The 64,225-nt window shown below is 44.9% G+C and overlaps 4 protein-coding genes and 2 pseudogenes across 7 annotated transcripts; 2 read left to right on the plus strand and 4 right to left on the minus strand.

Moving 5' to 3' along the window:
- The first annotated feature begins 10,677 nt into the window (after positions 1-10,677).
- On the plus strand, positions 10,678-16,923 carry LOC136528933 (putative pentatricopeptide repeat-containing protein At5g13230, mitochondrial). 4 transcript variants are annotated; one of them, XM_066521939.1, is made up of 4 exons: positions 10,678-13,934; positions 14,498-14,565; positions 14,805-14,937; positions 16,875-16,923. In XM_066521939.1, exon 1 carries the CDS (start codon positions 10,733-10,735, stop codon positions 13,208-13,210), a length of 2,478 nt encoding a protein of 825 aa, XP_066378036.1. In that variant the 5' UTR covers positions 10,678-10,732; the 3' UTR covers positions 13,211-13,934; positions 14,498-14,565; positions 14,805-14,937; positions 16,875-16,923. The 4 variants fall into 4 exon arrangements, with proteins under 4 accessions (XP_066378036.1, XP_066378035.1, XP_066378038.1 ...); XM_066521938.1 differs by lacking the exon at positions 16,875-16,923 and adding an exon at positions 15,863-16,117; XM_066521941.1 differs by lacking the exon at positions 16,875-16,923 and adding an exon at positions 15,910-16,117.
- Positions 14,981-16,638, minus strand: LOC136528934 (protein DMP3-like; annotated as a pseudogene).
- Positions 16,924-20,232: 3,309 nt separating the features above from the next.
- Positions 20,233-21,190, minus strand: LOC136525291 (protein DMP5-like). Its single transcript, XM_066518298.1, has one exon. The coding sequence runs from the start codon at positions 21,179-21,181 to the stop codon at positions 20,468-20,470; it is 714 nt and encodes a 237-aa protein (XP_066374395.1). The 5' UTR covers positions 21,182-21,190; the 3' UTR covers positions 20,233-20,467.
- A 10,384-nt stretch (positions 21,191-31,574) lies between these two features.
- On the plus strand, positions 31,575-34,049 carry LOC136525869 (uncharacterized; annotated as a pseudogene).
- A 1,729-nt stretch (positions 34,050-35,778) lies between these two features.
- Positions 35,779-36,467, minus strand: LOC136526865 (protein DMP10-like). The gene has a single exon (XM_066519437.1). It carries the CDS (start codon positions 36,407-36,409, stop codon positions 35,792-35,794), a length of 618 nt encoding a protein of 205 aa, XP_066375534.1. The 5' UTR covers positions 36,410-36,467; the 3' UTR covers positions 35,779-35,791.
- A 2,520-nt stretch (positions 36,468-38,987) lies between these two features.
- LOC136525870 (xyloglucan endotransglucosylase/hydrolase protein 3-like) lies at positions 38,988-40,793 on the minus strand. The gene is made up of 5 exons (XM_066518715.1): positions 40,616-40,793; positions 40,354-40,463; positions 40,067-40,266; positions 39,626-39,975; positions 38,988-39,193 (listed from the first exon to the last, which is right to left on the minus strand). The coding sequence occupies exons 1-5, from the start codon at positions 40,791-40,793 to the stop codon at positions 38,988-38,990; spliced, it is 1,044 nt and encodes a 347-aa protein (XP_066374812.1).
- Positions 40,794-64,225: the final 23,432 nt, after the last annotated feature.

Consider the following 64,225-nt stretch of genomic DNA (forward strand, 5'->3'; position numbering starts at 1 on the left):
ATATCACTCAACAACCGCTTCCCTTGTTCGATGGGGATGCAGCGCTGGAGGATCCTAGTGTGGCTTTCGCCTATAGAGCTCACCCTCAATAAGGACAAAGGAATTGGTGCAATGCATGAGCTACTAAGCCTCTATTTTGTCTGTCGGTAGCGCCTCACATAGGAGGTAGTTGAGGTAAGGCATCCCCCAATCGGCTAGAGGGTCAGGCTTTATCGCTGGATCCTCGTCAAGCTCCATGGCTTCAAGGTTGGATGGAGCCACCGGCTGGTTAGCCCTTGAGCCTAGGGTAGGCAGCCCATCATCGGTCTATTCTAGGTCCTCATAGTGGATCGAGGGCTTGTACTGATCACTGGTGAAGACGCCCATCAGCACTGGCTCTTGGCCAGATGCCGTTTTCGCCAGCGCATCGGCCGCCTCGTTGAGATGCCTTGGGATGTGATTGAGCTTGAGATTGTCAAACTTGTCTTCTAGTTGGTGAACTTCTCGGCAATACATAGCCATCTTTGCGTTGTGTCAGCTTGATTCCTTTATGACTTGATCGATGACCAACTGGGAGTCGCCTCGGACATCAAGTCATCGGATACCTAACTCGATGGTGATGCATAGGCCATTGATGAGTGCCTCATACTTGGCCACATTGTTGGAGGAGGGGAAGTGGATGTGAACTATGTACCTCATGTGTAACCTGAGGGGCAAAATGAAGACCAGCCTCACGTCGGTGCCTTTCTTCATCAACGATCCGTCGAAGTACATTGTCCAGTACTCTTGGTCGACGACTACCGGTGGCATTTGGACCTCGGTCCACTCTACAATGAAATCAGCCAACACTTGGGACTTGATGGTCATCCAAGGGGCATATGAAATGCCTTGACCTATCATCTCAAGTGCCCACTTCATGATTCTTCCTGTGGCATCCTGGTTTTCGATGACTTCACCGAGAGGGAAGGACATTACGATCATCACTGGATGTGACTCGAAGTAGTGACACAACTTCCTCTTGGCGATAAGGATAGTATATAGGAGTTTCTAGATTTAGGGGTAGCGAGTCTTAGAATCGAACAAGACCTCACTAATGAAGTACATAGGACGCTGCACTTTGAGGGTGCGCCCTCTTCTTCTCACTCTACCACTAGGGCGGTGCTGACCACTTGCGTGGTGGCCGCAATGTAGAGCAGAAGTGGTTTCCCATCGGTCGGAGGGACGAGGATTGGGTCCTTCATTAGGAGCTGCTTGACCTTGTCAAGTGCCTCTTAGGCCTCGAGCGTCCATTCGAAATGGTCGGCCTTCTTTAGAAGCCGATAGAGGGGGAGACCTTGTTTGCCGATGCGTGAGATAAAATGGTTGAGCGTAGCGAGGCACCCTGTAACTCACTATACCCCCTTTATGTTCTAAATCAGGCCCATCCTTATGATGGCTGAGATGTTCTCTGGGTTGGCTTCGATGCCACGCTTAGAGATGATAAAACCAGCAGCATACCCCTTGGGACCCAAAAAACAGACTTCTCGAGGTTGAGCTTAATGTCGTTTGCTTAGAGTTTCATGAAGGTTTGCTCTAGGTCATCCATGACCTGGTCAGCCTGTTTTGACTTGACCACGATGTCATCTATGTAGGCCTCAATGGTCTGCCCAATGAGATCCCCAAAACACTTGAGCATGCAGCGTTAGTATGTAGACCCGCATTCTTCAGACCAAATGGCATTATGATGTAGCAGAATGACCTAAATAGGCTTGATGAAAGAAGTTGCGAGCTAGTCGGACTCTTTCATGGCAATCTGGTGGTACCCAGAGTACGCATCAAGGAAGCAGAGGGTTTCGCACCTCGAGGTCGAGTCGACTACTTGATCTATACGTGGCAAAGGAAATGGATCCTTTGGACATGCCTTATTGAGACTCATGTGGTCAACACACATTCTCTATTTCCCATTCTTTTTTCATACAAGGATGGGATTGGCTAACCACTTGAGATGATACACTGCCTTCATGAATCTGGCCACCAAAAGCTTTGTGATCTCTTCGACGATGTCCCTGTGCTTCTCCTCATCGAAGCGGCGCAGGCGCTGCTTCACCGGCTTGGAGCCTGGCTGGATCTTCAAGGCATGCTCGGTGACTTTCCTCGGGATGCCTAGCATGTATAAGGGTCTCCACGCGAAGATATCTCTGTTGTCATGGAGGAAGTTGATGAGCGTGCTTTCCTATTTGGGGGAAAGCGTGGTGCCGATGTACACCACTTTGCCCTCAAAGCTGCTAGGGTCTTGAGGACCTCCTTGATGCCCTCCATGGGCTCAAAGGATCCAGTCAACCACTTGGAGTCGGGTGCCTCCTCGGCAATCCCTTCCTTGATGATCGTGAACTCCTACGATGATTGCTGAGGCATGCTCGCAGCACTCGTAAGCACGCTGGAAAGTGGTGCCACAATGATGACCCCACGCGAGCCCAGCATCTTGAGCTTTAGGTAGGTGTGGTTGGGGACGGTCATGAACTTTGTGTAGCATGGTCATCCTCAGATGGCGTGGTAGGTCCTGTGGAATCTAACCACCTCGATGGTGAGGGTCTCTGTCCTATAGTTGGTCGGATCCCTGAAGGTGATGGGCAGGTCCATCTGCCCAAGCGGTATGGCTTGATTCCCTAGTGTGGAAAGGCTCCCCGGTCGGTCGGACGTGTGACCGGTCGATGCCCATGGCATCGAGTGGCTCAGCGTACATGATGTTGAGGCCACTGCCTCCATCCATCAGCACCTTGGTGAGGCACTTTGTGCCAATGATCGGGTCAACCATGAGCGGATACCTCCTCGGCTACGAGATGCTATCTGGTGGTCAAATTAGTCAAAGGTGATGGCAGACTCCAACCACTAGAGCAAAGACGGCGTGGCCGGTTCAGCCGTGTAGACCTCGCGGCGTGCGATCTTTTGGTGGTGCTTGGAGTCATAGGCTGCCATCCCACCGAAGATCATGAGGCAACTGTCTAGGGTTAGAAAGTCATCGTCCTTTCCCTTGGAGACATCTATCGCCGGCTCTGGCTACTTTCTCTAGTTTCCCTTGTCAGAGCCACCGGACAGGAACCGATTCATGAGGGCACAATCCTTGTACAAATGCTTGACGGGGAAGGCGTGGTTTGGGCACGGCCCCTCTAGCAGCTTCTCAAAGTGGTTGGGAGCATTTTCAGTGGGTGCCTGGCCACCTTTCCACTCAGCAGCGGCCACGAGTAAGCCTCCGTGTTGCTGCTTGTTCTTCTTGTTCGGACGGTTAGAGGGGCCCTCGCCGACGTCCTCGTCCTGACTCGCTTTGCCTTTGGAGTGATAAAAAATTGCTCCGACCACCTCCTCACCTGAGGCGTGGCTGGTCGCGATGTCGAGGAGCTCCTTAGTGGTTTGAGGGCCCTTATGTCCCAGCTTGTGAACCAGGGACTCACAGGTGGTCCCAGATAGGAAGGCTCCAATGACGTCGGTGTCGGCGACCTCAAGCAACTCATTACATTGCCTGGAGAAGCATCGGATGTACTCATGAAGAGTCTCTCTGGACTTCTGTTAGCAATTTTTTAGATCCTAGGGGTTCCCAAGGCGCATGTAGGTGCCCCAGAAGTTTTCCACAAAGATCTGCTTCAAGTCCGCCCAACTTTGAATCTGGTTGGACGAAAGGTGTTCCAACCATGTTCATGCCAAAATCGGCCAGGAACAAGAGGAGGTTGCAGATAATGAAGTAATCACTATCTATGCCACTGGCTTGACAAGCAAGCCAGTAGTCCTCGAGCCACAAGTCGAGGTTCGTCTCCTCGGAGTACTTCAGGACATTGGTCGGTGGTCGATACCGTAGCGGGAAAGCCACGTTGAGGATGTGCCAGCAAAAAGCCTAGGCCCCAGTAGGTTGGGGCTTGGCCTCAGGTCTTCGCCACTGTCATAGCATCCGCCGTGATGAGGATGGTAGCCACGGCCGGCCTCCTCTGTCTTGTCACCCCGTCCACGCCTACGGGCATCTAGGGTGCTGCATGCATCACGGTTGAGGAAGAGATGCTCATGCACCAGGCCCATGGCAAGTCCCTCGCCATCACATGGTGCCTAGTGGAGGGGCACGTCCTAGCCATGTCATCTCAAAGACATGCTCTAACTGACATGGAACTCGCGTCACTGAGACAGCGGGCTTTCTACTCGTTGCACCGCTACTTGCTCGAGCAGCATGCGAAACACACGGTGGGCCTAATGGTCTTTAGGTGTCACGGGCTCTAGCAACCTTCGAAGTAGGGCCGCCATGGCAGCTATGTTCTGACTCACTGGCACAAAGTGTGAGAGGCCTTCATCGTCCTCGACGATCCTCCGGTTTACATCGTGGGCAATGGCGTGGGCGCGGCCACAATCCCTGTGGTGCTCGATCTCGTGTTCGAGCTCCACGCGCTCCTGCTCTAGCTGAAGGTGCGCATCTTTGAGCTCCTGATGTTGTGCCCTTAGCTATTCCACCTGCATGCGGGGAAGGGTCCCCGCATCTTCTTCGACTTTATCGTCGAAGTCGTTCGGTTGGGTAGCCCCTCTCTCATGGACGCTTTCAACACGTCCTTCAGGGGTACCTACCATAAAACATTCTCACAAGGGGTGATGGCTCCCCCTACTAGAATCAAAGTCGGATATCGACTCTAAATCTCCCACAAGAAGGTTATGGAAAGACTCCGCGACGTAATCGGCCATTCCCATGAATTCGTCATCCATGGGAGGCGGGCTCATGTGCTCTACCACGAGGTGACCAATGGTCCTCGCGGCATTGCGTAGATCGAATGGGAACATTGTTGGGGCGTCCTGAGTGAGATATTCTGGGGAGAGCAGCTCCCCTCCGGCAAGCCACGTCATGACGTTGGCGAAGGAGAAGGTGAGGCAGCGCACATCCTCCTAGGACGGTCGGGGTCCTAGGAAGGCGTCGAGCTGACGCTCTAGCCTCCCATAATCGAAGCCGAGGAGCTGGTCGCTCCTAGGGACACGGGCCTCTAGTATGCATAGATGTAGCTCCTCGAAGGCTTCAACGGTTGCGTCAAGGCCGGTGGAGCGAGGAAGTTGGACGGGGGCAGGAGCCCGCGCTAGCTCTCCCTCTGTGGCAACGATGAAGTCTAGGCTCTCGAAGCGCACGTGCGCGCCCGGGACCCAACTAATGCCATGGCTAGCCATCCGTGGCCTATTGTGGACGATAAGACGTGCAAAAGGCCCCTACCTGGCACGCCAACTGTCGGTGTTTTGAATCACCGGCTAGTAAATTTCTAGGTTGCGCATCTGCCCCGGATGGCTGTGCTTGGAGGATACAATGATTTATACTGGTTCGGGCAGAATGTCCCTACGTTCAGTCTGCTACTGCTCGTGTTACCGGCACTTGGTTTGTAGTGGGGTTACAAATAGGCAAGAGAGGGAGAAGGTCCCAAGTCTCTGGTGAAAAAAGTAAGTCTGGTTGAGCTTTTTGTCGACTATCGAGTGCCTAAGCCTCCAGCTGCTCAGACATGTTAGGTGTGTGGGCATGCCCCCTCCGTGGGGTGCCCTGCTTCCCCTTTTATAGATGAAGAGGAAGATGTAGGTTACATCGGAGAGAGAGAGAAAGAGATGAGGAGAGGAAGGCTTCCAGGATTGCAACGTCTTCCATCTCCTTTACGCGGGTCCCATCGGCTCTGTAGATGACGACGGGGACGGCTCCACGTCATGGCCATGTTCGTCACTGACATCGTACATGGCGTCGTTAGCCGGTCGTGGCGCTCCATTCCGTCCCAGCGGACGGCATGGCTCGTTGACATCTCCGCCTGAGGCCGTACGGGGAGTAGGTAGTACAGCGCCGGCACGCCCGATGCTGTTGGCGACGTGTGTCCTCAGACATGGCCCGTCGTGGCATCAGGTGATGTCAAGATGCGCCTGCTCCCCTCCCGGCGTCTGAAGTTTGACCCTGGACTCATACTTTCAGACCCGTAGTGGTTGGGGACGGTACGGACCTCCGTCGGGCGAGGGTGAGCCCGTGCCCTCGGGGTTGGACGAGGCGAAGCCCGCGCCCTCGGGATCGGGCGAGGCGGAGTCCGCGCCCTCGGGGTCGAACGTGATGGGGCTCTGGCCTGAGGGGTTGGGCATGACGGGGCTCTCGCCCGAGGGGTCGGGCAAGACGGAGCCCGCGCCCTTGGGGTCGGGTGACCCGGATCCCGTATCCTTGAGGTTGGGCGAGACGGGGCCTGTGCCCTTGGGGCCGGGCGAGACCAAGATACGCTCTTGACCATCCAAGGAAGTTAACGTTCGTGGCCATTAGCTTCCCTCTTCCGGGTATCCCTGATACTGATACCCGACACAAACTAACAAATGTGGCCATCCGTTGAAAACAGACCATACGCCTTGTTGCATGGGCACCTAAACGCGACTTGTGGCTCGAAAATTTATAGTAGTCGTGTCATCTGCTCAAATATTTCAATCGGGATAACACCGTGGCCACATCTTAGAACGGGACTATCATCGCTAGATGCGAGTTCTTCTTACTCATATGAGCACGGATCATAAGTTCGGATGACATAGAGATAAAGTGGTTAAAAAGTAAAAAAAAATGGCCTAAGAAACGCTTTATTCTTTATTATTAGGTATACATATTGAGTAGATATGGATATAGATATAGTTAAATGTGTGGATAAACTCATGACTTGTTAAGCACAAAGGAGCTTTTGACTTTTGAGAGGGTGTATGATACCGGTACATATCTGTGCCTTCATCAGGTGCATTTCCTGTGTTCGTGTAGCATTAGCACAGCCAACGATATGATTAGCGCTTGCTCCGTTCCATGCCCCGCTGAACCTATCACAAGCATCATGCCTTCGGGATGACACGTCGGAGTCGGGCCCACATTACGAGCACACAAACATGTCAAAACAACAAAGCAGGACTGCAGGAGAGTGCTAGACACGAACCTGTGGCCGTACCATTTTCTTCATTCCGTCCGAGCTCAGTCAGTGGGCCCTGCGACGAACCTTTTATTTCTGCCGCGAGCCCCCGACCCGGCGCCCGGCCGGCCACCTCCTCCGTCCGGTTGCACCGCGTCGACATTTTCTCCGCAGTCCCAGGTCCCAGCACATCGACGTCCGATCAATGGCGAGGCCTCCCGCGCTGGCCCGGTCTCCTCTAGTTTATCCGGCCTGCGTTGGTTGGAGCTAGTGAGCTAGGCACAGTTGTTGGCCGCGGCTGATGGGACCGGGGCTTTCTGTACGAGTTACGACCGGGTCCGATCGCGCCGAGAGCGCCGGCAGTCCGAGCCACTGCGACGCTCGCCTCGCGGCGGCGGCGCCGCGCCTACCCTAGTCGTTACCGGCCTTGTGACGGCCTTGGGAATTCGGGACTCCGGCTAACCTTTTCCGTTTAGGCCTAAGTGTGTGTGGGTGGAGAGCCGTGGATCGGAGCAGCGTCCGTCCGTGCTGCCTGTAAAGCGCAAAGGCTGTTCTGTTTTTCGGGGACGCTGGTGCCCGTCGCTGCGATGGACGGATATTGTGCTGGTGGGCGGCCGCCTTTTGCTGCAGATTCCGCCAGCTGCCGCTGTGTGGTGCAAGTGAGTGGAATCGTGCTGTCCGCTGGTTGCAGGGCTGTGTATGGATCGTGCTCGCACGAGCGCTGGATGCCGAGGCGTGTCTTGACCAAGAGCTGGTCGGGGCTGCCGCTCCGGGAGAGGACGACACGGTCGTGGATGCCACGGATGACATCCAATGCACGACCCCCGCCGATAGTCGCCTCAAGAGTTTCATGGAACGAGTCACGATGGTGAGGCAGCCGTCACTCCTCGAGCTGTCCGGAGATGATTCGGCCCCGACAGTCGTCCATCGACCACGCTCTCCAAGAGGAGCAGGTGGATAGTGGCGTAGAGCTAGTCCCACATCCCGGTGGCCAAGCGAAGCGAGCACCTTGTCTTAAAGCGTCTAGGACAAACCAGCGGGATGTTGACTCCGTCCACGTCGGCCATGAAGGCGTACGAAGAAATCTACGGTGGTGACCCCGGTCACATGGAGGCGCTTCGTGAGCTGCTCCCGCCGAACGTCGACGTGGGTGCGCGCAAGCGGCGCCGCCGCCGCTCGGCTGTGCAGGCATAGGCCTCCTAGCCGGCGCCTCTTTTCGTGTTGACCAGTTTCCAATGTAACACCATAGACTTCAGTACACTAGGGTTGGTCTGGGCGTCCACGAATAATTTTTTGACCCCCTAGAGCGCCGTTAAGGCGTGTTGTATTAAACTTTTTCTCTACCTTAATACAAATACACGTAAATCTTTTGCGTGATCGAGGAAAAAAAGCCGCCAACCATGGATGATGGATCCATCGTTTCGATTGTCTGGTGATGATGCGCCGATGGCAAGCCCTAGACTGCCTGCAGCGCCGGCGTCCTATGCCTCGTGGCTCTAGGTCCAACAGTTCATTGCTCCTCACTCCTCAGTCGCGCTGGGCCAATGGCCTATAGTTTTAGCTTCCAATGCAACAATAGTGAAAAAGCTAAAATATTTTATAATTTAAAATAAAGAAAATATATAGCAAATAAAGCAAAATCTTAAGTAATTAAGTCTCACCCTATTAATATATAACCTAACATTGTTTTATTGTTTACATATTGTGATATGCTATGTAATAGTGTAACAATTATTGTGCGCTATCATTTTGTATCCTCGAGTCCTGTGTCGATAATGTTTAAATAGTATTGATTAAAACTGGCATATACGCAAGTTGCTGTTGTACTAACCCTATTAAATTATACGAGATTTAACGTTCAATTTTCCTTAAGGAGAATAAAACTAGGTCAACGTAATGGATGCTGAAGCTCCTGTACTGCTAATGGTGCCTCACCTAGGTTTCTTCTATTTGATGTCTTAGACTCGTAGCATATCTTCTATGCTCTTCAACAGTACCCCTTGGTCTTCATTAAAGTGTTGATCACTTGATCTTTACGTTTTCTTTGTCCAAGCCATCCTTGCATCCAAATAAACTAAAATATTATATACTAGCAAACCATATTAATTAATCCATTTGTTCATGTTGTCATTCAACGACCAAAATCATATATGCTAGGTGTCATTTTCCTTACAGACGGACCCTATCCTCTGCTAACTTCTTGCTCCTAGTGAGTGCATCGAGACACCAATTTAGGTTTTATTGATCGATAATTAAACACGAGTTATTGAGACCAATATGTGTTTTACACAATTTATTCATATTGGTTGGTCACATTGATGGCCATGTCCACATACTTCAGATTCAAAGTATGAATGCAATGGATAATCATGAAAGCTAAGGATCTTATGGATTCTAAGTGTCACTTGGTGTCAGGATGCACTTAGAAACCAGAATGACTTTCTTTTTCTTTAGCCATTGAATGCATCTAGGCCCTATTGTGGTGAAGATAGGATTTTGGCGATTGATGAATACAAGTAATTGCGGCTAACATGTATGAGGATACTGAGATGGAATGTTGACTGAGGTGGTGGTTTAGAGCTAAAGCCTATGAGAGGCTAAAACTATATTGAGAAGAGGCAACATGTAGGATGAGGTCTAGGAGGAGGCTTGGCCATGACCTCATTGACGAGATGATTATATGACTTTTAATCAATCGTATACGCTAAGGTTGTAAACCACAACAATATATACTAGGATAACTATATCTCTCTCTTTTCCTTACTTTTTCACTTTACGCTTTTGGTGCTAATCATAGACTACACATTCTAGTGGCCTTCGGTTAGGAGTGAACCTAGCTACGACTCTACGGAGGTTCTAAGCATAGAAAGGACTACTCCCTCTATCCCATTTTAAATGACGTTTTAGATGGCCACCAAGTACAACATTTATTCCCTGAATCAGTCGATCGTGGCAAGATGCATAGAATGTTGAGTGAATCAGGACATGCAAATAAAGTGCCAAGACGTCATTTAAAATGGGACAGAGGGAGTACGGCACACTCAAAGATGCCTATGGATAAGATTTCACTTAGCCTCGCTATAACATCTGGCCCTATTCGCTTCTCTTATAATCCGTCTTTTTCAGCTGAAACAGCGTTTTTCTCGCGAAACAAATCAGCCGAAATAGTGTTTCGCTTGTTTTTTTAGCGAAGCGAACGGGACCTTAGTTGACAACATCTTTTATTTAATTTAATCAATCCTTGTGGACTTGTACCCATAGTTTGTATTAGACTTGATCGAATGTAAACTTTGATCGAATGTGGTATTATATTCTTATAACAATATTTTATATGTATCTAAAATCACCTGAATATAAAATTACACGTAATAGCCAATTATGTACCGAATATGTAAGGTATGGATATTTGGTAAAGCTTTAGTATATATATCTAAAATTATCTGAATATAAAATACTATCCGTGTTTAGAAATTTGTTGAGAATGCAGGAATTCCATACGAATCAGGGGCCAGTTTGGTTGCCGATTTTTTTGGCAAAATGACACTATAGCGTTTGCATCGTTATTTGGCAATTAGCGTCCAATTATAGTTTAATTAGGCTTAAAAGATTCGTATCGTGGATTTCGTCTAAACTGTGTAATTAGTTTTATTTTTTATTTATATTTAATACTTCATGTATGCGTCCAAAGATTCGATGTGATGGAGAATCTTGAAAAATTTAGCATTTTGGGAGAGAACTAAACAGGGCCCAGGTATGAAAAAAGAGAAAATTTTCTCGTATTCAGAACGGTCAGGCAAGCGAAGTCACCGAATCCCGCTCCCTCAGGCCCAGCTTCAAAATCCTGGCTCCACCGCTGCCGCCGGATGATCCCCAGCTGCTGCCGCCGCCTCCTGCCATCCTTCTCACAACCCAGTGGCCCCCTCCGCCGTAACCTGGCTGCCAACGCCGCGCTGCAGTGGCTGGACGACGAGCTCGCGTCGCTCGCGCTCCCCAAGCTCGACTCCTACGCGTGCGCAAGGCTCCTGCAGCGCTGCATCGCTCGTGGTGACGCCCGCGCCGGCCGCGCCGTGCACGCGCGCGTCGTGCAGCGCGGAGGGGTGGCGCAGCTGGACACCTTCTGCGCCAACGTCCTTCTCAACCTCTACGCGAAGCTCGGCCCACTAGCCGCCGCGCGTAGGCTGTTCGACGGAATGCCGGAGCGGAATATGGTGTCCTTCGTCACGCTCGTGCAGGGCTACGCTCTGCGTGGGGAGTTCGAGGAGGCCGCGGGGCTGTTCCGAAGGCTGCAGAGGGAAGGCCACGAGGTGAACCATTTCGTGCTCACCACGATCCTGAAGGTGCTGGTCGCCATGGATGCTCCTGGGCTTGCCCGCGGCATCCACGCCTGTGCGTGCAAGTTGGGCTATGACAGGAACGCCTTTGTGGGGACAGCACTGATTGATGCCTACTCGCTTTGTGGGGCAGTGTGTCATGCGAGGTGCGTGTTCGATGGGATCGTCAGGAAGGATGCTGTCACTTGGACGGCCATGGTTTCTTGCTATTCTGAGAATGACATTCCAGAGGATGCGCTTAATACTTTCTCCAAAATGAGGATGGCAGGTGCGAAGCCTAACCCTTTTGTGCTTACCAGTGTGCTCAAGGCCGCAGTTTGCCTGTCATCTGCTGTGCTAGGCAAGGGCATCCATGGTTGCGCAGTCAAAACACTTTATGATACTGAACCTCATGTTGGTGGTGCCTTGCTTGATATGTATGCCAAATGTGGAGACATTGAGGATGCCCGCACTGTTTTTGAGATTATTCCTCATGACGATGTCATACTCTGGAGCTTTCTGATCTCCCGTTATGCTCAGAGCTATCAGAATGAACAGGCATTTGAGATGTTCCTCAGAATGATGTGGTCTTCTGTTGTGCCAAATGAGTTTAGTTTGTCCAGTGTTCTGCAGGCTTGTGCTAATATCGCCTTTTTGGATCTGGGCGAGCAAATTCATAACCTTGTTATAAAGTTAGGCTATGAGTCTGAATTATTTGTTGGCAATGCACTCATGGATTTGTATGCGAAATGCAGAAATATGGAAAATTCACTTGAGATCTTGTCGGCATTACGGGATGCCAATGAGGTGAGCTGGAACACAATTATTGTTGGCTATTGTCAGTCTGGTTTTGCAGAAGATGCTTTGAGTGTGTTCCAGGAAATGCGTGCTGCTCATATGCTCTCAACTCAAGTTACATTCTCTAGTGTGCTCCGGGCTTGTGCAAATACAGCATCCATCAAACATGCTGTCCAAATTCACAGCTTGATTGAGAAATCCACATTCAACAATGACACAATTGTTTGCAATTCACTGATTGATACATATGCCAAGTGTGGATGCATTAGGGACGCTCTGAAGGTATTTGAATCTATAATACAATGTGATGTAGTCTCATGGAATGCCATAATATCGGGATATGCTCTCCATGGACGAGCCACGGATGCTCTGGAACTTTTCGACAGGATGAATAAAAGTGATATAAAGCCAAATGATGTCACCTTTGTTGCTCTCCTGTCCGTCTGCGGTAGCACAGGCTTAGTCAATCAAGGACTCTCTCTGTTTAACTCTATGACGATGGATCATAGAATCAAACCATCTATGGAGCATTACACTTGCATTGTTAGGCTTCTGGGACGTGCTGGCCGTCTAAATGATGCTCTAAAGTTTATTGGGGATATTCCTTCAACACCATCTCCTATGGTTTGGCGAGCCTTGCTTAGCTCATGTGTAGTCCATAAGAATGTAGCTCTGGGAAGATTTTCTGCAGAGAAGGTGCTTGAGATTGAACCACATGACGAGACAACCTATGTCTTACTGTCAAATATGTATGCTGCAGCCGGAATTTTGGATCAAGTTGCTCTTTTGAGGAAATCAATGAGAAACATAGGTGTAAAGAAAGAGGCTGGTCTTAGTTGGGTTGAGATCAAGGGGGAAGTTCATGCCTTTTCAGTGGGATCAGCAGATCATCCAGATATGCGGTTGATAAATGCAATGCTGGAATGGCTAAACCTGAAGGCTAATAGAGAAGGTTATGTTCCAGACATAAACATAGTGTTGCATGACGTGGACGAGGAAGAAAAAGCTCGCATGCTATGGGTGCATAGTGAGAGGCTGGCTTTAGCATATGGCCTTTCTATGACACCTTCTGGCCATCCAATACGGATAATGAAGAATTTGCGTTCCTGCTTGGACTGCCATACTGTGTTTAAGGTCATATCTAAAATAGTTCAACGGGAAATCATCGTTAGAGATATCAATCGCTTTCATCACTTTGAGGAAGGAATATGCTCCTGTGGTGATTATTGGTGATGTTCTATTGTTCATTGATTTATTTGAACATAGGATAGCATATCCTACATAGTGTTATCAGTACAATTTTGTAGGAAATCTTCTTTCCATGACAAGAACTCCAAGATATACATGCATGCTTGATTTTCTGGATGGACTATTCTGAACTGATATGTTGCTTGATCTAAAGAGTACTGCTGCTGATGTCCTGTTTGGCAAACGGTGGTGGGGACCATGGCTTGGCAACGGCACTGGAGCTCATTCCTAGTGCGGCTTCCACACCTCTGCTGCCTAAGGTCTTCACTCCCATCGCCGACTCCTACTATCTCCAATCCCGCCGCAGCCTCTGCAGTCTCCGGATCCACCACCTCCACCTGCCGCCGGACCCACCACGTCGTGGCTGGTAGGCCGACCAGAGACTCCACGGTGGCAGGCAGGTCCATCCTGGATTTTTGATTGGCCGCTGCGATCATCACTGCAGCATTAAGGACGACGAGGCTGAATTAACAATGCTGCTGTGATACTTGCAGTGGGGGAGCTGAATGAGCGGTTAATGAATCATATGTGCTATTACATCTGCAGTTACCCATAGGGATATATTTAGAGCAGTTCTCAGCTAAGGATATACTGTCTCTCTGCTATAACTGTTTAACCATAGGTTGCTGTTGCTGCTTTAATTTTTGAGGTTCACAGAAGTCCAATGGCTGAGACGATAAGGGAGGAAGTTCGTAAACAGGAACTCGAGGTAGTGTATTTCACTTGATGCCATTTCTCTCCTGTATCTTAGATTTTGGACTCGTACAAATATGCTATGGTAACTGATCTGTACCTTCCTTATTCGCTACTCCATTAGAGCACAGGACAATCATGAAATGTAATGTCTCCCTATCATGTAAGCCAGAGAAACAAAAAAATTCTGGTAATTTTAGTTTCTTTGAAGAGAAGGACAGGTCTGGTGCAAGCGGTAGAGTCTTACCCCCTGTGACCGGAAGGTCCCGGGTTCGAGTCGCAGTCTCCTCGCATTGCACAGGCGAGGGTAAGGCTTGCCACTAACACCCTTTCCCAGACCCCGCACAGAGCGGGAGCTCTCTGCACTGGGTACGCCCTTTTTTAGTTTCTTTGAAGAAAACTTATATATATAGTTAATAACATACATGGAGATACCTGGATATCTGAGGATATTGCATAAGAAATAAATTAATGTCTTTAGTGTAGTTCGCCAGAAATTGATCATGATCTATACCTAATATATCATATGATTGTTGTGAATGTACTGCTCACAATATATTAGCCTTTTTTATGTGCTAGAGCCTGGAATATAGTTGGCTTTAATGACAGTGAGGTTGAAGCCGTTGGGATGATGGATCAACTAAAAGGTATTTCACAGCGCTGTTAAATTCACTAAGCACTATTGTATATGTGAGCTACCATCAGGAGTTTGTTGTGTTAAAAGAATCAACTGTTGCTGAATGCTGGACATGATCTATTTTATTTGTCAATCTATTGAGGCTTCTCCAGCTTAATCATTTCCTTTTACCACCTCGCCTCAGCCTCACTTAACTAATCTGCAGCTTCATGCCTTACCTATATTTATTTTAACGATCTGTTGTTTCAGGTTAGGCCTTATGAAATATATGTTGTTTGTCATGAAGATGATGGTGCCTCACTAGATAATCGAACTGCCTTTAATGGTGCTTAGCTTGGAGCCTGTTGATGGCAACAAAGTGGATCTACATGATTGTGCAAAGGTATTCTCGACTGTTGTCTGTCATTATTGTTAAGTATTTTGATCACTTACACTATGGTGGCCATGTGGTTCCGCGACCTCGGCAGCAACACGCTGCATCCTCTTTAGTCCCTACCTCGAGCTCTTCATAAGTGGAGCTAATAAATCCTATAATATTTTTAGAGTTATAGGGCCAAGTCCCTGCCTTAACCACGACAAAAAACGTTTTACAGCATCCAGATAGATGGACCACATCTTACCGTCTAGAAAAGAAAACATAAACAGTTTAGAACCCAACTAGAAACATTACACGAAACCAGAACCCAGCCTCGCTCACATCTCCTAGGATACCCCTAGCCTCGAAGGATGTGGACAACAATTCTTCTGCTTCGGTCGGCAGGAAGTTTTCTTTCCAGTTTGTAGTGTTCAGAAATAAGAAGCTTCTCCCTGTTTTCTCTTGCATCAGCATTCAGCAAGTCAATCTTGCTGGTCTTGCTGCAATTCTTCTCAGTTCGGCAAGTTTAGAGTTGAACTTCGGATGGTGGTCCGGTGGGCAGAGTACCAACTACCCCGGCCCTGACCCATGACCTCAATTTTCAGAAGCAATGACTTCAAATCGTTTCAAGTATATCCTCCTGAAAACACAAACCGTTCCTTAGTTTCCAAAGCCCCCAAGGGCTGCAGCAGAGAAGATATTAGCAACTACAAACTTTTTGACAAATCCTATAATATGGATTCGCCGTGACATGTGGTTCACATTTTCATTTAGAAGAACACAAGTAAACATATTCCACAGACCATCTTGTCGTTACATATTCCATTCCTTGCATCTTTAATTTGTACACCTACTTATCATATTATAGGAAAAGAATGACATAACAAAATATGTATTTATATACATGCAAGGAAATCGTGTCATTTCTAACTATGTACATGTCCGATTTCAGATCTGAACTTTTGAGTGACTGGCTTCTTCATGCCTTTTTGCGAGGAGTTGTATCGCTGTATCCAATGCCCTTCCGTTTTGTCGGGAAGATCATGTAGACAGCTTGATAGGAACGCCATCCCTAGAGGCAGGTTCTTGAGAAGCTCGCTGGTGCTGTTGCTAGCGTTGGGGAAGAAGCACCTCTGGAGGCCGGCGTCGCTGAAGGCCACGGTGAGGAACACCACGGCGGCGACGACGGCATGCACGTAGTCCAGCGGCCGAAGGCGAAGTTTCTGGATCTCGCCGAGCGCCCACTCCCACTCCTCCTGCTCGCCCGAGAAGTTGAAGACGTTGAACCCGTGGGGCGTCGCCATGCAGTAGTAGAGCCTGCTGTCTCGGCCGACGACGCTGTCGGTGAAGGAGGAGGGAGAAGGCGGCGAGGACAGCGACCAGTGTGGCCGTGAGCCACTTGTTGACGGGATGGCACGTCCCATGGTTGGTGAAAGGACGGGGACAGCGCCTGGTACGCCACCACCGAGCCAGTCGGCAGGAGCTGCGCCAGGTTCGCCGCGCTTGACACCACCTTGTCCGCCACTGTCCGGTCGGCTGCCATGGTAGCAGAGCCGTCGTCCGCACCCTTTTGCACCGTCGGCGGTGCTCTGTCGTTGGTCTGAGCGCCATTAAGGTACTCTTTACTACTGTAACATGTGTGCTGGCTCTAGGTGTTTCTGGACTCTGGATCGCGCGTGTGGTCTTGTCCATTCGTGCGGAGAGTTGATGTTTATCATAGGTGAATCTTTGTGGAAGTTTGTTGGCGTGTTGATTTGTCTGCTAGTTCATGTGTTGCTCTCAGCTAGTTCATGTGTTGCTAAATGATAACGATAGCATGACAACGTCCGGGCGGACGGACCCGGCCCATGCCGTGCCTTTACCCTGACCCTGGCACGCTTGCGTCCACACGCGTGATTTATCAGCCATCGCTTCTCTCTGTCATGCCTCCCGCGCTACTCCATCTCTCTCTCCCTCTCTCTTAGGTGCGGGCAAACGTCTCAGCACGACGGTGTAGCGGCCTCGGCGTGAGCGGGCTACGACGAGGAGGCCCGAGCGGCCCTTGACATGGCGGCACAACGGCGCCGACGGCCCCGATCACGGGTGGACTAGCGCGGCAGGGCCGGTACGAGTGGCTCCCCAGCGGATCTGGCTCCCTCTCCCAGTCGTGCGGGCGCTGTCTTCTTGCCGTGTCGCGTAGCCGCCGCCGCCGGTCCACCGCGGGCCGTTGCCTCCTGTGAACTCAACACGCCGAGGAGCCTCCATTCTCCCGAGCAGCATGGAGATGTTGCGCTGCGTTGAGAGCGCATGCTGTAAGCATATGTTTAAGAGGTATGTTGTAAGTTGCTTCGTATGAATGTTGCAAAAAGTAGATCAGGATGTTGCACATGTTGCAAGTGTTTCAGATGAATGTTGCAAGCGTTTGTTCAAAATGTTTTATCTGTTTCAGACGTATGTTTGCAAGCGTTTTAATCTGGATGTTGCATATGTTTTATAAATATGTTGCAAGAATGTTTTTTCAAATGTTGTAGTCTTATGTTGCAACAAGTATTTCCATGTTGTAAGTTGTAAGTGTTTATCTGGAAGTTGCATATGTTGCAATGGATATACATGTATGTTGCAAGTGTTTTATTTGGACGTTGCATATGTTGCAGTGGCTATACATATATGTTGCAAGCATATGTTTCTAAATGTTTCGTCTGTTTCAGATGTATGTTATAGCAAGTGTTTTATGTTGCAAGTGTTTTTATTAGCAGGCACGAGAAGTGAGTGCAGGTAGAGGCGGTCCCGCGTGCATGCACATCAATATGGCATGCGTAGGCGTGCAATAGCCAGCGCGTGTAGCAGGAGCATGCAGGCGCGTGCAGCGCATCAGGCAGCCATGGCCGTTTAGGACGGGACTGTCTGGGCGCTAGCCACGCCGCTCAAGAATGGATCGGACATGGAGGAACTTTCTGCTACTACCGGTCACAACCGGCGCTAACATTGAAATCTGCTTAATACGATTTGTGTGCTAGGCGAGATCTCTCCTTGGAATTACCTCTAGATTTTTATTGTGCTTTTATACCAATACCAAATTTTATAAGATGTTATTTTAAATAAGTTTATATATACACACAATTCTTCGTTATAGGAAATTTAATATCTCGAGTGTCGTGGCTCCAACCTAAAAAGATTGCTTATGCCATTGTAGTCATTAATTAAAAGTATAGCCTGCTAGGACCTAGAATGTTTTTAGGAAAACCATAAAGTAAAATTTTAAATAAATGTACAATAAGCACTAGAGTTTGAACTTAACATATGAATAAAAGAATAGCAACTACCAATAAGATCAAAAGTTGAAAGCTAATATACACAAGTGCTTATATACTTAGTTTTTAACTAATGCATATCATGCATGCTAGGGAACAAATGCTAAAAGTTCTAACTAGAGGTCCACAATGAAACCTCCATGTTAATTGTCATGAGATGTGCTAGAAAAAAAAAGATAAATCATAGAAATTCTCATAAAAAACAGAAAGATACACGACCATTTATACTATGGTAGTACTTTATTTAAAAGTGCAGCTTATGACATGAAATGTTTATTTTTCATAAAATCCAAAGGAGTTAACAAATATACATTAAGCACAAGGGTGTAAACTTAAATTAGTGAGAGAGAAATCTGTATGAACTGATAAGATCCAAATTTAAAATATAAAAAACCTAGGTTTGTGCCGCCGTTTATTATGTCTCCTAAGATTTTAGCCCATGCGAAAGCACAGGTTGATGGACTAGTTATAAGTTTCTAACAAAGCATATAATAGGATACAACCTAGAATCATTACTTACTTAATTCAACCCTTCTAATGGACTGAACTCAGAAATAGTCAAAAGTACTATGTCAATTCCTTTTTGAAACGGAAGTGTAGCCTAGCTTCACCCCAGAGTCCCGACGTCGTCGCAATGGCACACTGCGTGGCTCAATGGCTCAATTCAATCAGCTACTAGTATCTAGTGATTGTGGAAACAAAAGGTAAATAAGGAAGCGTCGTACGTTGTGAACACTTAAAAAAAGAAAGATTGTGGCTAGCACGAGGCCAGCGGCCCGTCACCTTTGACTCCTTCCTCCGTCCTCCCCGCGTGCCGCCATCCCCGACGTCTCCGGAAAGGCTGCAGGGTCGTCGCAGGTCACGATTGAAGGACGCGTGCGTGTACACCGCCGAGTACTACCGAACTTTTCTTTGTCCAAGCCTCCTGCACTGAACGGCTCGCGTCCTCGCGAGGATGGCTGGCAACACGCACACCACGCACGCGCACGTTGATGGACTAGTTATTTTACTAGCAGTCACTCCCTATGTCCACGGCCGAACGATCATCGTTTTTCGAGAAGTCAAACGGTTTAAATTTTAACTAAATTTATATAAAAAGTATACACATTTATGATATAAAGTAGTTACAAAATATATTTTTATAATAAATTTATTTAAAAATATAAATACTAATAATATTTATTATAAACTTAGTCAAATTTAAGTTTCTTTAACCGGTATGCATACCATAATTACATTCTTTTAGACGGAGGTACGCTTAGACCGATCGAGAAAGGTTAAGTTGGCTGAATCGATCGATGCCGACGTTGGGCATTGGATTGGGCGAAGCCCCTCCAAGATCCGATTTTATTTTTTCCCTCCAATTTCGCTGAGATTAGCCAAAATAGCTATCTAAATTTAGTGTTTTAGCTATTTCTAAAATGAATCTTACTTAAAAAAGAAACTAACTACTCCATTCCATACTCAAAAACCTGTCACGTCACCCAACTTCCGTCTTTTCGGATTGAAGCGACCTGGTCGTTCGTCTCGTACGGCGGCGCCTGGGAACTGGAAGTCATCTTCGTCAATTTGGAGCCTGCTAGCTAGCCCATGTGGAGGTGAAGAGCGCGTAGCTCATGTCCATGGCGCTCGGGTTGTTGGCCCAGGCCAAGTACGGGTAGATATTGGCCATCAGCGGCAACCCGGTGCGGGCAAGGAACTGCATCACGGGGCCCATGTACCCCTACGCCTCGCCGGTGAACTGCGCCGCCGACAGCGGGCTGTACACGCCCAGGATGGCCTGCGACACCGACGTCGTCACCTTGATGTGGCCCAGCTCGGCCGCCGCCAGCGCCACGTGCACGTTCTCCATGGCCGGCGCCAGGTTCTGCGCCGCGCCGCCGGCCACCTCGTTACCCACGACACAGACGGGTACGCCTGGAAGTTGTTGCGGTCCCACGACTCCGCCTCGAGCGGGAAGAAGGGGAAAGCGCGCGGGAAGGAGCCGCCTCGCAGGTACAAACATGTATTTATGAATGAACGAAAACAATCACATATCAAATTACCATGTACATAAAACCTACATACAAGTATAAAACCTAGTTTTCCTGCAAAAAGAAAAGCACAAAGTCTACAATAATATATTCTAAAAGGAACAAACTAATCTATAATATACAGGCCGGTCATGTACATAAGTGCTGTATAATATTCCAAATTTTGAATTGCATTCGAACCAACTAGTATGTCCTAAAAATAAACCATATCAGAACTTTTGAAACACCGGCCCCTCATGTCGCTGTTGCCTTTTGTTGCGGAGTGGTGTCGTTGTATCCGATGCCCTTCCTTGTGGTCGGGAAGATCAAGAACACGAAGCTCGACAGGAACGCCGTCCCGAGCGGGAGATTCTTGAGAAGCTCGTTGGTATTTTCACCAGCACCAGGAAAGAAGCACTTCTGCAGGCCGACGTCGCTGAACGCGACGGTGAGGAACACGACGGCGGCGAAGAGCGCGTGCACGTAGTCGCGCGGGCGGAGCCGGAGCCTCCGGAGCTGGCCGAGCGCCCACTCCCGCTCCTCCTCCTCGCCGGAGAAGTTAAACACGTTGAACCCTCGCGGGGTGGCCACGCCGTAGTAGAGCATCCCGTCGCGGCCGACGACGCTGTCCGTGAAGGAGAAGAAGAGGGAGAAGCCCGCCAGGACGCCGACCAGGGCCGCCGTCAGCCACTGGTTGGCCGCCGTGCAGGTGCCGTGGTTGGTGAAGGACGGGGACAGCGCCTGGTACGCCAGCACCGTGCCCGTCGGCAACAGCTGCGCCAGGTTGGACGCGCTTGTCATCACCTTGTCTGCCATTGTCCCGGAGCCTGCCGATGCTGCCATCACCCGCATGGTCGTCGGTGAGTCGTTTTCGGCTCCGCCCTTGGGCGTCGGCGGTGCTATGGCGTTGCTGGTCTGCGGCGAAGACATCTGGATCCTCACGCTAGACGGCTGAGGAGAAGATGCCATCGTTAGTGTGCTCGGGGTTTCTGATCTCGATGACTCGATGTGGTAAGGTCCGTTCGTACGGTAGAGTAGCTGCTTATATAGGACATTATCATCGTGGAATGATTCCAAGGTGAGCTAGCGCGTTGATTTGTCTCTACTTGAAAGGTCTTGTTGTGAAGAAGAAGGGCTATAGTTGCATGGACTTCAACTGCCCAAGCGTGGTCATCCAGTCATCATCCCTTGACAGTCACGATATTTTCCAACCATCTTACATGGAATTCTGTCCAGTTTTTTTTTTTTTTTTTTTTTTTTTTTTTTTTTTTTTTTAATAATCAACTTGCAGTCTACAGTGACTTGCAAAATGACGTTTTGTATATCATGCCACGAATGTCATATTCCAGGAACGTGAGGAAGTGGGGGAGACCTGCAAGAAGAGGATAATCTCCAACTTCGACTTGCCAATTTTATTTCTCATGAAAATAGCATATGACCGATTGATCGAAATACTTCAAGACTCCACCTTTGGCAACCATAGTAAAAAATTTCTTTGAGTAATTGTAAATGAAAATCTATCAAGTTTGACTTTACTAAATCCTAATAAATTAAGAGTTTTACTATTTTTCTGTTGCCTGTTTTTTTTGCTTTGAATATGTCAGATTTTGGGCCATTGGATGTGTTTCAAGATTGGTGCTGAGGTTCGGGCGTGTGCTCCCATAGTGGATTGTAGAACCGACGCATTCCAAACCCGAAAACCTGTTTGAAATCCACGCCCATCATTTTGTTTATTCCACCGACCGGTTCTACTCCCTTTCCCCAATCCCCTCCGGCGAAATTTCAATATTTGACATCCAATTCATCTGCCTCGCAACATTTGACATCCAATTCGTCTGCCTCGCAACATTTGACATCCAATTCATCTGCCTTTTGAAATTTGACACTGGGGCTGCGAATTGTTTCGATTCAAGGGATTTCAATAATTTTCTCCCATTTTTCCTTTTCCTTTAATCTTTTCACCTCTCCCGACCAAATTTCGGACCAAACTACCCCTGGCATACTAGAACATATCGATTGGATTCGATCAAGAGCTCTCCGTCCGCATCACTGGTCCGTCCGCGTCGTGAGCTCAGGCGCGGCTCGACGAGTGCCCGCCCTGTCCGTGCCCCTCCGCCGCCGGCAAGCCCCCTCCACCCCTCCGCCACCCTCCCCCTCCCCTCCCCAACCATCCTCTGCCTCACGACTTGGCACTCCCTCCATTGCAGCAGCCAGGCCCAGCCACCTGATGGCTAGGTGAAAGCTCTAGTTTGGTTTTGATGAATTGATGAAACCCTAAGTGCTAACCTAGTTTATCAAAGTGATTATGAGATAGGTAGCACTACTCCAAGTGGTGAAGCAAATGAAGATCATGGCATGATGATGGTGATGCCATGGTGATAATCAAGTGCTTGGACTTGGGAAAGAAGAAAGAGAAACAAAAAGCTCAAGGCAAAGGTGAAATTGATAGGAGCTTTTCGGTTTAAGTGATCGAGATACTTAGCGAGTGTGATCACATTTAGGATCGATAGCGAGTGTTAAGTTGTGACCGGACGCACTAAATGTGATCACACTTGCTAGGTAAATGTGACCGTCCGATTTGCTAAGTGTTGTTGTAGAAAATTTTAATAGGCTATTCACCCCCTCTAGCCATTAGGACCTTTCAAGTGATATTAGAGCTGTGGTCACCATGATTTGAGGCTTAACAACCTTAGGTGTCAAAATAGCACAAATCAAAAACACCAAGAAGCCACCTCAATTTGATGGCTTAAACTATCCCTATTGGAAGGCTAAGATGACAACATATATCAAGTCAATCAATAGGAAGGTTTAGAAAGTGGTGGAGACCAAGATTGAGATAGAAGATCCAGAGAATCCTACCGCCGCCGAAGAAGTACTTCTCCAAAACAACGATATTGCTCTTAGTGCCATTTATGATGCTATTGATGAGAGAACATTTGAGCAAATCAAGAACATTGAGATGACTTATGAGGCTTGAAAGAAGTTGGAGGAGTCATTTGAGGCACTCAAGCGATGAAGGGTGCCAAGGCATATATCCTCAAGGAGAAGTTTGCTAGTTTCAAGATGAAGGAGGATGAGAGTGTGCCGAAGATGTTTCATAGGCTTTAAGTGCTTGTCAATGATCTCAAAGCACTTGGAGAGAAGGTGGAGGCCAAGGACTTCTACCATAAGTTCTTGAGATGCCTACCCTCAAGATTTGGCACATTGGTCATTATTCTAGTAAGGAGTGGTTTGGACACCATGACACCAAACCAAGTGTTAGGAGATATAATGACCGATGATACATATAGAGACGATGATGAGAAGGAAGAAAAGAAGAAAAAGAAAGATGAGAAAAAGAAGAGTGTAGCATTCAAGGCCACATCATCCAAGGGCAAGGCAAAGCAAGAATCATCAAGTGAAGATGAAGACTTGAGCTTTGATGAGATGGATGATGAGAAGATGGCTCTCTTTGTCAATAGATTTGGCAAGTTCATGATGAAGAAGGGCTACCGTGCTAGAAGAAATAAGTCTTCATCCAAGAACAAGGAAGAATAAAAAAGTGCTTCAATTGTGGAAGCAAAGATCATCTTGTTGCTCAATGCCCATATAATAGCGACAATAGTGATGACAACAAGAAGAACAAGAAGAAGAACAAGAAGGAAAAGAAAGAGAAGAAGGACAAGATGACCTTCAAGAAAAAGAAGAAGGGTGGTTCATATGTAGTCACTTGGGATAGTGATGTTTCCTCAAGTGATGATGATGATAGTGAAGATGATGAGACCACTAAGAAGAAGGCACTTGCAAGCATTGCTATCAATGAGAAGCCTTCTCTCTTCGATATTCCATCATGCTTCATGGCTAAGGCCACTAAGGTACAAACTTGTGATGATGGAAGTGATGAGGAACATGATAATGAAAATAAAAATGAGAGTGATAGTGATGATGATGAACCAACAAAGGATGAATTACTTGACATGCTAGATGATGCTAAAGAACACTTTGACATTAAGAGAAGGGAATGCAAAAGCTTGCGTAAGGAACTAAAAGCCCTTAAGCAAGCCTTTGATGAGCTCAATGCATCTCATGAGAGGCTAGAGGAAGCCCATGAGAAGCTTGGCAAGGTTCACAAGAAGCTTGAAAAAGCTCATTCCTCTTTGCTTAATGAACAAAATTAGAAGAAGCATGTTGAGACATGTGATATAGGCTTAACTTGTGATAATAATTGATGAATTATTCTATAAGCCTATTATTATTGCTCCCACTAACCCTTCTTGTAGCACTTCTACTTCCACTGCATCTAGTAGTGACGGTTTCACATATGATGCCTCACTAATGGTTGAGAATGAGACCCTCAAGAAGGAGGTCAATGAGCTCACTCACACCTTGGCTAAGGTCTATAGTGGTGAGGACCGCTTGTTTATATGCTTGGATAGCCAAAGAGCTTTTCTATATAAAGAGGGATTGGGCTATACCCCCAAGAAAGGCAAGACGACCTTTGCTCCTCATAAGACTAGTTTTATGAAGAACAATGATTGGTTTTGCACTAGTTGCAAGCAAGTTGGTCATAAAGAGCATGAGTACAAGAACAAGAGCAAAAATGCTAATGTATCCTCAATTAAGATTGATTCTTTCTATGTGCTTATTAAGGGTAAAAATGGTGTGAAAGCTAAGTTCATTGGTACACCATGGATTGGCTCAAAGAAGAAAGCCATTTGGGTGCCAAAGAGCTTGGTCACTAACCTTCAAGGACCCAAGCAAGTTTGGGTACCTAAAAATAATTGATCTTCTTTTGTTGGTAAATTACAAAGCCAGAGAAAGGCATTACGTTCTTAATAGTGGATACACTCAACACATGACCGGTGATGCAAGAATGTTCAACTCAATCAATACCAATGACAATGATGGTTATGATAGTATCACATTTGGTGACAATGGCAAAGGCAAGGTCAAAGGGCTTGGTAAGATTGCAATATCCAATGACATGAGCATTTCCAATGTGTTGCTTGTTGAGAGATTGAACTTTAATTTGCTATCTGTGGCTCAATTATGTGATCTTGGATTCAAATGCATATTTGGGGTAGATGATGTAGAGATCATAAGTGTAGATGGCTCTAACTTGATCTTCAAAGACTTTAGATATGAGAATATATACTTGGTTAATTTCAATTCTAGTGAAGCTCAACAATCTATATGTTTGTTTACTAAGTCTAGCATGGGTTGGTTATATCATAGAAGGCTTGGTCATGTTGGAATAAAATAATTGAATAGATTGGTTAAGCATGACTTGGTTAGAGGCTTGAAAGATGTTGTGTTTGAGAAGAATAAGCTTTGTAGCTCTTGTCAATCCGGCAAACAAGTTAGAAACACTCATCCTAGGAAAAGCATGATGAGCACTAGTAAAGCATTTGAGTTATTGCACATAGATTTGTTTGGTCCAACTCAATACACTAGCATTGGTGGTAATAAATATGGCTTTGTGATAGTGGATGATTATACTAGATACACTTGGGTATTCTTCCTAGTGGATAAAAATGATGTGTTTGCAACATTCAAATCATTTGTCAAGGGCATTCACAATGAGTTTGAAACAACCATCAAGAGAGTTAGAAGTGACAATGGTAGTGAGTTCAAGAACACTAGAATTAAAGAGTTGTGTGATGAATTTAAAATTAGACATCAATTCTCGACAAGTACACTCCACAATCAAATGGCCTTGTTGAGAGGAAGAATAGAATACTCAATGATATGGCAAGGTCTATGCTTAGTGAGTATAATGTGAGTCAATCTTTTTGGCCGAAGCTATCAACACGGCTTGCTATTGTAGCAACCGCCTCTATTGTCACCCATTGAAAGAAAAGACACCATATGAGCTCTTGAATGGTAGAAAGCCCAACATTGCATATTTTTGAGTGTTTGGTTGTGAATACTATATCTTGAATAAAGGCACTAGATTGGGTAAATTTGACAAGAAATGTGATGAAGGATTCCTACTTGGATACTCAACTACTAGCAAAGCATATAGAGTTCGAAATTTAGATAGTGGTACTCTTGAGGAAGTTCATGATGTTGAATTTGATTAAACCAAGGGTTCCCAAAATGAAAATGAGAACTTAGAAGATGTTAGAGGAATTCAACTTTCAAATGCCATGAAGAACATAGATGTTGGTGAATTAAGACCTAGGCAAGTGAATGATGATAAAGATGAACAAGTGTAAGTGCTCTCTAACACAAATATGCAAGACGATACAAATCAAGCTAGTACAAATGGCTCTCATAACAATAAATAAAATCAAGTGGCTAGTACATCATCTCAACCAAATGATGAAGCAAGTGCAAGCGATCAAGTTTCAATACTCCAACCAACCAATATTGCAAAGGATCATCCATTGGACACTATCATTGGTGATATTTCAAGAGGTGTGCAAACTAGATCAAGATTGTCTTCATTTTGTGAGCATTTCTCATTTGTGTCATCCATTGAACCAAAGAAGATAGATGAAGCATTGACGAATGTTGATTGGGTGAATGCTATGCATAAAGAATTGAATAACTTCATAAGAAATCAAGTATGGGAATTAGTAGAGAGACCAAAGGGACACAATGTGATTGGAACCAAATGGGTTTTTAGAAACAAGCAAGATTAAGATGGATAGTAGTAAGGAACAAAGCAAGATTAGTAGCATAAGGATATACACAAGCTGAAGGTCTTGACTTTGGAGAAACATATGCCCCAGTTGCTAGATTAGAAGCAATTAGAATCTTACTAGCCTATGCTTGTGCCCACAACATCAAGCTCTATCAAATGGATGTTAAGAGTGCATTTCTCAATGGTTACATCAATGAAGAAGTATATGTTGAGCAACCTCTCGGTTTTGAAGATGACAAGAAGACCGACCATATGTACAAGTTAAAGAAGGCATTGTATGGCTTAAAGCAAGCACCTAGAACATGGTATGAGAGATTGAGGGACTTCCTACTCTCTAAAGGGTTCATGATGGGCAAGGTTGACACCACTCTTTTCACCAAGAAGATTGGTAAAGACTTATTTATGTTGCAAATCTATGTTGATGACATCATATTTGGATGAACCAATCAAGATTTTTGTGAAGAGTTTGAAAAGATAACGGCTAATGAGTTTGAAATGTCTATAATTGGGGAGCTAAGTTACTTCCTTGGTCTTCAAATCAAGCAATTGAAGAATGGTACATTTGTGAGTCAAGGCAAGTACATCAAAGACATGCTCAAGAAGTTTGCCATGAGTGATAGCAAAGCCATTTGCACACCAATGGGGGCAAATGGCAATTTAGATAGTGATGAAAGTGGCAATATGGTGGATCAAAAATTGTATCGGTCTATGATTCAAAGCCTACTCTATGTGACCGCATCAAGGACGGATGTCATGTTTAGTGTATTCATGTGTGCAAGATTTCAAGCCTCACCAAGAGAAAGTCATTTGAAGGTTACAAAGAGAATATTGAGGTACTTGAAGCATACACAAAATGTTGGTTTATGGTATCCCAAAGGAGGAAAGTTTGAGCTAGTTGGTTACTCCGACTCAGATTATATGGGATGCAAGGTTGAAAGGAAGAGCACCTTGGGCACATGTCAATTGTTGGGAAGATCACTTGGTTCATGGTCATTAAAGAAGCAAAATAGTGTTGCATTATCAACCACCGAAGCCGAATATATATCCGCTGGTAGTTGTTGTGCATAAATACTTAGATGAAGGCCACCTTGAATGACTTTGGAATCAAGTTCAAGAAAGTGCCATTGTTATGTGACAATGAGAGTGCAATCAAGTTAATCAATAATCTAGTTTAACATGCAAGAACAAAATACATTGATGTCCGCCATCATTTCATAAGAGATCACCAACAAAAAGGAGACATTTGCATTGAGAGTGTGGGCACCGAAGATCAACTTGCCGATATATTCACCAAGTCATTGGATGAGAAAAAGGTTTTACAAGCTAAGGGATGAGTTGAACATATTGGATTTCTCAAATATGTGTTGATGCACCCCCCCGCTTATATGACATGCCCCTCCTTCGAGCAATCTAAGGTAAAAGTTGATTGGCATATCATACATCCTTACTAAGGACATGATTAGTGCATCTAGTCATCTTTCACATTTAATAGGCTCATTCATGAAAATCAAATGAATTTGATGATTGTATAGTACCACTATTGCTTCTATGCTTGACTTTATCTAGTGGTAGAATATGACACGTTTGTGGGCTTGTAAACCTAGTGTTTGATCTAGAAAATGAGCTCTAAGTGTTTAACTCAACATGGTACAAGATAGCCCTTATTTGGAGGTGTGAAGAAGCTTGTCCTTGGATCAAACCGAGTTAAATATCTTTGGCAAATGATCTAGATTGGATCAAATTTGGGAAAATAATCCTCACCCATTGATTGACATTGATAATCTCAACTTATTTAAAATTAAACCTTTGTGGTCATTGATGACAAAGGGGGAGAAATAGTGTACAAAGATAGTGAGAAGATAACAAAGGGGGAGAAATTGACATAGGGGGAGATATATGACAAAGTAATGGATCAATTAAAATTTTAAGCACACAAGTAGAGGGAGCAAGCTCATAAATTTGGTGGATGCATTTGAATTAGCATTTCATATGTTTGCTTGCATGGCACAAGTTTTAAATTTCAATATCCATGCTTGTGTGGTGTATGCTAGTTATAGGTTTGAATGATAAAATGAAAAACTAGCATGCATAAGTTAAGTAACTAGACTCATGATCATATTATGAAAACTAGACCCTTGCTTCTAATGTTGATCTCATGGGGTATTCTAGTTTTTGTGTATGTCTAGTTACTCATGGTGCTAAGGATGGTATATTGGTGCACTCCGATTGGTATCACGCTTCAAAGGTCCATCTCTTATACCTTAACATCATTTAGTAGACATTATCTCCTATGTTTCCTATCTAAGCATATGTACAAGCTCCAATCCAAACTCTTAGCACATATGTCGGGGGAGCAATTGCTACCATTTGGGGTTCGTGAAACTTGTCCATATCCTTTTACACATGATAAATATGCTTGGGAAAGCAACATAGATTCAATTAAATTTCAATTCATATCTTTGTGTAAGGGTTGTCATCAATTACCAAAAAGGGAGAGATTGAAAGCTCTAGTTTGGTTTTGGTGAATTGATGAAACCCTAAGTGCTAACCTAGTTTATCAAAGTGATTATGAGATAGGTAGCACTACTCCTAGTGGTGAAGCGAATGAAGATCATGATATGATGATGGTGATGCCATGGTGATGATCAAGTGCTTGGACTTGGAAAAGAAGAAAGAGAAAAACAAAAAGCTCAAGGTAAAGGTGAAATTGATAGGAGCTTTTCGGTTTAAGTGATCAAGACACTTAGCGAGTGTGATCACATTTAGGATCGATAGCCATACTATTAAGAGGGGTGAAACTCATATCGAAATATGGTTATCAAAGTGACACTAGATGCTCTAACTCATTGCATATGCATTTAAAATCTAGTGGAGTACTAACCCCCTTGAAAACATTTGTGAAAATATGCTAACACATATGCACAAAGTGATACACTTGGTCGTTGGCACATTTGATCAAGGGTGGTGAAGTTTGGGGTCAAAAGGAGAAGTTTCGTATTGACCGGACTCTGACCCCATGTCCGATCAGTGACGCGCAGTGAAGGCCGCCCTTGGTCCCTTGACCGGATGCTAAAGAGAAAGAGGGACCGGATGAGTAGGGGGTGCATCTGGTTACCTAGTGACATATGCTGACGCAAGCAATAGATAGAGGCTAAGTTGATCTAACGCTGGCCTAGGTTCAGTTATGAGCCACCGAACGCGTTCGGTCGTGATTTTCCGCCTTTGGAACCTTACTGGAAGTGACCAGACGCTAGGCGACTGTGCGTCCGATCCTACACTGTAGTGCGTCCGGTCACAACTTAACACATGGCGCGAAGCTGACTAGCCATTGAGATTGGGCGCTCAGCATTTGAGGCTGATGACACATGGCGAGCATCGGGCGACTAGACGCTGGGGTCTTGCGTCTGATCAACCTGACCGGTGTGTTCGGTCAGCCTGTGTTTCAGAGGACTGAGGAGCCAACAACTCTATTTCATTAGGGGCTCAATTTAAAGGGGTGTGGCCGGCTCTAGCTCACTCCGTTGGCCATTTTTATTGATATATCAACCTTGTGAGCTTAGCCAAAGCCCTCCCACTCATCTCCATTATTGATTCATCATCTTTGTGAGATTGGGAGAGAATCCAAGTACATTGCTTGAGTAATTGCATCTAGAGGCACTTGGTGTTCATGTTTCGCTATGGGATTCGCTTGTTACTCTTGGTGGTTGCCACCACCTAGATGGCTTGGAGCAGCAAGGATCGTCGAGCGGAGGTTGGTGATTGTCTCTGGCTCCGATCATGGTGATTATGAGGGGTTCTTGATATTTCCCTAGCGGAGAGCCAAAAGGTACTCTAGTAAATTGCTCATGGCTTGTGTGATCCTCATCTTGTGTTGGTTGTGCGGCACCCTATTGAGGGTTTGGCATGTGATACCAATTAGCGCGTGAACCTCCAAGTGAGTGAATCGCCACAACGAGGACTAGCTTGCCGGCAAGCAAGTAAACCTCGGTAAAAAATCATTGTGTCATCATTTGATTCCAAGGTGATTGGTCTTCATTGGTGTTCATTTTTGTGATTGGTTGGTTCATTCCTCGACTCAGCGGTATAACCATCTTGCTCTCTCTTTTTACATTACCTCAAACTAGTTGTCAAGCTCTTTAGTATAGCTAGTAGTGAGAGCTTGTTAGTTTGGTTAGTATGGCTCTTTAGTTAGCCTTTGAGAGCACATTAACTTAGTGTAGTAACATAGTCATTGTGTGGATAGAGACTATAGAAACTAGAATTGTGGTAGGTGGCTTGCTTTTTAGTAGGCTAGCATAACACTCGCTTTCGCCTCATATTTGTCTAACCGGTTTGCTAAGTGTTGTTGTAGAAATGTTTAATAGGCTATTCACCACCCTCTAGCTATTAGGACCTTTCACTAGGGTTTCGGCTAGGTGCCAGGAAGAAGGCACGGTGTCAGACTGTAGTGGCTGATGCCATGATTCCCTTTGAGGTCCCTCCAGGGTAAGGCACAATCCTCGATTCTTCTTGAGTTTGATCTCTATTTCATAGTTCGTAGATTTTGGAGGCACAAGCTTATTGTGTGTCTCTTTTATTTTTTTATTGATACACATTAGAATCGATGCGGAAGCTACATTTAGATTGTGTGTTTAGATTTCTTAGTTTACCACAAAGCTCAATGATGGCTACTCTGTTGATGTGCCACAAAAATATGATGAGTGGACTGTGGATTATCAATGCTATACTTTAGACATGCTAGAAAAGGATTTGGCAGCTAGAATAAACTGGGGTAGTGGCCATCAGCTGGTAGCATCCGAATTTGACATGAGTCGAGATGGAGAAAGGAAATTGTTGAATGATACAAATCTCTCAATTGCTTTCACTGAAGGAAAGAATGAAAGGAAGATGTTTTGGTTTGTTGCTGTTGTGGACAAACCCACAGAGATTATTTCTTACTCAGTTGTTTCAGAGGCAACCATCAGCAATGTGGGCCATGATGATGCTATACCTCAAACAGATTTCAACAATGATGAAGTGGTTTATCATGAAATCGATTGGGACAATCTGGAGATAATTCCTTTAACTGCAGACCAGATTGGTGCGCCTGTTCCTGTAATAGATGAGGATACACTGTATGAGTTTCTTGGTCTTAGAGCAGAGGATGAGAGAGCTAAGCAAGCTAGGGCAATGGCTGTTGCAAAGGAAAACCCACCTATGCCTATTGATTTGGGCCCTGCTGATGAGTTGTTGGTTGACAATCATGTGCGTGGTGAGGACTCAGTGCTTTATGATAGAGAAGACCCTCCTATGAAAGTAGGAACCGTTTATGCTAGTATGCCTAAATTCAGGGCTGCAATGAGACATCATGCTATTATGAAACAATTTGAACTTGGAACAGAGGCATCTTGTAAATCTTTTTTCAGAGGCTATTGCTTAGCTGATGGTTGTTCATGGACTATTGTAGTAGGGCTGATGCGTGATAACCAGCAAGTCAGGGTACTAACCTTGTTCTAACTTTTGTTCAGATGCAACATGCTTACTCAATGTACTGTTTAGTAATGTTTCACATGTATGCTTATATATTTGTTTCATTTTTACAGGTTACATTGAACAAAGAAAAGCAATTTTGTCCATCTACCGATAGAGTGAGGACCAAGATGGCATCGTACCATTGGGTAGCAGAGAAGGCAATCCCTTTTCTAAAGAAGGATCCTAACATGGGTTCAAAGAAACTGCAAGAGGAGTTAGAGGACAAATCAAGTGAAAATTGAGTACTCAACTGTGCATCTTGGTAGAGATGTGGCAAGAGAACAAATTTTTGGTACATGGGATGAAAGTTTTGGATATCTATTCAACTTCAAGGCAGAGATTGAGCTTAGAATGCCAGGAAGTGTTGTAGAGATAGATGTAATCAATCAAAAAACTGGTGTATATTTTCACAGATTTTTTTGTTGCTTGAAACCTAGCATTGATGATTTCCTAAATGGTTGTAGGCCATTTTTGAGTATGGACTCCACAACTCTCAATGGTAGATGAAATGGCCACCTACCTTCAGCTACAACACTAGATGGATACAACTGGATGTATCCAGTTGCATTTGGATTTTTTGATGGTGAGACTACTAATAACTGGACTTGGTTTATACAGCAGATGCAGAAGGCAATTGGGAATCCACCTCACCTAGCTATAATTTCAGATGCTTGCAAGGGCTAGAGAATGCAATAAAGATAGTGTACCCTTGGGCTAAGCATAGAGAATGTTTTGTCCATCTGATGAAGAATTTTAGCAAGCGTTTTCAAGGGCCTTCATTTGGAGAATGTATCATGCAGCTAGAACTTTCCAACCAGATTACCATGAGTATCTCATGAACAAGATGTATGCAACAAATAAAAATGTCGAGCCATGGTTGAAAACCAATCACAAGTTAAAGTGGACGAGGAGCAAATGCTCTGAACACATAAAGTGTGATCATATCACCAGCAATGTTGCTGAGGTTTGGAACAACTGGGTGAAGGATATTAATGACCTTCCTATAGCTGACCTTGCTGACACCCTTAGGTCCAAGTTTATGGAACTGTATGCAAGGAGGAGGAGAATAGGTGAGAATTTTGAAGGCCATATAATGCTTCCAATTGTTGTTTGCCAACTACATGCACTGAGTAGGCAGTTGGGCCACTTGAAGATCAAAGATGGTGGAAGTGATGAAGCAGAGGTGACAGAGGTTACTGATTCACAGAAGATCATAAGACATGTGGTCAATATTAAAAACCACATATGCACTTGCAGGGAGTGGCAAGTCATAGGAAAACCATGCCCACACACTTTGGCACTCATCACCGCATGTAGAAATCCTAAGATGGAAGAGTACTTGCATCTTACTTTTTAGTTTACCATTTTAGGCTAGCCTATGGGGGTGTGATTAGACCACTACCTGACAAGTCCCAATGGGTACGTGTGAATCTTGGATTCAAAGTGTTACCACCTCTCGAAAAGAGGCCGCCTGGTAGACAAAGAAAACTTAGACGTCCTAGCTGCATTGTGGGCAAGGGCACCAAATCCTGGGGCAAAGGCATGTGGCAAGTGAAATGTAAAAATTGCTTGGGTCTTGGTCATAGGTCGACATTTCCAAAGTGCCCGCTGAATGGAACAGCAAAGAAAAGGTAAAATTGTCACCTGTCATGCTTGATTCATATTTCATTTTATTAATAGCTTTTCAATTCCAGGTAAAGTCGAGCAACAAAGGGAAGGCTGGCAGGCCTCCAAGCTCCACCAAAAGGTAGAAGGTTGCTGAGCAAGGAAGCTCAGGGAACAACAGTCCTGTGACAGCAAGGTCAAAAAAGCGTAGAATCTCTGTTTTAACTCCGATTTGACTCGTGTGTATCTGGTTTTATTTTTTAAAACCGGGTGCGACACCTCCCTCCCTCCCTCCTCCGTGACCTCCATTACTACTCCACGCCCCAGTGACCCGGATACCGCTCCCCCATCGGAGACGATGACACGACAGCAGCGGCTCCAACGAGGTAGGTCGGTCCTCCTTTAGATCTGAGCCTCCTCCTCCTCCTCCTCTTCCTCTGGATTTGAGCCCTCCTCCTCCCCCTCTTCTGGATCTGAGGGATGCGACGATGGCTAGGGTTCCGGTGAACTCTGGGGTCCTATTCTCTCCTCCCTCCAACGAGCTCGAAGGTGATGGGCCAGGGGCTAGATCAATCTACACCTCAAACCCATCTCCTTACTGTTTTGTACATACGTCATTCTTGCTGTTTCTCCATATTGCAAGGTGATTTTTGGGATGTTGCAACAGATGATTTTCGAATGTAGTAATAGGGTGATTCATGTGTTGCAGAAAGGGAGTTCTAATGTTGGGATTTGTATTTTTTCCCCTAATGTTGCAACAGATGATTTTAATTGTTGAAATTACCTTTTTTAAATGTTGCAGCACTAAAAGGTGATTTGAGATGTTTTCCATTTCCATGTTTTATGGTTGATTTTGCAATGTTGCAGTACTACTGTTTGAGATGTTGCAGTACATTTTTTTATTGTTGCAGTACATAATTTGCGATGTTGCCCTTGAAAGTGTTTCGTGCTCTTGGGACAGGGGCGCGGTGGGGGACAGGGGGCGCGGTGCGGATGGCGGCGCGTCGGGGGGACGGGCCGCGCGCTGAGTGGTGTGGGACGGGCCGCCGGATTTTTGGTTAGCTCGTATTGTTTATGAGGAATCGTTATGTTGATTTGGTTGGGGTCGAATGGTTCCTGTTACGACAATCGAATGCCCCCGAGGTGCGTCCGGACGTGTGCTCGCGCCATATGTCCGAGCGCTAGGATAACCGTAAATTCAAACAACATTTTTTTAGCCGTTCTCAAATAGGCCAGGGTATCGAATTGATTATAGAAACATGATCTCAGCATGTTGCTACCGTGAGGATCTCCAACAGTTCCTTAAACATAATGGCAAAAAACTGGATTTTGGAGTGAACCTCCGGCAGCCCACCTCCCCATGTGCACCCCTTCCTCCAGGCAGTCTGCTCAACCCCACCTGGTCCTACCGTCTGCTCATCATCTTTGGAGTGAATCTCAGTAATAGGACGTGGACGCATGAGCTCCAAAAACTTCGTATCGGACGAGGACATGTGGATCCGGTCTTTATATCGGAACCGGGCAGGATGCGTGCGCAGGGATCCAGACTTGGTATCACCGGGTACAATGACGTTTTGGTCTTTTTAGGGGTAGAGATTTAGAATTTTGGACAGAGTGAGTAATCCAAATGGCTGAAATAATCTAGGAAAGGAATCACTGCATGGTACCTCCGTGGACCATATAAAACTGGGTGACCTACGAAGTCTAAATCTCTAGGTACAAAGTAGACAATACAGGAAGTAATCAAGATCTAATCTTATTAGCCATACTACCAGCATTGCAATTAACAATTGTTTGATATTCCGGATCTGAAATTCTGAAATGCAGAGTGGCCCTCAAGCTGCTCTCTGACGGGGTGTGGTATCGTTGTAGCCGATGCCCTTCCTCTTTGTTGGGAAGATTAAGAACACAAAACTGGACAGGAACGCCATCCCCAGCGGCAGGTTGGTGAGGAGCTCATTGGTGTTGTCACTAGCGTTGGAGAAGAAGCACCTCTGGAGCCCAACGTCGCTGAACGCCACGGTGAGGAACACCACGGCGGTGAAGAAGGCATGCACGTAGTCTAGCGGGCGGAGCCGCAGCCGCTGCAGCTCGCCGAGCGCCCACCCCCGCTCCTCCTCCTCCCCGGAGAAGTTGAACACATTGAAGCCGCGGGGCGTGGCCACGCCATAGTAGAGCTTGTGGTCACGGCCGATGATGCTGTCGGTGAACGAGAAGAAGAGGGAGAGAACAGCCAGGACGCCGACCAGCACTGCGGTGAGCCACCTGTTCACCGGGTAGCAACTCCCATGGTTTGTGAACGTTGGAGACAGCGCCTGGTACGCCAGCACAGTGCCAGTCGGCAAGAGCTGCGCCAGGTTCGCCGTGCTTGCCATCACCTTGTCGGTCGCAGTCCCGGGATTGGGTGCTGACGGCATAGCCGTGGATTCAGCATCGGCGACCTTACTAGGCATGTGTGGGGCGGTAATGATCGTCGGTGATCTCACTGGCACGCCGTTGGTGTGCGAATTAGGAATCTGGATCTCGGTGGCCGGCGGTGGAGATGCCATTGTGGACTTGCTGTATGCTTTGTGTCTGTCAGTGTGGCATTGTCCGTTTGCATGCGTGAGGTAGTAGCTTGTTATATAGGCAAAAAACGTTGGAGAATGATTCCCTGGTTGGTGCGTTGATTTGTCAAGGGCATGTTAGATGCATGCATGGACTTCAACTTTTCAAGCGTGCGCCTTGGTCAGTCAACCCTACCTTGAAATCCTGAATACGGTATTTTCTAGCAAGGCTACTTGAAATTTTTTAACGTGCTTTGTGCAAGTTGTGCCTCGGTGATTTGCGAGAATCTACCTTTGTTCTTGCTGCTAGGAATTAGAAAAAAAGACCTGACGTTTTTATCGTGCCAAGACCAAGAGTGCCTCCTTCCTGGAAAGTGAGTAAAGCGTAGTTTGTTCACTCAACTTGTGTGTATTTTTGTTTGGTTGAAAAAGTTTGAATTTTTTTCTGCTGTTAGAACTATTTTGCAATATCGTTTCATCTTGTATTTGATATCCTTCGGAATTTTTATCAGTAGCAATTGTTTTGCATAAATTCTATCTAGGTGGCATTATTAGTTCGTCTCCGAAGATCTGTTATTCTTTGTTGATGCTGTATTTATCAGACCAAAGGCAAAAGCACCAAAACCTGATACAAGTTCAAACTCTATTGGAAAAGGAATCTCGTCCTTGAGATTCGAAGGATCTTCCAAAGAGCAGCAGCTACTCCTTTACCACTTTGAACTGATCTCTAGAATTAACTTCTAGTTAATTGACTGTGCGCCTCAATCTTTAGCTTGCATATCAACTTCAACTTCAATCCTCAACACTGAATTATAGCTTCTCTCTCCAGTCTCCATTAACCAATCCATTCCAAGAATCATATCAGTATCGGCGGTCTTTAAAACAATCGACTTGCTAAGAATTCTCTACCCCCCTTATAAAGAGATCAACTGTGGGTCACTTAAAATTAGCTTGCATCTCTCCTCCGAGTGAGTTAACTAGTATGGTATTCTTCAGTGCACACATTGGTATATACTATTCTTCTTAACGAAATGATATGGAACGAAAGAATGTGAGGCACCCAAATGACGAAGTCTAGGATTCCGAAATGGAAAGCCTGGCCTGCAGTGAATGCGGGGGCAAAACGGGCTAGCTTCGCGCAGTCTATGGTGAACTTGAGTGTCTCAAAGCGGATGCTGCCGCTAGATGCTATGTCGAGAATGCCATTTGATAAATTTCAAATTTGTTATATTCCTAGGCATGAGAATACCAATATTTTAGCACAAGTGTTAGGCTACCATGTTGCGGAGCGACATTTTCATATTATAGAAGAGTCGATGCAATAACATGCTGCTGAAGGGATTCTAGGAAAAAACGACTCGAGAAATTGAAATTGTCCAGTTATTCTATGGTCGACAGTGCCAAAGTGTCTTGGGCAATTTTAGAAACCATCCTAGCTAGTTTTCTTGATAAAACTTCTTGTAAGTGATTTGAGAGCTTTCATTATTGAGATCAAAGTAAGTGATTTGAGAGCTTCCATTATTGCTTATGTATACGATCCAAGTGCTAAAATTGATAAAACTGTTTGGTGGATAGCATTTAAGTACATGTTGGTCAATGATGAGTTGTATCAATGAACCGTCAAAGACTTATTGCCGAAGTGCTTGGATTCTGATCAAGTTTTAGTGACTAGGGAGAGGTACACGAAGGCATTTGTAGTATGAATCAATCGGCTATCGATGAAGTGGTTTCTACGATGGACTCATTTTTATTGGCTTAATATGATAGCCGAGGGTGTGGAAAGTGTCAATGGTTATTTGACAATGTGCAGTCGGTGCCTGCTGGAATGATGTATGCTATCATCGAACCATGGACATTTCAAGGATGGGGATTGGACTTCATTAGGCAGGTTCATCCTCCTTTCAAAGGAGATTGCTCCGTGTTGGTGGCTTCAAATTATTTCACAAAGTGTATCGAAGTTGTTCTTTGGAAGAACATGATGCATAAGTATAAACTCCTTATTACATTCATATTGTGGCGTTAAACTATAATTAGGTGATCTGATTCCTCTCATTTGAGGATGAAGCGGGATGTTACGTCTGGGACTTATCTATGTAGTGACTTGTGGGTTATGGCTAAATTTTCACCATATTCGCACCCTTACAATAAAAATATACATATCCACAAGGCACAAGTGCATTCCCCTTGAATTTGGTCTAGCTCCGCCCTTGTGTTACCTTCCATTATTATCTTTAAAGAAACAGAAATGCTATACAACACATGTGTTTTAGCACAAAAAAACACATGGATTTTTTTTTATCTCTCTCCTGTTCTCTTTCTCACCGGTGACCACCGGCGCTGGTGACCGGCGACCGGCGAGCCACTGGAGACCCAGGTGGAGGCCGTAGTCCACGACGTGCAGCCGGCTGCTCCCCGCCACGGTGCGGCAGATGGTCATGTTAGCGAACGCGAAGCCCACCCTCGGGAAGCAGCACGTGGTGTTGAACTACCGGTACACCCTCAAGAACTCCGGGCCCTGAAGCATGGTCGTCGTGCCCAGTGCCGCGAGCGACCTGTGCAGCACGCTCCCCGTGCCGGCGAGGCACGCCTCCAGGGCCTCCACGAAGCAGTGCGCCATGCGCTGCGTGGTGTCCCCCGTCGGCGACGCATTCTGCTTCGGCGGTGGCGGCGGCGGCGGATCTGTGATTTGTCCTTCCATAGAAAAAAAATTATGATCTGTAATATGTGATCTGTGGAGGCTGTAGGCTGGAGGTAGAAGAAGGGTAGAGGCCGTTGAATCTTAATCCTATGGTGTAAAAAAATTCATGTGTTGAAACTGCATAAAACACATGGTTGTGTGTAGTAGACAGACTCAGAAGAAAATCTTAGGTCCTAATAAAACGATATATTTAAGCATGAACATGGCATAAACTTGACAAAGCCAGAATTACGGTTGTTTTCAAATCAAACAATAATGCCTGAAACACTCACAATAACATACCCTTTACTATTATTGTTCCAACAAACTATCACACACCAGCAAGAGTATATACGTATATATTATTCACATAAACCAATGATCCTATCCACCGTACCAGCGCACCTAGCCAGCCCATCAAGCATAGCTGCACTCGATCTTGCGGCCTTTCTTGTTGGCGCAGTAGTCGAAGATCATGTACTTCTTCTTGACGCCCTCGTAGGCCGCCCGCTGCTGCGCGGTGAGGTCCCGGTAGCCGGCGCCGTTCCACCACAGGCCCGGCGAGTCGCACGGCGTCCCGCTGCCGGTGGCGCAGCCGTTGACGTCGAACCCCTGGTACCCAGCCGTGAACGGTGCCTTGGACCAGTCCACCTTGGTTCGCCCGCCGTCCGTGGCCCAGGAGGAGCCGTCCCAGATGCTCGCGCGGATCAGCATCGGCTTCGTTGGGAACTCGTACCCCGGCACGGTGCTCCTCAGGTTGGGCATCACCCGGATCGGCGTCTCGTCGACGAACATCCTGCATGTGGATTGCATTTTGCTGACATGAAAAATGTGCCTAGCTTCATTCTACGTACGCCGAGCCATGCAATTCATCGTCTGGGGTTTACACGAGCAGGTAGGGGTTCCACAGGATCTTGTAGTCATGGAAGTCCGCGGAAGGGTCGAACCAGAGGTGCAGCCGCTGCTCCCTCTGGCCGTGGCCGTTGACGAAGAAGTTGGTTTGGAGGGTGATGGGCACGCCGGCCTTGTCGCCCAGGAACTCGAAGTCCACCTCGTCACGGGTGCCGTCTTCCGGCTGCGAAATAAGCTACAAGAAGCACACGATCGATCTTCGTTATTGTATCATCAGTATATGATAAAATAAAATGAACAACAAGTTTAGTTTCGATCTCACATAGAAGGTTGTGACGACGCCGGCCGTGTAGCCGGACGGCAGCTTCATCCTCAAGTGGAAGAACCCTGACCCGTACGTGGACTTGGACTTGAACCCGCCACCACGAGCCGCTGCACGATCACGGCAATGTTATTCATTACGAATTCACGATTCACGAGAGCCTCACTATCCTCGTCGTCTCTCTTGCGTGCATGCAGTACCTGTGTCGTTTGGCAAGGCAAGAACTAATAACTATATAAGCAGCAACCATGCAGGTACGTACCGGTGCTCTGATCCAAGATGAGATCAACCTCAGTCCCGTGGTAGACCAGGCGCCCCCAGTCCTTCACATAATTGACGTTGAGCGGCGGCGCCGGCGCTGCCCCTGCTGCCGGCCCCAAGCTAGCACCCCATGTTAGGAGGACGAGGAGGAGATGCCATGCGCGCACCTCGGAAGCCATCACAAGAGCAGGGCCAAGAGAGACCTAAGCTAGCTCTTCTAACTTATTGCTTTCTCTCGCCGGTCTCGAGGGTTCACCTCACCGGTCTCGCCGTTTTATAGTTGCTAGGATTAATGCTAGGGTGAACTTCACGATGCATTAGTTACCATTAGTTAGATGTTTTAAGGTGGGTTAGTGGTTAATTAGTGGGTTACTAGTAACGGAGAATTGATTTGTAAGTTACTAGTAACAGACGTCATCTTCATGGCCATTATCAACCATTACCCATGTCTTTGTTCCAGGAAAGGCTACAAAAGGTGGCATCCTCCTCCTGTCCACGGGCAGATCACACATAACCACGTCTCACCGTTTCGCTATTGCGCTACTCTCTGTCATCTCCGTTCCGGCTTCCTGCACGCACGGGCTACCGGAAGAGCAGGCCCTTTGAAACTCTACTCGCTTGAGTATCTCAGGTTTTTAGGGAGTGCTTATGCGCGACTGCTCGCTTCTTCACGCTCCTGTTCCCGATGATCGGTGGTCTAGTACAAGCCGTTCCTGTAGGACTACTTCCTGGTGGTTTTCTTATTCACGACGAGTACCTAGCGGTCGGCATTGTACTCTTTCTGCACTGCATCAGGCATAATCAGCTAATCGAATAGCTCACTATGTCAACCAGTGGGAACAGCGCCTCCGGCGCCCTTCGGCACTGGCCCCGCCTCGGGGTACAAAACTGCGAATCTCAATTAGTAATCGAACTAAAACTTGCATGGATTTCACACTTGTGAGCAGACATACATACGTATCTTTGACTAATCAAGCAAGGGATTCTAGTGAGGACAAAATGGCACAATTGGGCAGGAGTCAGCCGTGACAGCAACGACATGAACTTTCAGAAAATGGCCGCATGCAGGAGCTTCCGGAGCTGTCTCATCAGCTTTTCAAGGAACAGTCAAGTCCACGTACGCCAACTCTATATATGGTGTCACCACTCACCAGTCACCAACCACAACCAAACATGCAGACTTGTATGTTTGCTCGATCGTAGTGGTTCTTATGGGTTTCTCCAGATATCCAAGCGCACAAGGCAGACGACGGTTCCGTCGAATGAAGCGATTCAGAAAGCGCCAGGCAAAGTGGCTTACTTCGCATGTAGTTTGCCATCGTTTTGGCGTGATAGATCGGAGACCATCTGTTGCTCTGGTTTTCTATTCGGATGGAACGCAGGAATTTTATAGGATTAATGTAAGAATTTTATAGAAATTAATTCAAAATTCTCAGAAAAAAACGTAGAAACATGGCATGTAGGGTCCTTACAGCAATGTTTTCTCACCGAAATCGTCCTTATCGGTACCTTGCACTCGATTAGGCCCTCCGATTCGATCATAGCGATCAGAAACCAGATTGTTCGATTAATTATCGATTACTCACGACTAATCGTCCGATTAGATCTCTTGGCCGATCAGCACTAAATAGGGCAGATGGGCTGCTTTAGTTTACTGGGCTATATTTATTTAGGCAGGGGTTTCTCTTATATACCTCACCCCCACTCTTTCTCTCCTCAGTCCTCACTCCCACTCTCCAGCCGTCAACTGTGTGTGCAGCTACTGAGCTGCATCTCTTCCCTGCTGCGTGCATCTCACTCCCTCCTCCCTTCCTTCCTGTTCCAATCCAAGCAGTCCGTCCGTGGATCTTCCCTGCTGCTTGCTGCTTCCTCCTCCCTTCTGCTGCAGGGTCACCTATTCTCTTCCCCACCTGCAGGCTGCAAGTCCAAGGGAGCACCAAGATGAGCTCCTCCTCTGAAGGTGAGTCATTAAATCAGCTTTGTTCTGTCAATTGTGTCATCTCCTCTCCTCTACACTATGCCCAAATCTTTGATGCTTTGTTTCTTTGGCTCTTTATTGAACTTGCGTAGATGAAAATCGAAGGCAGCAACGTGCAGTGGAAGTCATCATGCCTGGGCCTAATCCTGAAGGAGTTGCTGGTGCAAGCACATCAGTCGCATCAGCCGGTGCTGGTTCAACATCCTCATCAGTTGCTCCAGATGTTTCATACCTTGTAGAAAAGGCTATAGCAGCACTGCCTCTAGAACTTGCTGAGCAGGCTAAAGATCCCAAGAGAAAGGCTCGTTCTCAAGACCAAGATGGAAGTATAGGTGGTGGCCAGATCCTGCGAAGAAGGAATTTATTCAGTGCATTTTCTATAAGAAGTTAGTGACTGCAGGAATCAGTTGGTTCAAGATGCACCTTGCTAGGGTTATGGGGATGCAGTGAAGTGCCCAAAACCACCTCCAATAGTCCAGCAAGAGATTACTGTTTACTTGAAGAAGAATAAAAGGACTACAATTGTGGCACTTCATGGAGATGGTGAATAAGAAGCAGATGAAGAGAATGAAGTTACTGAAGTTGAATCAGCGAAAGTACCAAGTTCTAGAAAGTACCAAGTTCTAGGACAAGACTCAAGCAAGCACAATCACAAGCAAAGAAGAAAATAGCTCAAGCTACCATCACTTCCTTTGTGGTTGCTAGTCAAACTAAAGCAGCAACTCAAAAGAACACCAACACCAAATCAGTTAGTGCCATGCTTCGCAGGACAGTAGAAAGGCATAAATCCAAGACTTCTCAGCCCACTATAGAGCAGTGCACAAAGAAAGATAAGGAGGCTAAACAAATTGTTGATGATCATCTTGTTGATTTCTTCTATGAAAATGGTATACCATTCAATGTCATTATTTAGAGAAGTTGGGAGATAATGCTTGAGTCCATTAGGCAGTATGGACCTGGGTACCGCTCACCATCCATGCATGACATTAGGGAATCATTGCTTGAAAGGGCAGTCAACAGGACAACAGAACTAAGAAAGAAGCATGAGGAGAGTTGGAAAGAATATGGCTGCACACTCATGTCCGATGGTTGGACGGATACGAGCCACCACCATATAATCAATTTCCTTGCCAACAATCCAGCAGTGGATGCTTCAAGTGAGATAGCTAATGCACAAATGCTAGCTGACTCGATTTGCTACTTCTTACCTAACATTGGCAAGTATGTACAAGCATAAGAATGGCTTGAGAGCTTTATTTGTTAGTGAAGAATGGCACGCTAACAGTCTGTCCAACACTAGTGAAGACAAACAAGTTGAGGATATTGTCCTTTCCTTGCCCTTTTGGAATAGAGTGGAGTGTTGCTTGAGAGCTTCATAGCCCCTTCTTGTCGCTCTAAGGATTGCAGATGGGGATGAGACACCAACAGCTCCTGAGATCATGGCAGCCATGGAAGTTGCAAAGACCACCATCAAAGATTTTTTAAAATCTAAACCCTACTTGCTTAAAGAAGTAATGAAGCACTATGATAATAGGAGGGAAAACCAAATGCAGCAAAAGTTGTATGGGGCAGCCCTATTCTTGAATCTAGGCAAGTTCTTTGCCTTAAGGGAGAAAGACAAGAGAAAAGCTGCAAGGCTAAGGACCATGTTCAATGAAAGTTTATACAAAACGGTGGCGGATGACAGTGAGCAATCCAATATTTCTCTTCAAGCTGATGATTATGAACAGTCTGAAGGTGAAGGCTTCTCAATGCCATTAGCAATAAGGGACAAACAAAAAGAACCCTAGTAAGTTTTGGATATTTTAAAACCTTCAATCCTTCTCAATATTTGTTTTGTTATGACCTGATTATTAGGTAATTGTGTTTTAGTTCGCTGGTGGAATTCCTATGGTGGCTACTCATTTGAGCTCCAAAATCTAGCAAAGAAATTAGTAGTCTTTGCTGCTCTGCATCGGGTTGTGAGCATAATTGGAGTGTGTCGATACGGGACCCATGGGGTTTCGAACGGAGAAGAGAGAAGAAGACCTAGTCCAACTAGGATTCCCTACATGTAATCCTACTAGAACTAGTTACATATAATCCTACTAGGATCTCTACTTTGTAACCGACTAGGACTCCCGCCTCTCCTAGACTATATAAAGGAGGGCAGGGGTCCCTAGATCGGCAGATAAGAGACACAGGACAGACACACACATAACCGACAGAACTCACAACCACAACAAATAGCGCAGGGCGCAATATACTATCCACCCCACACTGGACGTAGGGCGCCGTGATTTTCCGGCATGCCGAACCAGTATAAATCGTTGTCTCCCTGCGTTTACCATCGAGTTCCTGCAAACGCCGATACCCCTCCGAACAAATCACCGCCCCGGGTACTCCCATGGCGGGTTGCCGGTGGTAAAACATCGACAGCTGGCGCGCCAGGTAGGGGTTCTCGGCGCTTTGCGTTCGAGAGCTCGGTGGACCTCAAAATCAAGATTCGTCGCACCGCCGTATTCACGTTCAGCATCGGCATCAATTCGTGCGAGCACGAGACCTCTTCGTCAACATCTACTCCGACTTCGTCAACTTAGCGAGATCCCAGTAGAAGCGCGACTGTATCACGTTCCTACTACACGTCAACCAGCATCAAACATGACTAATACAAGTACAAGTCGGACTGCAACTCAGACTCCATCACAACTTAGCTATATGCGGATTCAAGTCCAACTCCGACACAAGAAGAGTCCTACTCCCACACAAAGCCGACAACGTGTGGGCCAATTATGAAGCAACATATCCAAGAGATATACAAGCTATGAGATTGGACAGAAAAGGATAACGACATGCAAGTCAGTCAGGATATACGGAATTAATGGATCAACCCGTGCATACACGCGCACACCCCCGTCTCCAAGTCAACTTCGTATACGAATACATCACGGACATGCAAGAAGCTAACAAAGGAAGCAAGCAAGCAAAGCCAAAGGTGTTTGTGCATTGATTTATACATACGACATACTCATACGAAAGAAGGTCAAGAAATACAAGCTATATGGTCAATAAAGAGAAGACCACCTACAGCAAGCCGACAAGTCACGAGCAAGCAACCAAATTCTGGGAACCCGGCAACACGTTCCGAGTTGTTTCGAGTACTCGACATGACAGTCACTCGTTTGGTTAAACTCATCAGCAAACAGCTCGGACGAACTGTCCAACGACTTCATCATGCTGTTCGACTACATCAAGCAAGTTGTCGACCCCGCCTCCATCAGCTTAGATGCTACGCCAACAACTCGGCTGCAAACTGACTACTTGCCACACCGACCGACTACCCGGCTACGGTGGTCAACAACTCTGCCATGAACCAAGCTAAGTAACGCTTTAATTTTTTATATTTCGGATATTATTCGTATGCCTCTGTGGCCATATCATCTTCCCCTAACGGCTGTTAGTTTCCTCGGATAGTAAGCCTTAATTCGTGAAGCTTGTTTTCTCGAATGGATGGTCACGTCAAATGAACCTCTGAACCATACGGATGGTCACGTCAAAGAACCTCTGAACCATACGGGTGGTCACGTCAATGGACCTCTGAACCAAACGCGAGATTCAAGTGCTTAAACGTAACAGGCTACTACCCAGGAAATTAACCAACCTAGCAAGGGAAGACACAAAAAATCATCATGCGAGCAAACATAGTGCTCAACATACAAAAAAATCATCATGCGAGCAAACATAGCGCTCTAGGTCTTCTCGTAACGGTCGCCGAATTCCTCAGGTAGAACACGCCTTAATCCGTGAAGCTTGTCTACTCACATGGACGGTCATGAACCGAGTACCAGGCTCACATGGTCACGTCATGAACCTCTGAACCATATGCCAAAGATTCAAGTGCTTAAACGTAACAGGACACTACCTGAGGAATTTGCATGGCCTAGCAAGAGCAAGACGCAAAAAGTTTATATGCATTTCATAATGCCGTGGCCCGCCCCTGATTGATTATTCAAATATGGGACATGCTCCCCACTTCGTATCCGGAATGTCATTTACAACATATTTTTATGTTTAACATGCAGGGGGGGCTACATCGGTACCATGAGATTAGGAAAACATGCTCCTAAGAGCTAGTCCAGAAACAACCCGGATTGATCAGAAAACAACCCGGATGAGGTACATACAAATTCAGAAAGAACCTAGACGAAGCGCAAACAACCCCGAAGAGGTGCTGCAAGTACCAAGACAAATTCAGAAAGAACCCGGATTGATCAGAAAACAACCCGGAAGAGGTACATACAAGTTCAGAAAGAACCTGGATGAAGCGCAAACAACCCCGAAGAGGTGCTGCAAGTACCAAGACAAATTCAGAAAGAACCCGGATTGATCAGAAAACAACCTGGATGAGGTACATACAAGTTCAGAAAGAACCTGGACGAAGCGCAAACAACCCCGAAGAGGTGCTGCAAGTACCAAGACAAATTCAGAAAGAACCCGGATTGATCAGAAAACAACCCGGATGAGGTACATACAAGTTTAGAAAGGACCTGGACGAAGTGCAAACAACCCAGAAGAGGTGCGGCAAGAACCAAGACAGGATCAGAAAGAACCCGGATGAATCAAAAACAACCTGGAAGAACATTTCAGAAAGAACCCGGATTGATAAAAAAACAACCCGGATGAGGTACATACAAATTCAGAAAGAACCTGGACGAAGTGCAAACAACCTGGAAGAGGGACATCAAGAACCAGAGAAGACTAGAAACGACCTTGTTGAATAAAAAACAACTCGGAAGAGCATCACGGCTTAGTCAAAAAACTAAGCTCGGGGACTCGACATTCGCTTCAACTACGCTCGGGGGCTCGAATTCAAGGATGAAAGACCAAGAATACAAGTACTCAAGACTACAACAAAGACAACACATCAAGACCCTTCATCCGATTTCTATTCTAAAGAAAAGTACTCGGAGAAGGCTCGGGGGCTGTGGGATACATAACCCCAAAATTTTTTTGAAGACAAGAATCTGGACCCTCCAACTTTTGCAAGCAAAAGCAAGAGGCTCGGGGGCTACACTCAGTGAGTACAATTTTTACAAAAAATTGCACCCACCGAAAAAGAACTCGGAGCAACCAAGAAGACTAAAGGGACCCTCTGGCTTCTTGTCCCAACAAGCAAGAGGCTCGGAGGCTACACTCACTGAGTGCACTTTTATCCAAAAGTGCACATCAGCCGAAGAAAAGACAAAGAAGACCATCTCAAGGTTTCACTTCAAGAAGAACCTCGAACGGATTTACAACAACTCAACGAAGACCAAGAAGGACAAGAAGGCTTCCGAAGCTCATCCATGAGATGCTCGGGGGCTTGTCGATACGGGACCCATGGGGTTTCGCACGGAGAAGAGAGAAGAAGACCTAGTCCAACTAGGATTCCCTACATGTAATCCTACTAGAACTAGTTACATATAATCCTACTAGGATCTCTACTTTGTAACCGACTAGGACTCCCGCCTCTCCTGGACTATATAAAGGAGGGCAGGGGTCCCTAGATCGACAGATAAGAGACACAGGACAGACACACACATAACCGACAGAACTCACAACCACAACAAATAGCGCAGGGCGCAATATACTATCCACCCCACACTAGACGTAGGGCGCCGTGATTTTCCGGCGTGCCGAACCAGTATAAATCGTTGTCTCCCTGCGTTTACCATCGAGTTCCTGCAAACGCCGATACCCCTCCGAACAAATCACCGCCCTGGGTACTCCCGTGGCGGGTTGCCGGTGGTAAAACATCGACAGAGTGTTTTTTCTCATGTAAGTATCACTGCTAGTTCGAAGTAAAATCAATTATGTATCTACGATATTGCTTGCAAACCAATGTGTTGTTTATTATTTTTATACAGTTCCACACCAAAAAGAGGAACAGACTAGAGCACAAGTGGTTAAATAAATTGGTCAATGTCAGTTACCACAAAAAGATGTCAAACAGGTTTCAAAAAATTAGAGAGCTAGCAACCCTCTCATGCTAGATGAATTTCAGTGGGATAACAAATGGGTGCATGAGAATTGTGATGAATCGACTTGGGCTACTATTGATGAAGCTATTGGTGCATCTGAGAATCTATAGGGAAGCAACTTGCCTAGGGCTGCTGCTGCAGCCTCTGTCAGCCAGATGTATACCAGGAAGCGTCCAAGGACTGCTGCAGCTGCAGCTGCAGCTCCAGATATCATTGATGATGAATATGATGACAATGAAGCACAAGTTCAGCTAGATGCATCTAATGCTAAAGTAGCACTACTACAGATTATAGATTGATTTATCATTATCGCCACTTTTACTGCCGTAGTGATAGAAGCGACAATACGATACTTGCACTGCCGGTTGGAACGATAGCGAGGCCTCAACTGGCAGTTCAGACTTTTACCACTGACAGGTTGACGATAGATGCATCAGTGGTATTGGGGTTGCATTTCCTCCATCGCATGAAAAGTTAGGCCGACTGGGATACGCATTTTGCCCGCCGGCCCTAAAGTAGCGTTTGGTCAATCGGCGGTAAATTCAACATGGGTGTTGAGTTGCCTCAATTTCCAAGGCCGTCAAATCACCATTACTTCCGCCGCCTGAAGCCTAAGAGCAACGTACCCACTGTTGTACGTATACTTCAATCCCGATGCCCTCTAAAACCATCCCTCTTCTTCATCCATCATCCCCTTCTCTTCCAATCTTCAAATAAAATGTCGGACAACCCCATCAAGTTTCCAAGTAGTCCATCGTCCAGGGAGCACAAATTACCTTTCCACCACTCCTCCGAGGAGAACGTCTCCTCCTCCGATAGGATGTCTGATTATAGTCCTCTATGGAGCTCCAAGAAGGAGGACCCGGAGGAGGAGGACGCTGACGCCGACACCGACGCTGACGCCGAAGACGACGATGACAACAACTCTGATGACTCTGATTCTGACTCTAACTTCACCTCGCCTCCTCCCAAGCGAGCAAGGCGAGCATATATTTAGATTAAGTAGTTTATAGTTAGTATAAGTAGTTTCAATAGTTTAAGTTAGTTATTATGCTTCCAGACGAGTACAGTCATATACTCGTCCAAATTGTATCTATATGTTAGATATATATAATCAATCAATGAAAAAATTCTATATGAAATGCAAAGCAAGTTCTTTCCAATACTACTTCCCAAATGCTAGTGCATGGATTTGATCTCTCGACGAATGTTTTTTAATTTTTCCGTATATTTGTGAATGAAAAGGGAAAACTATCATGTATAGTTGCGGTTGTTTTGAGGAGAATATAAAAACAGTTTAATCGCTGACAATCACCGTATTATAGCGTTGGATTAGCGTGGCAATGGACGGCTTAATACAGACACTGTTTAACTTATCTCGTGCCATCTGTTCTCGATGTCGATCAATCTAGGCCGTCTGTTTGGCAACAAAACTAGAAGCGCCTGGCCCATTCCCAACTCCCCTCGGGTCTTGTCAGCGCCTTGGCGGCGGTTTAACCAACTAAAAAATCCCAACATGAAACCATTAGTTCTCCCCACCCGTTGTTGCTTCATCTTCATTCTCCCTACCCGTTGCTTCATCTTCATTTTGACCCATCGCCTATACTTGCCCTGCCTCGAGCACCTTGCATTGTCGTCGTGGACAATGCCCTATGAAGGTTAGATGGATTCGGTGACCCCCTGTTTGCATTTGGTTTCAATTGGTTTTGGATTCGGTATCAGTTTTGTTCATATTAGAAATTTCTTCATTGCAACAGATGTCTTACTTCAGAAGAAGCCATTTCAATTTGAGCAACCTTACGTTTGAGTGGCTAGGGGTGGCACTAGGACCCCAGATGATGTTGTTTGCTACTTGGGGATGGAGCATTCACCCAAACCGACTGTTGATTGTTGAAGCCGCTGTTCGTCACCTTCTCGGACCACAAAATTTGACAAGAATCGTTCAAGACCCTATTTGTGGAGAGATTTTTATGCTTTGCAGGACTAGACATGAAGTAAACATACTTTATAGATACAATGTGTCCGTGGATGAAGATGTTGTCATCTTCGCTATGGTTCACTACCTCTATCTTTCGGGACCGCATCAACCAATTGAGTATCTTAGCAACTGTCTACCCATCCAACATTAAGTCTTAGAATTTATGAAACTTTATGTTAATGATGTTTATATGTACTGATGAAACCTCTGGATTAGTATGTATGAGTACTAAATAATCGTTGAACTATTACTTAGGTTGAACTGTTAATTGAATCAGTTGATCTTGATTGTGGTCCACGTGTACACCTCTATGTAAGCACAAAGGATCCAAAACACAGACCTTCTTCTATAGGTGGATAGTACCCTAAACCGACGGTGACACAACATTTTATCTTGGTGAGATGTGAGGGTTTTGAAGGATGTTTTGGCGCCTTGGTGGGAGGCAAAAGCATAGACAAAAGACCTGGGCCTACCTCTTCACTCAGAGTGTGCAACACTTTGAAGCATGATTGCTCCATGGCTGCATCTAGCTCTAACTCCTCCCAGTGGTCGGCACCATCCTAGGGCACTGTCGCGAGAAGAACACCGGCTTCCAGGGAAGTAGGCTACAAAGGGATGGGGCCACCCATCCTGTGCCGTGTCGAGAACCACCCCTATGCATACCAGCCACCACTTTTGTGTCGCTGTGGCTTGAAGACGCTCGGTGGATTTCGTGGAGTGATGGAAACCCAGGACGTTAGTACCATAGATGCTGTAGGGCAAATAATGTAACTCAATTTCTTTCTTGTTCATTTGTTTTCGCAATGCAAATGCTAAAATCCTGCTATACTTATGGCAATTTGTTTTTTTTCATAGCCCGACTTAGATTGCGGGTTCTTTAAGTGTCACAATCCCCCATATGGAAAATTTCTAAGGACTTGGATTTATATAACAAGATTTGGGAGCTGAAGGTAGAGGCCAATGTTACAACAAATGAAGAACATCTGCAGGAGGAGGAAGAGATTATGCCATAGATTAAAGAAATGGCTAGGGTTCCAACGAAGATGATGAAAGATTTTGTACCTTTGAGAAAGAAACGTGCTTCCCATTCTCCTTTCACCAATTTTGTACTTACCTTAGTTCTTGGCAAGTTGCTTAGTTCACCTGAAAGCTCTAGTTTAGTTTTGGTGAATTGATAAAACCCTAAGTGCTAACCTATTCATCTAAGTGATCATGAGATAGGGTAGCACATTCCAAGTGGTGGAGCAAATGGAGATGATATTGATGAGGATGATGGTGGAGTCTATGAAGATAATCAAGTGCTCGGGCTTGGAAAAGAAGAAAGAGAAAAACAAAATAGGCTCAAGGCAAAGGTGAAATCCATAGGACCATTTTGTTTTGATGATCAAGGCACCTAGTGGATGTAATCACATTTAGGATAGATAGTCATACTATTAAGAGGAGTGAAACTTGTTGTGAAATGCGGTTATCAAAGTGCCACTAGATGTTCTAACTCGTTGCATATGCATTTAGATTCTAGTGAGTGCTAACACCCTTGAAAATGTTTGTGAAAATATACTAACACATGTGCACAAGGTGAAACACTTGGTGGTTAGCACATTTGATCAAAGGTGGTGAAGTTGGTGAAGAGGAAGTGTTGTTTTGCACTGACCGGATGCTGGTCACAAAGTGACCGGACCCGGTGGTGCTACGTCCGGTCAATTATAGTGGAGTTGGTGCGCTCGAGATCTGCCTGGTTAACGACTGGATGTTGAACACTGTTTGTGACGGGACGCGCAGGGCCTACGTCCGGTTAGGTGGTGACATACGCAGACATGAGCATCCTCGCGAGCCAGAGAGGGTCAGAATTGAAACTGTGTTCGGTTGTCGCTGAATGGACGCGTTGGATCGCAAAAAATCCTCTCTGGACCCTTACTAGAAGTGATCTGACGCGAGGTGGCACGACGTCAAGTGGACCGACCAGTGAGTCCGGTCAGTGCTTGGTGGTGCAGGCGCGTGCGCAAGTAGGGCTGGCACCAGCGCGTTCGATCCTAACTCCAGTGCATCCAATCATTACTTAATTGCTCGAGGAAAGCTGCCGACCGTTGGGATCGCATGGCCGAGGTTAAATGCGGAGGAAACATGGTCACATTGTAGCGACCGGACGCTATTAGAGCTGCATCTGGTCATCCCGACCTATGAGTCCGGTCAGTGCGCTGGGGCACTCCCCTTGACCTTAATGACTCTTTTCAAAGGGGTCCCTATTTAAGTCATGTTACTTGCTCTAGCTCACTTTCTTGGCCATTCGCATTGACATAGCAACCTTGTGAGCTTAGCCAAAGCCCTTCCACTCATCTCCATCATCGATTCATCATCTTTGTGAGACTGGGAGTGAATCCAAGTGCATTGCTTGAGTGATTGCATCTAGAGGCACTTGGTGATTGTGTTTCACTATGGGATTCACTTGTTTCTCTTGATGGTTGTCACCACCTAGACGGTTTGGTGCAGTGAGGATCGCTGAACGGAGGAAGATGATTGTCTCCAGCTCTGATCATGCTAATTGTGAGGGGTTCTTGACCTTTCCCTGATGGAGAGCCAAAAGGTACTCTAGTGGATTGCTCATGGTTTTTATGATCCTCATCTTGTGTTGGTTGTGTGGCACCCGATTACGGGTTAGGCGTGTGATGCCTTTTAGCACGTGAACCTCTAAGTGAGTGAATCCCCACAACGGGGACTAGCTTGCTAGCAAGCAATTGAACCTCGGTGAAAAATCTTGTGTCATCTTGTCTTGAGGAATTCTTGGTATTCATTGTGATTGATTGATTGATCATCTCTTGCCATGGTGGTATAACTTCACTACCTCACTCGTGCATTTACATTCCTAGTGTAGCTAAGCTCTTTAGTGTAATTAGTTTTGAGAGCTAGCTTGTGTCGTGTCTAGTGGTGAGTGAAGCTCTTTATTTAGTCTTTGAGAGCTCACTAACTTAGTGGTAGTGACTTAGCCTCTTTATATGAATTTGAGATCATAGCAACTAGAATTGTGGATAGGAGGCTTGCATTTTGAGTAGGCTAGTGCAACACTCGCTTTGCTTCATATTTGTCTAACCACTTTGCTTAGTGTTGTTGTACAAATTTTTATAGGCTGTTCACCCCCCTATAGCCATTAGGACCTTTCAAGTGATATCAAAGCTGTGGTCATCGTGATTTAAGGCTTAACAACCTTTGGTGTCAAAATGGCTCAAATCAACAACACCAAGAAGCCACCCTAATTTGATGGATCAAATTATCCATATTGGAAGGCAAAGATAACCACCTACATCAAGTCAATCAATAGGAAGGTGTGAAAGGTGGTGGAGACCAAGATTGAGGTAGCCAATGAGGAAGCTCCCACTGCGACCGAAGAAGTATTGCTCTAAAACAATGATATTGCTCTTAGTGCCATTCATGATGCTTTGGATGAGAGGACACTTGAGAAAATCAAGAACATTGAGATGGCTCATGAGGCATGGAAGAAGTTGAAGGAGTCATTTGAGGGCACACAAGCGGTGAAGGGTGTAAAAGCTTACATCCTCAAGGAGAAGTTTGCTAGCTTCAAGATGAAGGAAGATGGGAGTGTGCCAGAGATGTTTCATAGGCTTCAAGTGCTTGTGAATGATCACAAAGCACTTGGAGAAGTGGTGAAGGACAAGGACTTCTCTCACAAGTTCTTGAGATGTTTATCATCAAGATTTGGCACATTGGTCACTATTCTAGTGAGGAGTGGTTTGGACACCATGACACCAAACCAAGTATTGGGTGATGTGATGACCAATGATACTTATAGAGATGATGATGAGAAGGAAGAAAACAAGGAGAAGAAATATGAGAAGAAGGATGAGAAGTGTGGTAGAACCACCCAAATTATATGGCCCACATGTGCCTATCATTGTCCTTAAGACCTCTGACTGCTGCACATGAGAGCCAGATAATTCTGGTAGTTTGTTGGGTGTCCTCGGGGAACCTCGAATCATCCACATTTTTATAACTCATACAAGATCAACATGTAGTTACACAACATTACAACAGTTGATACCAAAATAACTTACATCAGAGTGCAGAAGACTTATAACATTTAGTTTACAAAACATGTTAAGGTGAAAACTTAACTTAAGTTCCAAATGACGAGTAGAATTACAGAGGCAACTTAGGTGGAGTAGCTAAGGTAGAAGCGACAGCCAGACCATGTCGAGACCACCGACATGACCTTGATCAACAACACTAGTTAGCACCTACAATAGGGGTTAACAAACCCTAAGTACTTAAGAGTACTCAACAAGTCTTACCCGACCAAAAGAAAACACTCCAAGGGTATGTTGGCTTAAAGGAAAGATAGAAGCAAGAAGTAACTTTTGTAGAAAAGCTTACTACCAGTGGATCCTTACTTTCAATATTTTAGCTTCATATTAAGTGTATCCATAGTATCTAGTTAGCACCTAATCTAGCTCAATCACTTCATTAATCATCTCATGTCATATCCATAAGTAACTATGTTTCATTGATTAACTACGATGCAGTTCAGTTGATCATGTCTCCTATTACCATGGAGCAAACAGCTATTCATATCAATTTTGCCCTGCTGGGGTTTCCTTACCACACAACATATGCAGGTCTTGGTTTCGGACTTACATATATCAACCTTCACTCAGATCCTCCAAAACATGAACCAGTCTGCGCTACCCGGGAGCAAAGTACTCCACCTCCCTGTGCCACTCCTGGTGGATTCACAGGATGGGTACACGCTACTCTCACCATCTCCCACACCTAGTGCGCAGTTGTCTTTTCATATAATGGAATAGCTGAGGTATCAGGCTTACCAGAGTATGTGGCCAGTATTATAAGTCACGATCACAAGCAGCCCTACAATGATCGGTCCTTAATCGACACAGGTGGGACGAGCATGACTAGGCGAGCCTATCTGCCCAACACTTACCATAACATCAATTCTCACCCAGTCTCAATTTAAATATTATCATTTATCATGGTATTCTCGTGACCCAAAAGCAGAGCTGAGAAAGAGCCAAGTAAAACCTATCTCCCACGAATGATGAAACCATCATTCGACTTCTATCAAAGTCTAAGCATTACTAAGCATCAGGGCAAACGACCTACACATACTAGCATGGTACTACACATACTAGCATGGTACAACTAAGGATACCTGAATATCAAGGTAATCATGCATCAATGGTATTCGACCAACTCCTAATCACTTAATGCTCATTTTACAAGTGTAATAAAGTGTAAATACTATAGAAGGGTTTATACTATGGGGCTTGCCTGCATTGCAGAGATGGTTAGATTCTAGAGAAAGATCCAGAAGTTAGACTTAGCACCAACACTACTAGTGGATGGACCTCCTCCGAAACTTGATCAACACAAACCTTCTCACTCTTGTACACTACACGTAATAATGATGCATGCTTAGCATGATGGAATGCATGACATGATGCATGATGAGAGACACATAAGTGCATAACAGAACTTAAACTAATCTAAGAAAGTTGAATACAACTTTCCTTTGCGGTACAATTAGGGTTTTGCTTCACAAAGCATTTTAATTAATTGATTAACAAGTTAATCATGTGGTTACCGAGAAAGCAACACTTATCACTTTACTAAAGTCATACAAGACAAGGGCAAGACCACATCATAAAGACTTAAGCACTAGAAAGCAAGTTATTTAACTAAGCATTACACAAACCTATCATGCTAGGATAACAAGGTATAACAAGCTTAGATAAACAAACACTTCATATAAACCATGAACCATTATTAGTTAATGGCTTACTTAACATTAACAACAGGATCATAAGAGAGTTCATGTGGACAAGATTAACATCAAAGAAGCCTTAAGCACATAGGCCATGCTAGCGTCACTTAAGTAAAAGCTAGCTAAAACAATCACTTTAATCTTACACATGCATTCACTTCCTAATCAATTTGAGTAACCATTTTAATTATTACTAATAAGTTTAATTAGTTGTCATCATGAAATGATTAACTTATCATGGACCAGCAAGTGATTAACATATTATCTAACTCATAAACATAATAGAGAACTCCTAAAGCTAAATATTTAATTAAGTCATTTTAATTATTATATAACAAGTTGATTATAAGCACATCATGGAAATAATTAAGTTGCCAAGGAACAATAGGGGTTTATTGTCCCAAGGTCCACAATCAAATACAAAATCACATCAAAGTTATTTAAGGGTTTGTAGAAATCATTTGTTATTTTTATTAATCCATAAAAGACATTTAAACATAATTAAATTAATTGACCAAGTTACATTTATTAAAACAGTACTAAACTTTTTATGAAGGCAAGTCTAAGCGGGTAAAGCATACACAAAAAGTTTCATGATTAAAGGATTATTATTTTAGCCTATAAAAATCATGGAAGGTTCATTTTTTAATTAAAAGGGGTACTTTTTAATCATACCAAAATTACTGATTATGGCTATTTCATATTTTTCCTACGTAGAGCACATCATAACAAGGCTACACAAAAAGTTTCATATTTTTCTCATGCTTCTGTAATTAGTTATGAGTTTCACAAGATTCAACATATTTAATATTTTCTGAAAAACATTAAATCGACAGAAAACATTTCTCACTCACCCCTCCCTCACCCACTGCCACTGACAAGCAGGGCCAGGGTCAAACCCAACCCTATTCATCCTTGACCACGGCTGTGTCGATGGGTGCGCCATGGAACTCGCCAGCGGCGAGTCGGTAGGCGACAGAAAGGGTACCAGCGAGACCCCCACAACGAGGCGCATCGATCTAGAGGCTCAGACGACAGCTAGGATTCAAAGATGAGCTCAACGCCATCCATGGCAGAGCAGTGAGTGGCATACCAGCCATGAAGAGCCAGTTGAGACTAAATGGACACGTCGGTCAAGACTAGAGACTCACTACGATCACGTCTACGCTATCGGTTGGATGAATTAGGACTCAGTTCGTGCACGACCATGGACATGGCGGCTCCATGGCGCATGCCACGGCGGTGTGGGTGTGGGCACAACACTCCAGCATGAGCATGGCTAGCTAAGGTATGGGTAAGCATCAGGGTGCTCACCATGACTTGGTGACGTGCGTGGGTGAAGCGGGGATAGAGCATAGGCGAATGCCAGCGGTGATGGTGATCATGGCAGCGTGAACCGGTGGACACAACGGCGTTCTGATAGCTCCGACACACATTTGGCAAAACTGAAAGGCCTATGAGCATCATGGCATCTCAAGTTAGCCAAAACAATGAAGTAGGGGGCGGGAGCTGCTCTGGAGGAGCCTGGCCATGGCGGGGTGGCTCACAGCGATGATGGTGGCGCGACCATGATAGGAACGGCACGCGTGGCCAATTCCGATGGAGCAGGTTGATGCGAGCGGGTTAGAGAGGAGCGCATGTAGCAGGTGAAGCTTGTGGCATGAGTAATTGAGCAGGGGTGCTACAGTGGTGGGTAATTACACCGGTGAATGAAGTTGAGCCGATGGTGAGAGAAAGGAGAAAGAGAGGAGGCAGCGACTAGTGCAGGGTTAAGATGACGTGGGTAGGTTCTCCAACTTTGCCACCACCTGCTTGGCCTTAACATGCAAGTAGCTACATGGCTGCACACGCAAATGCAGTGAAACAAGGCCAGCAGGCGGTCACTGATGGTGAGTAGGCAGACTGCTACCATCGTGGTACTATAGCCGACTGAAACCCTTTCCTTCTCCTTCCATTTCCTCTAGATTTCACTTGCAACTCAACCAGCTCCAAGAACAAAAGTTGTTCATCTACAAGCTCTCTCCAACTTTGCTTAAGGAACCAACCTCGAATTCCCATAGGATTAGATCCAGGTTGATGAACAAGGGTACATGAAAACTGACATACTGAACTCAGTTAGGGTTTTCAAAAGCAGTTTTGATTAGCAACTTTGGGAATTAATTTAAGTGCAACCAATAATCAAACATCTCAACTAATTACACATCATCATAGATCAAGCATTACTCCAAACAATGGAACAAAAATTGGACAAATTTTATTTATGAAAATTGATTTAATAAATGCCCAAAAGTTGAACTTAAAAACTGATATTCGAAGATTTAGACAAAAATGGCTAAGTTAGAAAAATCAGTTTTAAATCCCATCTTTGGACTCCAAGTTAAAAATGTTTGATTGAAAAAACCACTAAATTTTGATTCTACATTATAGAGCCCACTTTAAACAACAAAGTTTATTTTAACAAAAATTTAATTGTTTAAGCAAATTCTCATATATAAATTCACAAAGAACCTAAAACATTAATATTTACATCATTTCATGCAACATGTGAAACACTATATGCAACATATGAAAAGCTATAAATGAAACATCACTTATGCAACATATGAATGTTATACTTGAAACATAAATTGCATTTATGACTCAATGCTTGGTGATTATTCTTCATGATGCACATGCTCATGTTTTAACTACCTTTTAACATCTGGGATGTTACAAGAAGAAGAAGAGTGTGGCATTCAAAGCCACATCATCATCAAAGGGCAAGGCTAAGCAAGATACATCAAGTGAAGATGATGATTCAAGCTTTGATGATATGGATGATGAGAAGATGGCTCTCTTTGTGAAGAGGTTTGGCAAGTTCATGGTAAAGAAGGGCTATCGTGCAAGAAGGAAGAAGTCATCCAAGAGCGAGGATGAAGTAAGGAGGTGCTTCAAGTGTGGTAGCAAGGAACATCTTGTTGCTCAATGCCCATATAATAGTGACAATGATGATGATGACAAGAAGAGCAAGAAGAAGGAGAAGAAGGACAAGATGACCTTCAAGAAGAAGAAGAAGAGTGGTTCATATGTAGTCACTTAGGATAGTGATGCGTCCTCAAGTGATGATGACAAGACCACCAAGAAGAAGGCTCTTGCAAGCATTGCCATACATGAGAAGCCTTCTCTCTTCGCCACTCCATCTACATGCTTCATGGCCAAGGTCACCAAGGTACAAACTTGTGATGATGGATGTGATGAGAAACATGATAATGAAAGTGAAAGTGATGATGATGATAAACCCACTAAAGATGAACTAATTGATATGTTGGAAGATGCTAAAGAACATTTTGATATTAAGAGAAGGGAATGCAAAGACTTGCGTAAGGAACTAAAAGACCTTAAGCAAGCCTTTAATGAGCTTAATGCATCTCATGAGAGTCTAAAGGAAGATCATGAGGAGCTTGTCAAGGCTCACAAAAAGCTTGAAAAAACTCATTCCTCTCTACTTAATGACCAAGAGAAGGAGCATGTTGTAACATGTGACAAAGGCTTAACTTGTGACATAATTGATGAATCTTTCTATAAGCCTATTGTTGTTGCTCCTGCTAACCCTTCATGTAGCTCATCAATCACTTCCACTTCACCTATAAGTGATGGTTTCACTTGTGATGCCTCACTTATAGTTGAGAATGAGACCTTGAAGAAGGAGGTCAATGAGCTCACTCGTGCCTTAGGCAAAGCCTATGGTGGTGAGGACCGATTGCTTATGTGCTTGGGTAGCCAAAGAGCTTCTCTCTACATAGAGGAATTGGGCTATACCTCCAACAAAGGCAAGGCAGCCTTTGCTCCTCACAAGTCTAGTTTTGTGAAGAACAATGGTCAGTTTTGCACTAGTTGTATGCAAGTTGGTCACACAGAGCAAAAATGGATGAACAAGAAATCATAAGCTAATGTATCCTCAATTAAGCTTGATTCCTTCTATGTGCTTACTAAGGGTACTAATGGTGTTCATGCTAAGTTCATTGGTGCATCATGGATGGGCTCAAAGAAGAAAGCCATTTGGGTACCAAAGAGCTTAGTAACTAACCTTCAAGGACCCAAGCAAGTTTGGGTACCTAAAAAGAATTAATCTTCTTTTGTAGGTTAATTATAAAGCCAGAGGAAGACATTGAGTTCTTGATAGTGGGTGCACTCAACACATGATAGGTGATGCAAGAATGTTCAACTCAATCAGCACCAATGATAGCAATGGTTATGATAGTATCACATTTGGTGACAATGGTAGAGGTAAGGTCAAAAGGCTTGGTCATGTTGGAATAAAAAAATTGAATAGATTGATTAAGCATGACTTGGTTAGAGGCTTGAAAGATATTGTGTTTGAGAAGGATAAGCTTTGTAACTCTTGTCAAGCAGGCAAGCAAGTTGGAAACACCCATCCTAAGAAGAGCATAATGAGCACTAGCAAGGCATTTGAGTTGTTGCACATGGATTTGTTTGGGCCGACACAATACACTAGCATCAGTGGAAAAAAATATGGCTTTGTGATAGTGGATGACTACACTAGATACACTTGGCCATTCTTTCTAGTGGACAAGAGTGATATGTTTGCAACATTTAAATCATTTGTCAAGGGCATTCACAATGAGTTTGAAACCACCTTCAAGAGAGTTAAAAGTGACAATGGTAGTGAGTTAAAGAACACTAGAATTGATGAGTTATGTGATGACTTTGGTATTAGACATCAATTCTCGGCCAGGTACACTCAATAATCAAATGGCCTTGTTGAGAGGAAGAATAGAACCTTGATTGACATGGCAGGATCAATGTTGAGCGAGTACAATGTGAGTCAGTCCTTTTGGGCTAAAGCTATCAACATGGCTTGCTATTGTAGCAACCGCTTATACTGTCACCCATTGAAAGAGAAGATGCCTTATGAGCTCTTGAATGATAGAAAACCCGACATTGCATATTTTTGGGTCTTTGGTTGCAAATGCTATATCTTGAAGAAAGGCACTAGATTGAGCAAGTTTGATAAGAAATGTGATGAATGATTCTTGCTTGGATACTCAACCACTAGCAAAGCATATAGAGTTTAGAATTTGGCAAGTGGTACTCTTGAGGAAGTCCATGATGTTGAATTTGATGAAACCAAGGGTTCCCAAGATGAGAATGAAAACCTTGATGATGTTAGAGGCATTCAACTTTCAAATGCCATGAAGAACATGGATGTTGGTAAATTGAGGCCTAGGTAGGTGAATGATGAAGAAGACGATCAAGTGCAAGTGCTCTCTAACTCAAATTTGCAAGATGATACAAATCAAGTAAGTACAAGTGGCTCTCATGACAATGCGCAAGATCAATAGGTGGCTAGTACATCATCTTAACCCAATGGTCAAGCAAGTGCAAGCAATGTTCCAATACTTTAACCAACCAATATTGCAAGAGATCATCCATTGGACACTATAATTAGAGATATTTTTAGAGGTGTACAAACAAGATCAAGATTGGCTTTATTTTTTAGCACTTCTCATTTATGTCATCCATTGAACCGAAGAAGATAGAAGAAGCATTGATGGACGTGGATTGGGTGAATGCAATGCATGAAGAATTGAACAACTTCACAAGAAATCAAGTATGGGAGTTAGTGAAGAGACCAAAGGGGCACAATGTGATTAGAACCAAATGGGTCTTTAGAAACAAGCAAGATCAAGATGGGATAGTAGTAAGGAACAAAGCAAGATTGGTAGCACAAGGTTACACTCAACTGGAAGGTCTTGACTTTGGAGAAACATATGCCCCGGTTGCTAGATTAGAAGCAATTAGAATTTTTCTAGCCTATGCTTGTGCTCATAACATCAAGCTCTATCAAATAGATGTCGAGAGTGCATTTCTCAATGGCTACATCAATGAAGAAGTGTATGTTGAGCAACCTCCTGGATTTGAAGATGACAAAAAGCCCGACCATGTGTACAAGTTGAAGAAGGCATTGTATGGCTTGAAACAAGCACCTAGAACATGGCATGAGAGGTTGGAGGACTTCCTACTCTCAAAGGGATTCATGATGGGTAAGGTTGACACCACTCTTTTTACCAAGAAGATTGGCAAGGACTTGTTTGTGTTGCAAATCTATGTAGATGATATCATATTTGGATCAACCAATCAAGACTTTTGTGAAGAGTCTAGGAAGATGATGGCCAATGAGTTTGAGATGTCCATGATTGGAGAGTTGAGTTACTTCCTTAGTCTTCAAATCAAGCAATTGAAGAATTGTACATTTGTGAGTCAAGGCAAGTACATCAAAGATATGCTTAAGAAATTTGGCATGAATGAGAGCAAAGCCATTAGTACACCAATGGGAACAAATGGCAATTTGGATAGTGATGTAAGTGGCAACATGGTGGATCAAAAGTTATATAGGTCTATGATTGGAAGCCTACTCTATTTGACCGCATCAAGGTTGGATGTCATGTTTAGTGTGTGCATGTGTGCAAGATTCCAAGCCTCACCAAGAGAAAGTTATTTGAAGGCTATAAAGAGAATATTGAGGTACTTGAAGCACATATAAAATATTGGTTTGTAGTATCCCAAAGGAGCAAAGTTTGAGTTAGTTGGATACTCTGACTCTGATTATTGTTGGGAAGATCACTTGTTTCATGGTCATCAAAGAAACAAAATAGTGTTGCATTATCAACCACCAAAGCCGAATACATATCCGCCGGTAGTTGTTGTGCACAAATTCTTTGGATGAAGGCCACCTTGAATGACTTTGGAATCAAGTTCAAAAAAGTGTCATTGCTATGTGACAATGAGAGTGCTATCAAGCTCACTAACAATCCAGTTCAACATGCAAGAACAAAGCACATTGATGACCGCCACCATTTCATAAGAGATCATCAACAAAAAGGGGACATTGCATTGAGAATATGGGCATCGAAGATCAACTTGCCAACATATTCACCAAGCCACTAGATGAGAAGAGTTTTTTCAAGCTAAGGAATGAGTTGAACATATTGGATTTCCCAAATATGTGTTGATGCACCCCCTCCACTTATATGACATGTCTCTCCTTCGAGCAATCCAAAGTAAAAGTTGATTGACATGCATACATTCTTTGCTAAGGACATGTTTAGTGCATCTAATCATTCCTCATGTTTTATAGGCTCATTCATGAAAATTAAATGAATTTGATGTTTGTATGGTACCACTATTGCTTCTATGCTTGACCTAATCTAGTGGTAGCATATGATATGTTTGTTGCCTTGTGAACCTAGTGTTTGATCTAGAAAATGAGCTATAAGTGTTTAACTCAACATGGTCAAGATAACCCTTAACATGAGGTGTGAAGAAGCTTGTCCTTGGATCAAACCGAGTTAAATATCTTTGGCAAGTGTTCTAGATTAGACCAAATTTGAGAAAATGATCCTTGCCCCATCGATTGACATTGATAATCTTAACCTATCCAAAATTGAACCTTTGTGGTCATTGATGACAAAGGGGAAGAAGTAATGCACAAAGATAGTGAAAAGAACAAAGATAGTGAAAAGATCACATAGGGGGAGAAATATGGAAGTAAGAGGATCAATTAAAATTTGAGCACACAAGTTGGGGGAGCAAGCTCATAAACTTGTATGTTGTATCTAAATGTGCATTTCATACATTTGCTTGCATGGCACAACTTTTAAATTTAATATACATGCTTATGTGGTGTATGCTAGTTGTAGGATTGAATGAAGAAATGAAAAACTAGCATGCATAGGTAGTAGTTAGATATGCCTTGCTTTGCTTTCACAAGTGGTACTAGAGACTTGCATATAATGTTGATCTCACAAGGTATCTAGTGTTTGTGCTTTGCAAGTAATTCCAAGTGGTATCTAACTAACCATGGTGCT

Source organism: Miscanthus floridulus, chromosome 19 (genome assembly GCF_019320115.1).
Source record: "Miscanthus floridulus cultivar M001 chromosome 19, ASM1932011v1, whole genome shotgun sequence".
Lineage (NCBI taxonomy): Eukaryota > Viridiplantae > Streptophyta > Magnoliopsida > Poales > Poaceae > Miscanthus > Miscanthus floridulus.

Excerpts from the sequence above, each read along its gene's own strand:
- LOC136528933 (XM_066521939.1), top strand. The coding sequence starts at position 10,733 with ATGATCCCCAGCTGCTGCCGCCGCCTCCTGCCATCCTTCTCACAACCC.
- LOC136525291 (XM_066518298.1), bottom strand. The coding sequence starts at position 21,181 with ATGGCATCTTCTCCTCAGCCGTCTAGCGTGAGGATCCAGATGTCTTCG.
- LOC136526865 (XM_066519437.1), bottom strand. The coding sequence starts at position 36,409 with ATGCCTAGTAAGGTCGCCGATGCTGAATCCACGGCTATGCCGTCAGCA.
- LOC136525870 (XM_066518715.1), bottom strand. The coding sequence starts at position 40,793 with ATGGCTTCCGAGGTGCGCGCATGGCATCTCCTCCTCGTCCTCCTAACA. Across the intron at positions 39,976-40,066 it reads TGGAACCCCTACCTGCTCGT|GATGTTCGTCGACGAGACGC; the intron begins GTAAACCCCAGA and ends ATCCACATGCAG. Across the intron at positions 39,194-39,625 it reads CTACTGCGCCAACAAGAAAG|GACAAATCACAGATCCGCCG; the intron begins GCCGCAAGATCG and ends TTTCTATGGAAG.